Source organism: Mytilus edulis, chromosome 2 (genome assembly GCF_963676685.1).
Source record: "Mytilus edulis chromosome 2, xbMytEdul2.2, whole genome shotgun sequence".
Classification (NCBI taxonomy): Eukaryota; Metazoa; Mollusca; class Bivalvia; order Mytilida; family Mytilidae; genus Mytilus; species Mytilus edulis.
The window spans coordinates 44,106,025-44,178,113 of record NC_092345.1 but is presented as its reverse complement, the minus strand read 5'-3'; the positions used below and the strand labels follow the sequence as shown (position 1 = coordinate 44,178,113).

At 31.5% G+C, this 72,089-nt stretch overlaps 3 protein-coding genes across 4 annotated transcripts; 2 read left to right on the top strand and 1 right to left on the bottom strand.

Moving 5' to 3' along the window:
• Positions 1-15,518: 15,518 nt before the first annotated feature.
• Positions 15,519-33,810, bottom strand: LOC139512208 (WD repeat-containing protein 47-like). Of its 2 annotated transcripts, XM_071299643.1 has the most exons (10): positions 32,150-33,810; positions 30,303-30,749; positions 29,515-29,796; positions 25,950-26,053; positions 25,505-25,668; positions 24,195-24,361; positions 23,573-23,743; positions 21,342-21,464; positions 20,680-20,898; positions 15,519-19,864 (listed from the first exon to the last, which is right to left on the bottom strand). In XM_071299643.1, exons 1-10 carry the CDS (start codon positions 33,666-33,668, stop codon positions 19,719-19,721), a joined length of 3,342 nt encoding a protein of 1,113 aa, XP_071155744.1. In that variant the 5' UTR covers positions 33,669-33,810; the 3' UTR covers positions 15,519-19,718. The 2 variants fall into 2 exon arrangements, with proteins under 2 accessions (XP_071155744.1, XP_071155745.1); XM_071299644.1 differs by lacking the exon at positions 29,515-29,796 and having other exon boundaries at positions 16,874-19,864; positions 32,150-33,797.
• Positions 33,811-43,006: 9,196 nt separating this feature from the next.
• LOC139510567 (uncharacterized) lies at positions 43,007-48,160 on the top strand. The gene is made up of 6 exons (XM_071297129.1): positions 43,007-43,163; positions 44,408-44,567; positions 44,903-44,988; positions 46,348-46,425; positions 47,467-47,481; positions 47,852-48,160. Exons 1-6 carry the CDS (start codon positions 43,106-43,108, stop codon positions 48,073-48,075), a joined length of 621 nt encoding a protein of 206 aa, XP_071153230.1. The 5' UTR covers positions 43,007-43,105; the 3' UTR covers positions 48,076-48,160.
• A 6,071-nt stretch (positions 48,161-54,231) lies between these two features.
• On the top strand, positions 54,232-69,330 carry LOC139512207 (calcium-binding mitochondrial carrier protein SCaMC-2-like). The gene is made up of 10 exons (XM_071299642.1): positions 54,232-54,472; positions 56,021-56,147; positions 56,797-56,884; positions 57,161-57,275; positions 59,095-59,253; positions 59,826-59,978; positions 60,504-60,611; positions 61,689-61,856; positions 63,812-63,956; positions 66,570-69,330. Exons 1-10 carry the CDS (start codon positions 54,305-54,307, stop codon positions 66,740-66,742), a joined length of 1,404 nt encoding a protein of 467 aa, XP_071155743.1. The 5' UTR covers positions 54,232-54,304; the 3' UTR covers positions 66,743-69,330.
• The last annotated feature ends 2,759 nt before the right edge of the window (positions 69,331-72,089 follow it).

Here is a 72,089-nt window from a genome sequence, read left to right as displayed (position 1 = left end):
ACTTCACTTCATTCAAGTGATAAAACCAATAATTGGATAATTTTGTGTGAACACATTCATAACATACTTTTATTTCATAAAATCTTCTGTTTGTATGGTTACATCCTTTAGATTTTGTGTAATGTGTGTCCAAAATTAGGAAAACCCCTGTTCTGAGAGTTCCTCCAATGTCCGGTGATTTCGCGCATGCCTTCCAAAAATAGCTTATTTGAAATAAAGGAAAGATTTTATACTACGAAATATAGCTGAGTTTGTACCAAACACACTTCCAAGGATGCAGAGCAAAAAATATTTCAATCTGATATTAATTTGACTGAAATAAACAAAAATAATCTGATGATGTAATTTTTTTAATGGAAATTGGCCAAATATGGTAAATCACGGGATTGCAGTTATTAATTAATTCTTGAACTTATCAATTTTATTCTTTTTTATCCCTTCGGAAGGCTAAAACAATAACAAGAACGATTTTGTATGTGTTACTGTGTTGACATGACGAAATCAGCTAATGCGCGATGTCACGGGCCGCGCGGACACCGGGGACTCCACTGTATTTGTATTATCCATTATATCTCTTTGCCTATTATACATATATAAAATACCAACTTTAATATCCACTATAGTAATTCAACTTGATATTTTCAAAATACTTCTCTCTGTATTGTAATTACACGTCTGTTCACTTGCAGCTCAAAGTTAAAAAGAATGCTAACGTCAAATTGACGTCACCACTATACATCTTATCGACTACATATGAATTTATAAAGGAAAGCACTGCAACGGACGAGATTAAAACTTTCCACTAGAATAACCGAATTTATGTATATTACATAAATTCTATTATTCACAGATATTCCGAAACAGCATGAACGCACGTCACTCAATGCAAAGCTGGAAAAAAGTTCAATTAATCTGTGAAAAAACACATATCTATTATTTCTATTTGATATAGTTTTGTCAAATATCATATATCACCACTGCATGATTAATATAAAAAGGATGAATGTGTTTTAATTTTTGTACAAAGTAACTAGATGTGAAAGAATATTTTGCAGATAAAGCTTTGAATTCTTTAATTGTCCGTTTATATTTCATGTCTTTTTATGTCAAATAGCTACTGAACTCTTTCGGTTTTCATAAATTACTAAGTAATCACGATGCATCTATCAGGTTCTAAAAAACATTTGCTCAAATAAATCTTGAAATCAGCTTTTATAATTTTATCGGACTTGATTAAAAGTTAAAAATATCTATATGTTTTTCAATCACAAGGTCTGATACTTTTAGAGATAAAAACCAATAAGTTAATTGAAATTTGAAGCAATGATAGCAATGATAAAGTTTTGCATTTCTGTATACATATGTAAGCCTCAAATCAATGTCCAGCCTCAAATATATCTCCTTTCCGACAATCTGTATCCTTTTTTAATATTGTGTCATAGACGATCTACATTTGTCTTTTATTGTATCAAATCTATGTCCTGTATTGTCTTAAATTTATGTCCTGTATTGTCTTAAATTTATGTCCTTTATTAACTCAAATTTATGTCCTTAATCGAAATTTGATCTGTACTGTATTCTTAGTGAAAATATATGTGTAGTTTCATTCTTGAAGGCACATTAATAAAGTAACAAGTATTATCGTTATACCAATAATGTTTATAGTGAGTTATGTTGTGGATGTTGAATGTTGATACCATTGTACACAATTGATTTAAAAAAATACATAGATTCGAAACTGAAATAGTTTCACCAGAATTTTTTTTTTAATAAGATAGTGGCACAAAATGTCGTTGTTAAACACAATGAATTATTCCAAATTTTGTTTTATGTTGTACCTATACACTGAAAAAAGAGGGAAATTCACAAAAAAGAAAGTCCCTAATCAAATGACAAAAGCAAAAGCTCAAACAAATGCATAATAACTGTCAAATTTCTGACTTGAAACATTAAATAAATCGTTTGTATATGGAACAACTTTTTGGAATTTTCGGTTCTCAATGCTCTTCAACTTTGTACTTGTTTGGCTTTTTAATTATTTTGATCTGAGCGTCACTGATGAGTCTTATGTGCATGCAGAAGAAACGCGGGTCTAGCGTATTAAATTATAAGCCTGGAACCTTTGATATCTATTGTAAATAGTTGTAAATCGAAAATTTCAGCGACACGATTTCAGTCAAAACTGTAAACACTAGATAATTGTGTCAGCTACATCGATCTTTACATACCAAACTGTTGCTAGGCGATTATCCTACCTCCATTACAGATATGTTTTCCCTCAAATTAAGAACCACAAAATAATATCGTTTTTTGTTCGAAATTGCATTATGTATACAGCTTGATAATGGAATTGGGTATTGGCAATTCCATTTGAAAGTTGAAAGTCAAAATACACCTAAACGACACTTACCATGGAGGATATCTTGAATAACCTAATTTTAAGTCTGTTTTTTTTCCCTATTACCTCTGAATTTCAACAAAAGATGAAGAACCGGGTCCTCCTTCACTTTATTAGGTACTTACATTACATTAAAAATGTAAACAACAATAAATAAATTGCATGCGTTCGAAGCGATTTTCTAGATGTACCTTCATCAGGAATGCATAAGGTAGAATATTTTGAAGACAAAACAAACATACAAGAAACGAAACAATTCAAGAGCTATATAACCACAAACACTAAGTGTAATCTTAAAGAACACAATTATCCTTACAGCAAACATTATATTGATATTCCGAGTCCTCCGTGAAATCTCTTTCTAAATTATTTGCATCAATTTTATCAGCAATCAAAACCGAGCTTCAAAGTTAGTGTGAAACAACCTGCGATAGAGGCGCCATGAAACAGATGTGGACACTTCAAACTTGAAAAGACATGTTGTATTAAATACTATTGATGTCGATTTCCTCTTGCAATAGAATCAAAACTTTTGACATTTCTACCTTTTACATAAATATTCCCCATTTCATTTTGACATTTCTACCTTTTACATAAGTATTCCCCATTTCAAACTAAAGGACATATTTTAAACATTAGATCAGCTTTGTTTCATAAATAAAAGGCCAACTTAGTATCCTGTCTTAGGGAGGGATAAATCGTACTTTCTTCAAAACACTCTGATTCAAACAAAACGTTCTATAAAAAATGATTTTATTACGTAATATGCCTGATTTCTAAATTGACGCCATATGTGTTACGTTTGGAAGACGTGATCTAATCAACAAACAATCGACATTCTCATGGGAATCAACTGATCTTTTCTATCCTACTTGTTTTCTTATTCATAAGAGGCAAATTTTATACAGAAGTTTCTTAGGAAAGATGAAAAAGCTGGCACTATACTTTAACTTCACGTTAAGCTATATAAACGATATTCTCGTACTTAAAAATGCAAAGTTAGGTGACGAAAGTTAAACTCATCTATCCCATTACCCTTTAAATAAAGGGCACAACAGATACAAGATGCATGTAAGTCTGACACATATTTGGATTTACATCTAGAAATTGACAAAGAGAGTTGGTTGAAAAACTTTCCGACAAAATAGATGTTTTCAGCTTCCCTATTGTAAGCTATTGCGCCTGCATATTAAGTATATATATAATGTACATCTAAGTTATATGAAACGATAATTCAGAGCTGGCATTCTTATCATGTTTTCCTTTATGAGGGTTTGCAGCTTACATGGAAGCTATTAAATTAAGGGGTTCAAGTGAGAGAAAAAACGCCATTATAAGTTGTTTGAACGTTATGGAATTATCCGTTTAACGGATAACGCCAAATATGTTTCAATTGTCGAAACCACAATCCTGTCCTCTTTTCTTTAACTTTGACCTTCTTAATTACACTTATCACACAATATGTATTTACGTGAACATTACAACGGATGTAACGTGATCAGCAGGAATTTCTTGTCCTTCTGGAGCACCCGATAGAACCCTAGATTATTGTTACTCTTGCTTTAATTTAAAGTTTTGTTCTTTGTGAATTTAAATTTTCAACATCTGTTTGATTTTTACTAGTAACAGTCTTGTCTATTGCTTGTCATGAAAAACGTCTTTCAATTTCAAATCGTTACATTCGATAATGTTTCAGGGTTATACAATTCACATGACCGATAGTTCACGATATTGGTGAAGTATAAGGGTCAGATACTAGGGAGGAAAAATATGTGGTGTCTTATCCTCATGAAAGGAACAATTACTTTGCTTCATTAAAAAGAATGGCGAACGTAGATACAAGTATCTTGTCTTGGGGAGGGATAAATCCTACTTTGTAAAGAATCACTCTGATTCAAACAAAAAAATCTCTGAAACTGACATTATCAAGATGCTTTATTTCTTTGTTGACAACATATTTGTTACGTTTGGAGGGCGTGTTTTTCAACAGACTGTCGGAATTCCAATGGGAACCATTTGTGTCCCTCTTCTTGCCGACTTGTTTCTTTACTATAATGAGGCTGATTTCATACAGGAACTTCTTATAAAGAAAGATAAGAAGTCAGCAATATCCTTTAACTTTACGTTCCGCTATATAGATGATGTTCTCTCACAAAATAATACAAATTTGGTGACTATGTTGAACTAATCTATCCCATCGAACTAGAGATAAAAGATACTCCAGATACAGTTACAGATACAGTTACAGATAAAATAATAAAGCATGCAAACCCAGAGTTTAAATGCCTTGCTTGCCAGCTATGTTTGGTTGTTTGCTCAGGCATTGTAATTAAGATTGACACTTAAAATAAATGGAGAGGCGGAGTAACAGTGTGTTTACTATTAAAAAGAAAGAGTTAATTGGACAATGGATATTATATTGGAATCAATTTTGATATTCATTGACCAATCAAACCTTTGTGTATAGTAAATAGACTGTTATACTCCACCAACCCATTGAATTTAGGTGTCAATCTTAATTACAATGCCTGAGCAAACAACCAAGCAAAGTTTTCAAGCAAGGCAATTAAACTCTTTGTTTGCATGCTTTATTATTTTAACTGTAAGTCTGCCTCATATCTTGACTTACATCTAGAAATTGACAATTAGGGTCGGTTGAAAACAAAACTTTACAACAAAAGAGAGGATTTCAGCTTCCCAATGAGCTTTCCATTTCTATGTAGCAACATTCCAGCAGCGCCTGCATACGGAGTATATATCCCGCAATTGATACTATATTACCGGGCTTGTATTTCCTATCATGATTTCCTTGATAAAGGATTGCTGCTCACAAGGAAGATATTAAACCAAGAGTTCCAACTGGTGAAGTTGAAATCATCGCTTCGTAAATTTTACGGACGCCATCACGAGTTGGTTGACCTTTATGAAATAACCGTTTCTCAGATGATATCGGATATGTTCATTATGTCGTAACTACAATACCCTTCCCTTTTCACGAATGTGACCTTCCGAATTAGACTATTTATCGTATTTGTAATAACATAAGCAACAAGAATGGTGCCACATGTGGAGCAGGATCTGCTTACCCTTCCGGAGCACCTGAGATCCCTCCCAGTTAGAGTGGGGTTCGTGTTGATTAGTCTTTGGTTTTCTATGTCGTGTATTCTGTACTATTATTTGTATGTTTGTCTATTTCATTTTTAGCAATGGCGTTGTGAGTTTATTTTTCAATCTGTGAGTTTGACTGTCCCTCTGGTATCTTTCGTCCCTCTATTACAAATAGGATATCTGAATAACTAGTCGTGTCGATATAAGTATAATAAATTGTTTAAAACCTTTTAACCAATACAAATGATCGACCAAAGATACTAATCCTTAGATATGTTTCACAAATATTAACTTATTTAAAAAAACACGCAATAGAAACTTTCTCAAATATAAACTATCAAAGCACAGCCTATGTCAAAGTGATGCCTTAAAATATTTATGTGTTGACGTTTTACACTCTGCATTATCAACGACTTTAGTTAAAATTATTTTAATAAATTGATTGTACCTCATCGAATGTTAATTGTGTAAATGATTTGCTGTATTTCATATTACCTTGTTTTGAAAATCATTCAGTAGAAACCTGGTTTTATCAATATTTTCAACAGGGTTTGACATTCAATACTCATAAAACTCGGATGTTTTTGTCAACTTAATTATAAGTATAAACGATGATTTTGAACTTTGTTTAAAGTTGTATGATCCTTTAAATTTAACACAAAAAGATGAATATGTTGTATATAAAAGAATAGCGAAGTTTTACTATACAACAATTTGACATAAATATGTTTCTAAAAGAAAAAAATATTATCCAAATCTTTAGAAACATACTGCTTTATGATTGTTGTCTATTGTACTAGAATTTGCCGACAGCTTTTCCATACGCAGTAACCCTTAACATAAATCTTCCTGCTTGAAATTCGACAATCATAAAGCGCAATTTCGAACTGAAAGCCATAATGGAAGAAAAATCAACAAAATTGGAATAAATAAACTGTTGTAACAAAGTTTCAGTAACAAATGGGAAAACATGGAAATTCTTTAAAAGCGACAATAAACATTGATGTATTAGTTTAATAATTCCATAACTCTATAATCAACAGAAAGTCGATTCATAAGACTTCAAGGTTGATGCCTAACGTAAAGAGTGAACTAAAATTTATAAGTATTCATTCAAACGTCCATTCAAACTCAAAGTTGCAATGTAAGTTAAGCTCGAATGCCTGATTTAAATTTAAGTTCAACTTTATTTTCGATGTAACTCGATCATAAAATTGAACTCATACAAAAAAGTTAAAAAAAAGAAAATTATCATTTAATATTTTATTCAAGCAATACTGCTCGAAACAGTTACTAACAGTGATAACACAAAATATAAGTCAGATCTTCATTAAACAATATCGTCTTACAATATAATTAAAAATTGTTCAATTGTAGCACACATCCATCACACTTATATAAAACGTAAAAGCTGAATACACTATTACTTGTTTTCAATATTCGAAATCCATTGTTTATCTAACGGAAATATCCTTGATAGAGTAACCACAAATGGTCACGCACGTTGTTCTGCAGTGGGTTGTTTTTGCACAAAACTTACAAACGCCTTGTGTATTGTTCTTACAAAATCCACAAAACTTTAAGCCTAATGGACACATTCTGCAATAATAACACCCTTTCAAAATGGCCATCATCATCCTTTGCTGAAAACTGTTTACAGACTGCTGAGCAGAATTGGCATGCTGAGCAGAATTGGCATGCAGAGCAGAATTGGCATGCAGAGCAGAATTGCCCAGCTGAGCAAGAGCAACAAAAGTCCACATAAATAGAAAGCAGGCAATAGTATTCTTCATGTTTAAGTTTATCGCTTTTCACTTGAAGTAGTCAATTGATGTTTTATAAACTCTTTCGTCAACTTGACATACAAATGATATCAAACAAAATAAAATAAGATGACTGAAACTTTTTACACGTGGACAGTGTTATATAAAAAATTATACATTATAATAGATTGCAAAAGAAAATTAATGTGGTGGAATTTGACATCACCTAATAAATTTGTTTTTAATAAGGTTGTTTCAGAAACACGTTTTGTCATTTATTATTATATCATATGCTTTTAAGGCGATACAAAATTGTGGTTTCCTTGGCAAGAAATGTCAATACCAATAATTGAAATTTATTTTAGGGAAAGCCTTATGTCAAAAAGATTAACTATTTTATCTCTCCCCTGTTAACACAATAGTAGTAATAAAGGTCGAGCTCAATTGCCGTTATATTAAGGGATTTTATAACAATACTTGTATTATGGATATATTTAAAAATAATAATTAATATTTTTTATTTTTTTGAAAAATTTCAGCTGATTACAACGCAGAACATAAAAAGTGAGCAAGAGTAAGGCCAATCTTTTCATCTTTAGTTAGAAATTTAAAATCTCTTAGTAATCAGATGATCACAAGATATGAGTCTGAAATCATTTTAATCTTTTATTTTGTCTTTCTGATTTTCATTGGGGATTCAAACATCTCGCATTTAGTGCAAACCTATAATAGAATATAACATGAATAAACTCGTCCTAAATATCAGGATATAGGTTACACCAGACTCTGGACTCCGGTGACGGTGGAATCAAAAATGTTAAAAAGGCAAAATAACGTATGAAGTTGAAAAACATTAAGGCTGACCCAAAATTACGAAAGGTTTTGCAAAATACAGCTACGGTAATCTATTCATGGGATAAAATAAAACTCAGCATTTCAAAAAATTCAAGGTATTTAAGCCTTTTCAAAAACAATCAATTAATATTGAAGGTCAGTCGCCATGTTCAATTATAAAACTATACTTTTCTATTTTCAAAAGTCAGCAGTTTTTGCAATACAAATATATAATTTGCGTACAAAAAAAACACGTGTTTCTAATGCAACTTTCACCACGAACGCTACAAATAAAAAAATGTACCAAAAAACATTTGTTATGTAAAATCCTAGTGGACATTGATCGAGTACAAGTATTTCACGTTACTTTATTTGACAAGGTTTTTTGTAAGTTACATATTATAAAAATGTTATTGATAGGGTATAATACATTATAGTTTGACCAGCTTACTTTGCACATGTTAATTGTTACACAATCGTCACATATAAGAGGTCAAAGTTTTCTTATGTAAATGAAAGGTATGATTAATCAAAATTAACTTTCAAGTTTTCAAAGTTACTAGAACACACCCGTGATATCGCGGGTCCGTGACTAAATTAAAGTATATAACTTTGCGCAAGCCTTATTTTAGTATTAGTATTGTCATCTGATAAAGTCATGCCGATTATAAGATACACAGTTTTCTCTGTTTTCAAATCTTTCTGTTTGAACCCGTCGAACTGGAACTTATCCATTATTGGTAATATTAATTATTTGAAAAACAAAAGGTCCTGGAATGGAGTATTTTTTAATCAACAACATTGTCCTATATTAGTTATAAATAAAGTTGAATTCTTTGATTCGCTGTTTTACGTCATGCCCGCTAACAAATTGAAAACTGTACCTATACGACTTATTTTTAGTCCAGATGTTTAGTATTCGTATTGTTATCTAAGAAAGTCTTACTGATTAAAATACTACAATTTAGTAGTGTCAATCAAGTGATTATGACCCGTGTATATAGCATATTAATCCTGAATACACCGTTTGGTGGTACGCCTGTCAGATGCGGAACGAACGTACAGATAAGGTAATATGTAACAGGTGAATATACTATTGGTATCGGTATCGGACTCGACCCGGAACTTCTTAATTATTGGCAATATTAATTACTTGGAAAACAAAAGGGCCTTGAGTAGTGTAATTTTTGATCTACACCTTTGTACTATATTAGTTATATATAAGGTTGAATTCTTTGATTCGTCGTTTTTACGTGATGACGGCTGACAAATTGGACCTCGTAATTTTAGTATTATAGATATACATACAAGTATTCCTAAGCAAGTGCGTTCACATTTAATGGTACACATTTTAGAAGTATTTAACCAATATTCAAAGATGTTTGATTTGAAGAACTTTGTATAATTATATATAAACATGTCTTAATTAAAAACAACGTTCAAACCTATGAGCATTGCGTTGGATAAAAACCGTAATTTTTATACGTGTGCATGAAACAAATTTCGTTGTAGAAGGGTCTAAATACAGCACAAACAACATTTTTTAAAAGACCAAAAGAGTGAGAGAAAAAATATATTTTAACAAAACTAGCAGGTCGAACAACTGAAATTCTTAAACCCTGCTGACTGCCATTGACGATTGCCTAATGATCACAAGTTGTAACAAAATGGATCTCTATATTAATGATTTGCATTTAGGCTATTTCGTGGCGGCCAGTTTTTATTGGTGGAAGAAGCCAGAGTGCACGGAGAAAACCACCGACCTTATTAATGTAATATCAAGTAGAAACAATAAACTTACGGCAAAGATGGTAGGCCACAACATCAGGTGCTAAATTTTTTACACCATATCCGGATTTAGACAATTAATGTCTCTTCAGTGATGTTAGGGATCGAAAAGTATTTGAAAGCCATTTAATTTACCTCAATTTAGGATAGACTCTTGAATTCTTAAAAGTCAAAATAGGATGAACGGATTATTTAACTGGAGGGAAAATATAAAACAAGCCCAAACGAAAAAATATATAATACAGTCAAATGTCTACTTCATCAAATTAAGTTCTTGAAAATATTTTCTTAAACGCGAGCATTCAATACATTAGATTTCGATGCATTTTATATGAACTGATATAATGGTTCATTTGTTTCGGTAAAATCTAAACAAAGATTGAGACTGGTAACAAAGGGAAAAGCTAATCCCGTCGCACATAAAGATGTAAGTACATTTTAAAGTTTTAGTCTAAGTGAATGGTTCTCATTTGACTTAATCATACAGATTGTTGTCGTCTACCTCATTGGAATATGTACCTTTGCTGGACTTTGGCTTGATCAGATTGAAAATAATTTTCCTGTTGGTTCTCATTTGACTTAATCATACAGCTTGTTGTCGTCTGCCTCATTGGAATATGTACCTTTGCTGGACTTTGGCTTGATCAGATTGAAAATAATTTACCTGTTGATGCAGCACGAGATAGTATTGATGAAATATGATTCAAACAGACACTGTATTCAAAGGCAAAGATTTAACACAGGATCAGTATTTTGATTAGATTGGTTATGATCCTAATATTTGTTATTTATTAAAATATTTGTATTTACTCTTCTTTGCGTAATAAGAAGGTATTCGGTTCAAGACCTTTGTATAATTATTCTTTTGGTACATTTTTCTAATGATCGACAAAAAACACCAAAGCGAGTTTGACAGTTATATTTAGAAATTATTTATTATAATGTATATAAGATGTTCTTCTTCTTATTTAAATAATTTGTATTTGTAGTTTGTGGTTCCAGGATTTTGCTGATTATTTGGACTTATAAATAGAAAACTAACTTATTGTTGTAATACCCCACATGCTTATTAAAATTGCTTTGATGCTCCTCTCATTTCATACCAGTCTTTATTTGTTTATTTTGAAGCCATCAGAAAGGTTTTATGCTCGGATGAGGAAAGCGAAGAACATAATACATCGTAATAAACGCAGACTGCATTCTATTGTGTAGATTTTTTAACAATTACACAAGGTGTTGGTGTTGTGTCCGAAATCGAGCCACTGCAGTCAATATGCGAGAGCATTTTTCGGAGACTGTATGAAATATAAAGTAGAACAGTTAAATGAACGTGCCATTGAGAACTGCAATCGAAATTGTTTTAATTTTAATGAGGTCATGGTGAGATGAATCAAGCCGCACAGACGTGTGCACCTTGCAATCATTCCATATACCAAATATAGTTGACCAGTTGCTTATAGTATCTGATAAACTGTCATAATTACCATTTAAATGAGGTCAGATTAGCACATAAGATCACCACCAGTTTTTGATAGGGTTCGTGATCCTAAGTCTTAAGTGTTCTATGTTGTGTCATGTGTACTATTGTTTGTCTCTTTGTCTTTTATTTTTTAGCCATGGCGTTGTCAGTTTATTTGCGATCTATGAGTTTGACTGTCCCTGATATCTTTCGACTCTCTTTAATACATGCCAGACAACATGCTAGACAAACCTGTTTGTTTTGAAGCCATCAGAAAGGGTTTATGCTCGGATGAGGAAAGCGAAGAACATAATACATCGTAATAAACGCAGACTCTGTGGCTTGATTCGTCTTTTTTTTTCTATTGTAAATTCACATTACGATAAAAGAGGGACGAAAGATACCAAAGGGACAGTCAAACTCATAAATCCAAAACAAACTGACAACGCCATGGCTAAAAATGAAAAAAAAACAACAGAAAAACAATAGTACACACGACACAACATAGAAAACTAAAGAATAAACAACACGAACACCACCAAAAACTAGGGGCTTAAGACGTGTCACGGTACTTGTCTATCCCAAATTCATGTATTTGGTTTTGGTGTTATATTTGTTATTCTCGTTGGATTTTGTCTGATGCTTGGTCCGTTTCTGTGTGTGTTACATTGTAGTGTTGTGTCGTTGTTCTCCTCTTATATTTAATGCGTTTCCCTCAGTTTTAGTTTGTTACCCCGATTTTGTTTTTTGTCCATGGATTTATGAGTTTGAACAGCAGTATACTACTGTTGCCTTTATGTACTTAACAATTGTTCCATACACCAAACATAGCTGACCTATTGCTTATCGTACTTAAAATACAGATCAAAACACTAAACTCACAGGTCAGATGAAACCTGCCATCCTGACGTTTTTTTTTTAACCCTTTACCATCATTCCATATTTAGTTGACCTACTGATTATAGCATCCGAGCAACGGAACTAATTACATAACTTAAACCTTGAGGTAGACAAGTCAACCCTGTATGATGGACATGTGTGCGATGCAAGAAATAGTTTTAATAGTTATCAAAGGTACCAGGATTATAATTTATTACGCCAGACGCGCGTTTCGTCTACATAAGACTCATCAGTGACGCTCATATCAAAATTTTTAAAAAGCCAAACAAGTCGAAGAGCATTGAGGATCCAAAATTCCAAAAAGTTGTGCCAAATACGGCTAAGGTAATCTAAGAACATCCTTAGTTTTTTGAAAAATTCAAAGTTTTGTAAACAGGAAATTTATGAAAATGACCATGTTATTGATATTCATGTCAACACCGAAGTGTTGACTACTGTGCTGGTGATACCCTCGGGGTATAAGTGAGAAATTCACATGACAAACATTTCAATCAATCGCTAAAACCATGAAAATTAGGTCTAAAACACTTGCTGTATGACAGACGGAAATTTTGTAACATAAGGTATCTGCAAACAAGATATGAAGCATCAAGGGCTACTACCTCCTATAGTATATATCTTTGTGCGTACAGTTTATGTCGCGGTTGAGTGTAAAAATACTGGTTCAGTCCATACACCAAAATAGGTAAATGACAGTCTTAAAAAATAGTTCGTCTGCAATTTTGTCTGCAATGTTCAGCTGAAAACACAAAGATTACTATAGCGTTCCTCCTTATGCTGTTTACTGGTACCACGAACGCTCTAATCAAAATGAGTTTCAACAGCAAATACACCAAAGACAAAGTGTTGCCAGTTTTGAAACAACAAGGTCCCTGCAAAAAACAATGCCAGAGTATAAGAAAACCAGGTGCTCCGCAGGGCGCAGCTTTATACGACCGCAGAGGTCGAACCCTGAACAGTTGGGGCAAGTATGGACACAACATTCAAGCTTGATACAGCTCTGAATTTGGATTGTGATCAAATTCTTGACATAATATGAGTTTCTGACACAAAACAAATGTCAAGTTCTTACAAATTTATTATGCAATATTGTGCAATTAAAGATTTCTTCTTCAAACTTTTCAAAAATTTGGAATTTGAGAAATTTTGGAAAAAAATTGAAACTTCTACCACCCCTTTTTTTTTAAATAAGTCCAAAACCTGACATTTCTTCATACATTATTTATAAGAAGTGTAAAGGAGGTAAATCCGAACATATCAAACATTGTTAACTGTTTTTTATTTACTTCCCTTACACTGCTTTTAAATTGTCTTACCTGTCCATTGTCCAGAAAAACCTAGTTTCCCCCCTTTTTTGCCCCTAATTCCAAAACGTTTTGAGTCATAACCCCCCAAAGTCATACTAACCATCCCTTAACAGTATGGAAACTTGTGGTATAATTTCAGAGAGATTTGTCCACTTAAACACAAGTTATTGTTTGAAAATTAATAAAATACTTATTTTGGACCCCCTTTTTGGCCCCCAATTCAAAAACTATTGGGACTAAAAAAACCAAAATCAAACCCAACCTTCCTTTAGTGGTATTGAAACTTCTGTTAAAAATTTATAGAGATCCATTCTCTAAATCTAAAGTTATAGTCCTGAAAACCTAGTTTTCCCCTTTTTTTTGCCCCTAATTTTGCCTTTTTTAGCCCCTAATTCCAAAACATTTTGAGCCATAAACCCCCAAAGTCATTACTAACCATCCCTTCATGGTATGGAAATTTGTGGTATAATTTCATAGAGATTCATACACTTAAAGACAGGTTATTGTTTGAAAACTACAAAATTGCTTATTTTGGGCCCCCTTTTTGGCCCCTAATTCCTAAACTATATTTGGAACCATAACCCCCAAAATGAATCCCAACCTTCCTTTTGTAGTATTAAACCTTCTGGTAAAAATTAATAGAGATCCATTCTCTAATTCTAAAGTTATAGCCCTGAAAACCTAGTTTTCCCCTTTTTTGCCCTAATTTTGCCTTCTTAGCCCCTAATTTCAAAACATTTTGAGCCATAAATCCCCAAAGTCATTACTAACCATCCCTTCATGATATGGAAATTTGTGGTATAATTTCAGAGAGATTCATACACTTAAACACAAGTTATTGTTTGAAAACTACAAAATTGCTTATTTTGGGCCCCCTTTTTGGCCCCTAATTTCTAAATTATGTTTGGAACCATAACCCCTAAAATAAATCCTAACCTTCCTTTAGTGGTATTAAACATTCTGGTAAAAATTTATAGAGATCCATTCACTAAATCTAAAGTTATTGTCTGGAAACTAATGTGTCTTCAAAGGACGACGCAGACGACGACATACCATTATACGACGCAAAATTTTTTTTGCGGTCGTGTAAAAAAAACATACATACACATAAATATATGTCTCCATATGTACCATTTAAGCCATATAATTAATTGGCATCACACTGTATTTTGGAATCATATCATGGAACGCTTAAGAATCATAAAGTATTGTTGTATTTATCATTAAAATAATGATTAATGAAATCGTAGGTGTACAATACATAGTCATTATTGTGTATAGATCTATTGAAAATTCAGGACTTTATACTTACCGGTAACAGCACCGGTAGCCTATTACTGAGAGTTGTAAATTTGTAGCGTAAATGTAAATATGTAGTTTTTTAAGAATAGAAAATACATAAAGATCTATCGCTTTTCATTCTTATAAACTAAGCCAGTAACAAAGAGGTATATATCAATATGATCTAATATTAACTTGGACCTAAAAAGGCAATAATCTTTCACTAATGTGCTTTGTCTATATGCCCTTTTGTGGTTCTTTATAGCATGTGAGTTTGTTTGTTTTATAGTGGTTAAGATTAGAACACAATGTTGACTGTTGTACCCCCCTTTTTGACATTTTTACCTATTATGTCTGTTTGTTTTGTTCACACATTGTTGTCAATATAATGGAATTTAATGTTCAAGTAAAACAGAAACATTCAGGTAACTTAACCTAGTTTTACAATTTTACAACTGTCTTGCCGGAGCAATATAATATCAAAAGCTGTTTTTTCAAACATTTTATCTTGTTCCAATAAAACTTAAATTAACACAAAAAAATATGATTAAGTTTCAACTCGATATAATTTCACAATTTTTCTAAAGCATATGGTAATTTTCCTTTTCGTGTATTTTACATCTTGGTCATTTAATCCAGATTATTATTTGCTCAACTTTGATCACAAATACAACTGAAACTTATTTCACGTATAATTTTATTTGCAGCAGACATTTTCAAATACACAAAGCATAAGTATGATAGCAGATCACTCTTTCAACATTCATAATAATGTATGATAACTTGTGTAGATTCTTAACATGTGACTTACATATGCATAAAAATATGCCTACATTCCTGAAATTCTTTTTCAAAGAATAAGTATTTGTAAATTCCATAAAATCCACATGCAAAAAATGTGACTTTAATATATTTTACATGTTTTACACCAACACTGTGCAATACTTAAATTTTATCATTCAAAAATGTACTTTCTATTTCCAGTTTAATATAGGGTAAGTAATTTGTGCTCCTAAACATCTTCAACCTAACTATGCTGAGCAAAAAAATTGAAAACAACACGTTTAATAATTTTATACGTCCGAGGTGTCAAATTTTCAAAAACTCATCTCAAAAAAGGAATAGTTAATCCCTAAGAGGTTTTTTTCTACTGGAATAGTTGTTGAAAATCCTTTTTTCTTTATTTCTATGATTTTATCTTAGTTTTACAGTTAAGGTTAAAGTTTTAAAAAATCAATCAAATTTAATTAATACAACCACTTATTAAAGAATTAGTTAAACAGCGTTGGCAAGCTTTGATAGATTATATTGTACATACAATCAAGTGCATTGATAAATATACATCAACTTTTACAGGACAAAATACTTATACCAAAACAATGGTGATTTTCTCTAGCAAAATGTGAGATCTTACCTCCTTAATATGCAAATTATCTCAGAAGGCAGGCTCTAACAACATTAATTAATAAGAATCAAGAGGCTCCTAGTGTAGAGTTGACACTTGTTAATTGCAATGCAAAAACAATTAGTATGTGTTAGGAAGTGAAGCATTTGCAGAATATTTTCATTCACAGAGCAAGATTTTTTTGTTTCCTTTCAGACAGTCTAAACAAAAGGCCTCAAAAATGAAAAATAATCCCAGCACAAGGTATTTGCTGATTGTCAAAGACATTTCAGTGACTGTAAAGATAAAGATGAAGAACAGTAACAAAAGAGAAGGCTTAATAAGAACCATTAGCTGGCCCTGAAATCGAAAAAGTAGTGAAATTCTCAATTCCTTTCAAATGAATAAATGTTTGATTGAGAACTAGGGGGGGTGGGGTATTGGAGAGATATTAGACTGAGAGAAATATGGTTTAAAAAAAATCTGGTAATTTTAGAAAAGGTATATAGGTAGTTAAAACAAAAACACCTACACCTACATTTACTACAGTTTGAAAAGTTGTTACAATATTGTTGTTCTTAGAAAACTTTCAAGATAATAAGAACATTGAGACAGTTGGTAATGTGTGATATAGAGCGAAATATGCAAATCTTACAATACTGATTCATAAGTTATCTATTTCTGTTTAATATCACTCTATCATAAACATCTTTAATATTAAATATACTATTTATTCTTATCTTGCAAATAAAATATATTTGTTAACTATTAAACCTTTTTGAACAACTAGACTAATACGTGAAATAGCAATGATATAGAAAAAAATACTGTATGATGGTATATTATATGGGTGGAAGATTTTGCTTTCAGATGTGTTAAAAGGTTTCTCAAAAGTTCACATAACGGCAAACACTCTTACTATGCAAGGTAATGGAACACTACTTTGAAATTTAAACAACCATAAACTTTACACTCCAAATACATGCTATCCCTTTCATTCATTCAGATAAGCAAATAATAAATACATCTGCACAAATTTAGACAAAACAGGAAAATTCTATATTTCATAACATTTTAATCATTTTACATTCTAAAAAAAAAATAAACGTAATAATGACAAATCAGAATATGTCTTGAAAAAAATAAGCCTCATTTTTTTTAGATTTGAAAATTCATCTACCTCCAGTGGTAGAATCTATATGGATTTATTTTAAGGGAAACTTTAATTCTTAATACTTATGACATACATAAGAGAATCATCTTTCAGACCTATGTATAAGCATTAGCCTAGTGAAATTTATCTTGACACATACAAGAGAAATACACACAGTATAAATATGTGTTTATAAACAAATGATGAAAGAAGTATATAAAATAAATTTATACAAACATACAGAAAGCACTTGAAATGATCTTTGGACGTTACATTTCTGGGACAGATATTGTAGAATTTCATGTCAAATATAAATAAATAATAAACAAAAACAAAAAAACACATTTGATAAAGCAATTAAACTGAGATCATAATAAACTATAAATATAAAACATCAAAAAAATAATGGCAAGAGACAGATCTGTTTGCACATTAACAAAAAATCTTACTCGTACATGTATTTCAATTCTGTGATGAATCCAGTGGATTAGCATGGATTATTTCATCATTGGAGTCAAACACACCATAACATACAAGTAAGATTTTATGCATCATGTGTTTTTTGCATAGTTAAAACCAGTTCTATATAGCAGAAGTACTTTTAGCAACAATATACAGTAGAATCTGTCTATCATGACATCTTCTGGATGGAAATTTGTTTAAAAATAAGACAGAGATCTTGTTTAAATAGGATATAATACATATTCTAATTTTTATATAAATAAACTAACTATAGATACCAGAATTCAAATTTTATATTTATGCCAGACATGTGTCAGTTATAAATATTAATGTTCAATAAATATTTCACACACAGCTTGCTAGATTATGGTGAGTTTATCTGAACAGGTTTCACTGTTATGGAAGAAATTACATTAATGAAAAAAACAATCAATGTTTAAAATCCATTACACTGTATGTAGCACTTTACTCAAAACTATTAGGACAAGTACAGCAATACAGAAAATTTTTTTTTCTTATTGGTTTTATGAACAATCTTATGTTTATTCAAGTAAATTGACTGCATTTTTCTAATATTTCTACTTATTAATAATGTATTCTGAATACTTTTTGGCCTACTATAATTATATTGTCAAATTTATTGGTACATATACAGAATATATTTTCATAATTCATGCCCCTCCCTTAAAACTTTGTTAAAGTGTTATTAAGAAGGCACCTTATCAATAATGAACAATGAACCTGTAAAACAACGAGATAGCATATTCTTATTTTTACAGTGATGTGGTTTACTGAGCCTGTTATTGTAGATATGATCCTTGAAAACGTATCAATCTTTTATATAAACTTTTGTCTAAAAGGTTAACAATTCAGCACTGTTAATAAGCTCTTTGAATATTTATCTTATCAGTATATCTGATGTGAAATTAGCTCATTGGCAATCATACCACATCATCTGTTTATCATATTTTTACATTTTTATACTTACTTTTTTGAATGCTATATAGAAATGATTAAAATGTCAAATGGTGACAATGAAATAGATCATATTTTTGATACATTTAAAGGAATTCTGTGAATACGATGATATGGATTATGATTGTTCTGCCCAAAAATTCTAAATTTTACTCTAACCAAAACCTTAACACTAACCCACTTGCCTAAATGAAATGTTCCATAAAAGTTATGCATATAGTCAAGTTCAGGAGGGATTCATGTAAAGTATTATATTGTCAATAGAAAACTTTTCTCTATTGACATCATTATTTTCTGATACAGGTTAATTATTTACAGATGTTTGAACTAATTAAAGGTCTGTTTTAGACAAATATATTACCTATCAAATTTTTGTTTAATGTACTACAAAATTTGAAATATTCAATGGAAAACTTATAAACTGAATATAGTTTGAGAAGAGGTTAAATTTATACCCATACTTTCTCATTTGTAAAACTGAGACATATTTCTATTGTAGCTTAGTATTGAAAATCTTAAAAAATCTTAACAAAAACATAAAAAAACTTAGTAAACATTATTATTTATAGGCACTAATGATTTCTTGAAAGTTTATTAGAATTCAGGAAATAGTTAAGGAGATATTGCAGATGAAAAAGTTACGGACCAATGGATACAATACTCACTAAAGATCTATGCTTTACTACTAAATTAACAAATAAATACACACAAAAAATCAATAAATAAATATATTACATCTTGCAATGGATCAGATCTATACCAACACTATAATGTCACCATGAACACATTGAAACTTCTGTAACCTCCTCAATACTCTTTCTTATAAATACACCCGTGTATCACTAAGCATAACAATAAAAGAAAGACAAAGGCCTGAGCAGTTATATACAGGCTATTGTTTGTACTCTAGACTACTGGAAGACCCCAACATACTGCAGTTTTATCAGCACCTGTTGTAACAAATGCTAGTTGAGAGGGATGCCATCTACACTGCAGAGCTTTATCTTGATGTTCTGCAACAACTACACTCGGTAAAGGCTTTAATAAGTCACCTAAAATAGAAACATGAGTAAATATCATTTTTTGTAGTAAAAAAAACCTTGAACAATGTGCAAGTTTTGCTTTTACAATGACTTCATTTGAAATGAATGCTTTTTATATCTTCATGAATATTCAAGGAATTTAAGACATCAGATGTAAAATTCAACCAATAACTTATTTACGCATCATTATAAATATAATGGAATTTGATGTGATTGTCATACAAGTGAGAGGTTTAGCGCTATAAAACCAGGTTCAATCCACCATTTTCTACATTTGAGAATGCCTGTACCAAGTCAAGAATATGACAGTTGTTGTCCATTCATTTGATGTGTTTTATCATTTGAATTTTACATTTGATTAGGAACTTTCCATTTTGAATTTTCATCGGATTTCAGTATTTTGTTATTTTACTTTTTGTTACATTTTTCATGTGCTCCTCTAATTTTTCAGTTTATCTATAATATCTTGTCATGATCAAAGAAAGAAGTTGGCTTTCAGTATTTAAAACAAAACATTAGAATGAGCTGTTTGATGATAATTCTTTCATCTTTATATCAATTAAAATTAAGTTCTTTAAATGAAATAAAGACCTGAACTGGGAGTGCATTGGCAAGGCTCTGTGTTGAAGATGGTACTTTGTCCAATTATGGTTTACTTTTATATATTGTGACTTGCTTGGAGAGTTGTCTCATTGGCACTCGTACCACATCTTCTTAAATCTATTGACTCTTAATGTGAACAGCAAATTCAGATTGATTGAGAGCCATCTTTTCCAATACACTTGAACAGTTTTGAAATGAATCATTATTAAACACAGGCTTACCATGCAAATCTGTCAAAACAACCTTTTGATCATATGAAGTAGACAAAAGATAGTATGCATTCATCGAAAATCTTGCTGATCTACATTCCCCTTTGTGCGGTTTAAAGTTCTGTATCCCTCGGGAGCCTCTAATGTCATACAGCATTATACTGCCATCTTCGTGACCAGAAGCTAGCAGACGTCCAGAGGGATCTATGCAAACAGATGCAAATGCACTTCCTGAAAACAAAAATATTGTCCTACAGTCAGTAATCTTAATTCATAATATTACCTCCCCTGAAATTTCTAAAAAATGTGATCTTTTCAATGTTTGTTCTATTTTAGCAAGGACATTTTTAATTATAAATTCACAAGAAACTGTTCTCCTGAATTGTTGAAATACAATCTTTTAAAGTGTTCTCTGTAGCCCCTATGATTGCTGTAAGCATTTAATGACATTAAATGGAGAAGATGGAACATGCATATTCAAAATTCTAGACAAAATCTTAAAGTCTTGAAAAAAGTAAAAGATATTTGAACGGTCATAATCTTTTTATTTAAATATTTTCCTCAACACTCAAAATATTAAATACAAACAAAAATATCTGAATTTAAGATAACTAAAATCATTCAGATAGAGACAACAACTATATTGACTCAAAGAGGTTTTGTCTGAGTTTTACCTGTCGCACTAGGTACAACTGTAATAGCTGTTGAAGCTCTAAGGTCCCAGAATCTGGCAGTCTTGTCTTGTGACCCACTGACAAACATACAGCCACCTGTTGTATGTAAGGAATAAACATGTCCTGCAATATGAAAATAAAAGTTTACTGTGACTTATATATTCCAGTTTACTGAGGATAGAGTTCAGTACAAACACAAAACACTCAAGCTTTGTTAGTTTACATTGATGAATATTCAAATTTGAATCTAGCTTAAGGTAGTACCTAACACTACAGGGAGATAACTCTGTAAAGTCAGCTAAACGCTTTAATTATATTGTGTTGTAAACGGAATATTAAGCTTCTCAATGTGTTTGTCAAACTGCTACATAACCAGTGTAATTTTTCTGACAAAACGCTAGGTTCAAAATTTTTGAAATTTTTATATTTTTGTTAAAGGGTCAAAGTAAATACTTTGACAAAATTTTATGAAAATTAAACGAGCCAAATTAATTTGAGTGGAAGTGTTGGGTACCCTCGAGGGGTACCATCTTAAAATGTCTTGATAGTCAAAAAATTAATAACAAACAAGTCATATAGACAATTCTGAAGAAATAATACACTGCCATAACTTCGCAAACATTTTTTTTAACATCCTCAACCGCTATGCAATCTATAAGTATTCATTTCTTATATCTTAATTAAATGAGTTATAGAAAAACATACTTAATATTAGGTAATGCAAATTTATGTTAACCTCTATGATCTCAAATATAATCTCATCAAAATGTGCAGTTTAAAAAAAGATGTGATTTTATTGTCAACCTTTCCAATACAATTCTTTGGCTGAAGGTAAGTATTTTTTACTCAATAATTAAAATACTTCTATTTAAATATTTATGTATACTTTATGAATCATTTTTTGATATTGAAATTAATAACAAGTGACACTGCAATGAATTATTGCTTTTTTTTTAGTAGATATTTAAAATCTACAAAAATTTTAAACAAGATTATTTTGAGTTATTTCCCTTGATATGTCACGATACAACATTTTATGTTTATTTTGATAATAAACAATTGATGGGCTATTTTATTCATATATGCGAACTCTTATTACAATTTGTGGTCTTACAATATTAATTAGTTTTAACAAATTATCATTTCAAAGGAAAATTTGAATAGGAAAACTTTAATATTGACTCAGTTAGTTCATTTAATTTGAAAATTCTACAGCAAAAATAGACCTATAGTAAAGTCTATGTATTGGATACCTAAATTACATAAAGTTTTTGAGCTTTGCTTGCTGATGAGCAAGTCACAAAATATAATTATTAAAGTAACGATGAGATAAAAGTGAAAAAAAGGTTCTTGTTGGTAAAATCAAAATTATTTAATCACCTATAAATTAAACAACTAATTATATTAAAGCAGCATATATTCATTATTTTGGTCACAATCTCATCCTATATCCAATTATAGATATCATAGGATTTTACTTGCTGTAAAACTTGGAATGAGATCTTTTCTTTTATCCTTGTTTTTTTTTTTTTTAACTCTATCCACTTTTTGATATGGGACGAGCTCTGACGTCCCACGGCCCCAGCTTGTCTGGCAAAACAGCCGTTGGACGTCAGAGTAATCTCGGACTAACCCTCTAGCAGTTATTCATTTGGAAGAAATGAAAAATGAAGGTGTAAAAATAAGTATATTATGAGAGTAAGATTCTTTAAAAGTTTAACAAAGTCTGTTAAGCAGTTCAGTAGCAATAGCAGATACAAAATGGACTGAATGACAGAAAAGTAAACATAAAGACGTCCTATCCATATATACTGCCCTCTTCAGTCTTAGTTTCTTATGAGTATCTGCTAGGTATTATTTGATAGATTTATAAAACCTTGTTGATTTTTAAATTCATAGCATCAAAAAGTTGCCCTTCATTTATTGTTGAAATGACCAAAAAAATCTCTTACTGTGGATTCATTTATTTTCGTGGGTACCAATTTTCGTGGATTATAGAAGTGTTACAAGTTCGTGGATCTTTTATTTCGTGGTTTTAAAGAAGTCTGCATATAATCCTATTGAAAATCTGTTATTCGTTTAACATTTAATTTCGTGGTTCACCTGTATCCACGAAATCCACGAAAATTGGTATCCAACGAATAATAATGAATCCACAGTATTTTATACTTAAAATGTGCTTTGCACTTATCATTTGTATCTTTGATGGAAATTCCTGCTTCCCTCTTTACCTGAATGTCCCATCATTGCCCTAACAGGCATTCCTGTTTCACAATCTGTTACATAGATTTTACAATCACCAGCTCCGCCACTGACCAGTAAAGATGATCTATTTATGGTATCTTGCATAAAAACTAAATCTCTGATAGTACCATCATGACAGGTTAATTCCATTTCTGGCCCTGAAAATCAACAGAGAGATGATTTTTCTAGAAATGCCTGTCAATCCAGTGAGACTTTTTTTTGTTCATTATATATATACTTACTCATTAAAGTTGTCAATAATAATTGAAAGATGTTTGAATATTGTCTCAATCTGTACAAATATTGACCTGATTATAAACATTTAAATGGTTGCGTGAACATATGCTATTTTGTTAAGAATATATTTTTTTAAAGAATTTAAAAACTTTTTACTTTTTTGTAACACTGAATAATGCAAGATTTGGTTATCTGACATTGATTTTTACATATATCCATATGGGTCAATCAATTTTTCCCAAATCAAGTTAAGAGGGGGTGATGAGGTCAGTGAAAAAACTATCCTTCATTGAACTTTAGATGTCGTCCCTAACTCTCATATAAATTATATACACCATAAATTAGTCAGTATTGAAAAATTTTGGTCATTACCATCAGTGCCTTTATCTACATCAAACTTGAACATTTTAATGGTCTTATCATTAGATCCACTAGCTATAATATCACCCATAGGACTCCAGGCTGAACAGTATATGGATCCTTTGTGGTGCTTGTTCTTACTATGAACAACTTTGGCATCTTCTACGATACAGTTTTCACTGAAATCAAAAATATCCAAATATGAGTTTATGCATGACATCAGGTACTCAAGAGAATTTTAATCTCACACATTTAAAAACGATTTCACTTGAACTATGCTTTCAAAGAAAAAGATTGAATTTATCTTACTGCACTACTCTTCAAATTTGTACCTTATTTGGCCTGTTTACTTTTTTGATTCAAGCAACACTGATGATTTTTTTGTAGAGAAAACATGTCTGGCATTCAAAATTATAATTCTCTTTTTAAGAGGTTTATTTTGCACAGCAAAGTTAATCATTTTCAATGTTCTTTTGTCAATGAATTATCAACAACAACATACAACAGAGCTACAATCATTTTAATTTAAGGCAACAGTTTGAAATAGAAAGAAAGGTTAAATCTCATAAGTCACCTATCTATTTGGGAACCTTAGTTTTGGGTAAAAAACATATCTAATGATTGAAGAACTGATTACTGGATAATGAAGGATGGCTGCTCAACTTCCATTAATCCTGCTTTGTACTAGACCGTCACTCCAAACTTGATTTTTAATTGAGCTAATTCACGTACAGGATAACAGTATTAAGGAAGACATGTGACTTTACCAGGACACATTGTTCTGATTCCTATCCAACCAGTCTTTGCACTTACTCCTTAATGCTGCATGCTTAGCGAAGAAGTAGCAAATACTAATTATAAAAGGTTTTGTTTGCAACTATTTATAGGAAATGAGTATACTAGGGTGGCCTAAAGTTGTTAAATTCTGTGTCATTATATATGTTATTTTGTTGTTAATTTCTGTGTCATTTGGTCTCTTGTGGAGAGTTGTCTCATTGGCAATCATACCACATCTTATTTTTTACATAAATTTCTACAATACAATTTTATGAACCTATTTCTTTTTTAATGTTTGAACAATTAATGATGTAACCTTTTCCAGCACTATTAATATGTACCTAAAATTTCTCATGTGAAATATTTTGATATTTACTGTCAGTAAAAAGTATCAACACACTTATATTTTTCTATAAACAGAATTGTGAATTTTGTTGACTTAAATCACATCTTGTCTTATATTCCCTTCAGCAAGGAAATTAATAATACCAAATAATGGTGACAATCTTAGCCACATTAAAAATAAACTAATAAATCCAGCAAACCTAAGGTTAGACACATCTGGAAATTCACATATTCTAAGTATTTTGGAGTTTGAACCAACAGCAAACAGGTTCCCTGCAGGATGAAAGGTAACAGTTCTAATAGCTTGAGCATCTTCTAGACTAGCCACTGGTACAAATCTTGGTTTGTTGCTTTTGTTCTCAATCTGAAATTAGTCATGTCATGCACGTATGAATATAGATATGCCCCTAATTCAAACATTGAACTATCCGTCCAGCTTACACATGGATAAGACAGATGTTTCCGTTTTTTTGAAATTCTTAGAAAATATTCAGTTTTCATGTAATTTTTGTATTTTTCTGATAATTTTCTTCAGTTGAGACTAGTAACTAGTCTACAAAGGAATAAGTTAAAACTGTTTGTTTTTAGTATACTAAGAAATCATTTAAAGACATTTCATTGATTAGTCCTTGCATTATTGTTTACCTGTTTTGGTTGCCTTCTTGGACTAGATGTGACTTGTTCTGGACTTGGCTTTGGACTTGCTCTATGTTGGACTGTTGTTGGACTGTCTCTGTGGGGCTTGGTTTCTAAGGAGCAAACACGACATTCATATATATATATAGCATTATGCTACAAAATCATCGTGAATCTTCTTTAGAGTGAAAGAGTAGTATTTTGGCTTTAAACAATTTAAGACTTACATGTAAGTTCAAAAAGCGAGGTAATATAATTATAGATTGGTCTACTTTAAATGATAGTATATGAAATAGAATGTATTATTAAAAGTTGGGAAAAGTATTCTAATGTTGATTTTCTGTATTTATATTCAAAAAATTAAATTTAAATCAAATAAAATGCTTCACTGAGAACAGCCTGATACGACCGCAAAGGTTGAACCCAGAACAATTTGGCCAAGTTTTGACACAATAATTAAGCTTGATAATTTGGATTGTTATAAAAATTTTGACATAATATAGGTTTCTGACACAAAACAAATATCAAGATCTTACAAATCTATTGCGAAATAAAGTGCAAATAAAGATTTCTTCTTGAAACTTTATAAAAATTTTGAGAAAAAAAATTGAACCCCTTAAAAAAATTGGAACCCCCAAAATGCTTGTTTTTGGACCCTTTATTCCTAAACTGTTGGCACCATAACCCCCATAATGAAATTTAATGAATCCAAACCTTCTTCTTGTGGTATCAAACATTGTGGAACAATTTCAGGGCTATTGAAATACTTATACACAAGTTATTATCCTGAAAGTAGAAAAATGCTTGTTTTGGGCCCCTTTTTCTTAACGGTTGGTACCATCATCCCCAAAATCAATCCCAACCTTTCTTTTGTGGTATTGAACCTTCTTATCAAATTTCAAAGAGATCCATTCACGTAAACTAAAGTTATTGTCCAGAAACCAATGTGTCTTCTGACAACGCAGACGACGACAACAACATACCATTATACGATCCCAATTTTTTTTTAGCGGTCGTATTTAAATCAAATAAGATCTCATGATTGGTTATAATTATATTTTGACTGAAGTCTATTAAAATTTGTCCATTGATAGAAATATTAAATTTCAATACAAAAAAGACTGTCCTCTGTAAAAATAAGCAGTAAATAAAACTCCTTGCTGTATCTGTCAAAATCCATGCATATATAAATTAGATTTTATAGGCATTGCATGGAAGGTATATTAATCATTCAGGAAAAGGAAAGCTCATTAATTCCAATTCACACCAAGACAATAAGTATAGTCATAAAGTGATGAGCTCAATTAATAAATAAAAGAATAATTGGTATGCAATACTCTTGTCATTATCATAAATGCATTCCTAAGAGAAATTTCCAGTAAATGTGATTTGCTGTTATGAAAGAAAATGGTTTGAAGTTATTAAATAATAAAATAGATCCTATTAATATTTATACCTTTTCCCAAATGACTTTCTATCTGAATTTACTTTTTTTGTGTGTTTCCTTAAAATAAAAGGTTTCAGGCTCCCATAACGCAAATGGATGAAATTATACTTTTCAAATAAAAAAAAATTGGCAGAAAAAAAATTCCTTATATTTTTTTTGCTCATACATTTTAAAAGCAAAATCATAAAATGCTGAATTCCAAAAACAAGATATTTTTTTTAAATTTTTGACAAAATCAAATTTAAAATCTCTGAGGAATTTTTTTTTTCTTTCTTAAATTTTCTTTTTAACAGTCTTTTGTACCATGCGTACTAGTTGCTATATTTGTCTTAAATTTTTAGAAACATAGTAAATGTAAACAACCATTAACTTAACATTTTCAGCTACGTCAGGTTTGGGTCAATCATTTTGATATACAAGACAAAAAATGTCTTAAAAAAATACTTGTATACATATTTTTGTAAGTGATTGCTGTGAGATACATTAGCACGGGCAAAATTACATTATGTGCCACTAAAAATCTGGAAAATTTAAAACTACTTTCAATGTGAGTCATTTAGGAATAAATGATCTAATGGATATTATTTAAAAGAGTATATAGTTTCAGCTCTTTTTTTCCTTCAGCAGTAGATTAAAAGATTGAGAAAGCAATCTGATGTATTGTTGTTTTATATTGTTGTTTATCAATAAAAACTTAGTTCATCAGATACAAAAATTTCTACGACTGACAAATCATTGTCATATTTCAAAAGGAAATTCTGTTGTGTTTTCCTGAAATCAGTATAAACCAAGAATGATACACCTTTACTACATGTATAAGCACATTCAGAATTAAAAATAAAAATAATAATAAATGCCATAGAAAATATAAGTGAAACAGTGAGGCCAATTAAAATTAATTGCTAGATTTTCATCCCCGCCCGCCCCTCTGAAATTGTCCCGCCACGATTTTTTTTATTTAACAAAAATACGATTTCCGGATTTTATCATGTCCGTTACCGGGAACCATCGATAATTTCGTTTCTTTCAACACTTCCTGTTTCGTTTTTGTATTTCTCCGCGTAATCTAATAACGATATGATTGAGACGACATATTCTGCTGCTCTATTATGACGACATCTACCGAGAATAGAGATTGATAACGAGAAGGGCATGAAATATTCGAGTAACAAGTAAAACGCCTTGTCGTTTAACGCAAATTGCGGTAGTCACAAGTGAATCGAAAACCGTGTTTTTTCTTTATTTATACGATGACTTTGTGTCAGGAAATTTGGACTGTAATTGATATCCAAAGCGCAAGAATCGTAGAACAAATTGGTACAAAAAACATGACTGGATTAAAGAAATTGACACAAGCACGAATTTGTTTGATTTATGACCGTATATTGAGAAAAAAAGTCGACAAACACGCATTTCAATTCCCTTATATTTACCCATGTCTGTTGTTTTTGTTGACAAACAGCAAACACCCTCTGTAACTGTCCAAATACCCTCAATTTGGTCATTAAAAAACTACTTTTTGGTTAAGTTCATGTTTTACATCACATAATTACTTTCCACACTGAGTTTACATTTTATTTTGTACTCATAATACTTGTGTTGCATACAATTGTACCAATACATTTTATTGATTTTATGTGGACTACAAACCATTGCTTAAAAAGCAAAATAAATTTGGTGTAGGTCTAGTCCAACTGAAGAGAGCATTTCTCTTCCCTTTGATGTATACTATAAATAGGTTTCTAAAGCGGCAATTACATGTATAACAGTGGTTGCCAATCATGGATTTCTTTTAAGAGTTTAAAAAATAGTGTCAGATTCCTTATACAACATGTATATACATTATACAAGCTTGTTTTCCACTAGCATATACCCCGCGGTATGAAGAACTTGTGACAAGGGTTTCATATGAAATAAAATTTAAAAAATAAAATCCTCCCACCCGCCCCATGTTTTTCGAAAATTTGGATGAAAATCTACTAATTAATTTTAGTTGGCCTGAACATAAAAAGAATATTTCATGCAAATCAACAGAAAAGCCCTCAATTTGAAAGCAGGACAGAGGTTAATAATTTTCTTTAGTTTTGACCCAGAGGAAATGCATGATACATGCATCATGCAGAATACCTCTGCTTCCAAGGGGGGAAGACCCAGTTTTAGTTTTGTCTAATTTGCTTGGAACTTTCAGTGAATTTGGTCTCGTTGGTGATGTCTTAGATTTGCTTGGGCTGCTCTTTGGAGTGCTAGGTCCTGGACTAGATTTGCTTGGACTGCATTTTGGAGTGCTAGGTCCTGGACTTAGACCTGTTTTTTTGGTTCCTGTCAGTTTTGAACGACAAACTGTGCCAGTGGTTTGAACACTTCCCTTTACTTTTGGTCCACTCCTTCTTGGCAAAGTAGCACTTGAGCCTAACCGTGTAAAAATTAATCATTTTTTTTCTTCAGAATTTGTCACACCTTCTGTCCATACACATGATACATGTACATGTACATGATGTTCAAGTTTCTTGCAATTTTTTTGAATTTAATTACCATCTGAAAATTCTACATGTATTTTTACTAGATCATTTTCAGAACATAAAAAAAATCAATTTATGTACTAGTACATTTATTTTCTTTCATAATTTAGACTACAATTTTTATCTATACCGGTACTTCAAAATATGCCTGATTTTGACATTAAATGCACTTTGAAATTATAAATAATAAATTTTTCAATTCTCTGCAATATACATGTACATGTGTAGCAGTACAATTATTATACTAGGCATATATATATATTGGTATTTAAAATTATAGGATGGACAGCCAGGTTAATTTTCCTTATAATATCCATCTTGAAATATTCTTTTGTTATATTATATACATGTATATTATATATGTAATTCTTTTGTTAGTTTATACATTTCACTTACCAATCTTATTCAAATCAGATTTTTCTGTTGGTATACTGTAAGATATGGACTTGTTTCTTTTATTTGCATCACTTTGACGATCTGAATTTTCTACAATGCTGTTTTGGTCCAGAGTAGAGTTATTTCCCCTTGAACAGTCTTTATTCAAGTTATCTTTCACCTCCTGATTAACTAAGGCCTTTACTGTTTTACTTGTATTAGCCACTGAATTGTTTTTGTCATTCTCAATGAATGTGCCATCTGTTTCACTATCAGAAATATTGTTTGTTAAATCAAAAATAGGGGGTCCTTGGAGGGGTGTTTTATGATTTGATGGTGTTATAAAGGGAGTGAACTGTGGAGTATCCAAGATATTGTAACCTTCATGGGAATAAGGAGTCACTGGTGCTGATACTGGGCCATTTGCCAGAGCCGCCATTCTTTGTGGTGTATCTAAATCGAAATCATCTGAACAAAGAAAATACATACAACATCTATAAATAATATTACACCAAGAAAGTTACATTACAAAAAAATATGATTAAAGTACAGCTCGTGTAGACCTTGTCAGTTTCATTTGCCTAATATGACAAGCCAACTGCAATTCAACTTGAGAAATTGTAATTATATTGAATTCTAAAGCTTACATTTTGTATGTTATCAAGGTACCAAGTTAAGAAAAATTTTATAGTACATGTATTCCGTTTCCTATGATGAAAAAAAACCTGGTATGTCCTCTATACATTTTTTGTACATGGTGGACACATGGAACCATTTCGAAGTTTTCTGACTCTCTGCAAAGTCCCACAAAGGAAGGGTGATAATGAAATTGGACAAGATCACAGGAGCTGTAGTAAACTTAGTATCATAAAAAAATCACAAAAGGTGCTCTCGGAAAAACAGATGTAGCATTTATTTTTCAGTGCATGTTTGGTAAAAGAGAGTTGTTAAATTTATTCTAAATCAAAAGATACACATGTACATGATACATGTATAAAGGTTGTCCGTTGATATCATCTTTATCATACATGTATATGTAGTTTTATATGTTCATGTGTATATTGGTATGAGTGAAGGTGTAATCTTAAACATTTTATAAAATATGGATACAAAATTAAGTAACAATGAATTAATTACATTGTACAAAAGGGTAGATCAAATAAATACAAAATTCTTATCCTTACTGAATCGAAATATTTGCCATAGGACAATAAATACATGTACATGTATTAACAACAATCAATAAGTGAGGTCAGAACTGGAACATGTATTTGGAGAGGAAAGTGAACGATAAACATGATAAAGTATACAACATTTATAAATACAACAATAAATTTAAAATATTAAAATGAAGATAAACTTATAAACACAAAAAGCTCAGTGTTTAAAAAACATGTACATACATGATGTAGATTGAAGTCAAAATAACATTTTTTCAAAAAGAAGAAGATGCATCTACATGTACCAACATGTATATATTAGACAGAACAACATGCTTCCACTAACATGACTAACCACAGCTTTTGTCAAATTTTTCATATATATGCACATCCAACTTGAAAAGGGTTTTTTTTCTTCATTTTTTAATAAGCACAGTAATAAAGCACTATTAATCATGTTAACATTTCACCCTATTTTTTTCAGAATATTAGCAAAAGACATATATCATTAAGGGCTTTAAACATGTGTTAAATGTAATTTCCATTGCATCATGATATGCACGAAGCAAACCAAGACATAATTTTCAGATTTTTTTTTAAGTAAATGTACATGTAGTCAAGAAATGTACAAATCAAAAGGCAATATATATATGTGCAAATACACAAAATAGTGTAATACATGTACTTCAATCATATTACATTCCTTACCCTGTGATTGAAACGGCCTTTCTTGACTCTGAATCACAATTTCATCTTGTCTTCTCATTATCTCCATCAATTCTCTTTGAACTTTCTCTCTCTCCACATCCTGTTTCTCAAGTCTTTCCTTTAATTTTTGCTTTTGTTTTTGGTATTCGTGTAGAAGTTCTGTGCTAGCCGAGACTTCACTGATACTTTCCTTTGTAGAAACTGTCCTAGCTGGGGATTGAGAACGTGGTGACTGTGAATCACCAGTCAAACTTTTCCGTCTAGCTTGAGACATGGGAGGTGTTGCAATTTTTGGTGGTGTTTTTCTACCTGTAGGTTCAATAGAGATTTTCTTAGCAGAGTAAGCATTGGCTGTCTTTAATAATGGTGATTTAGGTTCTTCAGACACACTTATAGATGCTTCTGTATCTAAGACTTCTCCTTGTGAAAACATTCTGTCAATTGACATTAACATTGGGTTTTTATTAGCACCATCCAGACCAAAGCCTGGAGTGATTGATCGTGAGAGAGAACTAGGTGTGTTAATTGACTGTGTCATACTAATAGGTCCTCTCTTTAAAAGTCCAAAAGCAAGACCATCAAACTGGGGGTTTAACGATCTGGTCATGAAGTCAGCCGATCTTGGTCGTGAGGTTGGCACAGCAGAATGAGGAAACATTTTTGGTTTAATTGGAGTTACTAGAATTTGTTCTGACCATGAAGCCTCTAGTGATGGTTTCACTAATGGTTCCACATCAACCTTCAAAGGTTTCTGTTCAAACGGGCAAGAAAATGTTTCTGATGGTATATACTGTAACCAAGATAATAAACTTAAGTCAGCATCACTAAATCCCGAATTACTAAATACCGAAGGAAATGACAACTCTAATTCCTCATTTCCTTCATTACTGGTGCTTGTGGCTTGGGTCTGACAAAACTCAACACATGATTCATACAACATCCCTTTTAGAATCAACTGCATTAGGCGGTCATTTTCAGCAAGTGTTTTTTTCTTTTCAGAAGTTAAAAATTTCTCAATAAATGGACAAACGTCATTAAAACATTTCACTCTAGCATTGCTTGGATTCCAGTTTACGTATTCAGAATGGTCAGAAAGTTTTGGAACAGTCAGTAACAAACATAAAACATTATATTCTTCCTTTGAAGGACAAAGACTTTCAAGACTATTTAGACATTTAACAACTTCATCTACTGTAAGTTCGTAGTTTTGAAATGCACTTGGTTCAGATTTTATACAAAGCAACTCAAGATATTTATGTTTTATGACAATGTACTGAACTTTCTGCAAATCAAAACCATCTATCGAACCAAGAGGTTGAATGAATTCAATGACATCATCCCACTGACCATCTAGGATAAGCTGACGAAGAAATAACATGTCATCTGAGAAAATTCCATTTACAATACCCGTTTCTCTTTCGACCGACAACATGGAGATGTTGAGTTCCCGGTTTTGGAGAAACTCCAATACTAAACGGACAATGTCCGCTTCATTTATTGACAGGCCTGACGATGACATTGCTATGCGTTAGGTTAAACTATTTTCTTCATTGCGATTGACTACTTTCATATAAATTACAAGGGTACAACATTTTCTTCACAACTGTCAAAATTAACATTCCATGTTTTCATTGATTCACAATCCACTTCCGGTGAGAAGCTCTGACTCATTACCAAAATTATATTGTATAAAAGCGTCACGACATCGACCGAAATGCATAAATGCATACATTTACATTGGAAGAGTATACTAACGTGGTCAATATAAAAAGTTATAGCATTGAAATACTGTATGTATATTTTTGCTTTGCTTTTACATTATTCCGTATTTTGAAAAAAACACAAACTTCAAAGCTTTTTTTCTCTCTCTCTTTCAAACAAATACGCGGTATCGGATCTACTCGCCTTGATTACATGTTAACCATGGGTCCTTTTCGTTCGTCCATAGAGTCTGTTAGCCCTGTGTTCGTTCTCCCTATTTAAAAAATGTATCTAAATTAAAGCAGAGCAGCTATGAGATATATAACTTGACTGAACATCTGAAAATATGATTTTTTTTTCAATTTATGACTAAAGTCTCGTTCAATTTTGTCAAAATAAGCTTATACATATTGATAATGAATTATTCACTTGCAAGTGAATAATTCGACTCGACCTCATTGAATCCGTATTCATGTGAACTGCAATTTAATCCCTTTAATAGATAGAATTGGATAACACATGAATTGTTCGTGTAAAGTTATGTAAAGGAAAAGAATGTCAACATTAAAAGTGAAACAAGGAAAATCACTCTTATACAGGGAAAAACGATGATTAACATTTATATTTAGTCTATAATATGAAATTAAACAGACCTAGAACAATCCAGTTGCACGATTTCGTAATATATTTATATCTTTATTTTTTTTTTATTATATCGCTTTTATGACTATCGGAGGTCTTCGGAGGTCAACTCGACAGGTTATTAGATGGCGTCTAGACGGAGCTACATATTATCGAGTCGATCATCCTGTAAATTGTTTATTTTAGACTTTTTATAATTTGGATAAATGTTTTACATCGTTATAAATCAAATATGATAATTTGAGTCATATCGGTGAACATGAATTTGACAGCTAGTGCCCCTTGGGCCACATCTATCTATCAATAAAGATACATATATTGTATTTCAATATTGTACAATGCACATCAAAGGGGAAATAAGAAATTGATTGCGGCAATATTCGGCGAATTTTTCAACAAACTGTAACATAGTCTGTTCAAATAATAAACAGTATACAACTAGAGAACAAATCCAATAAGAAAAAAAGAAAAATCATAGTGAATGGACCCTGGGCGAACATGTATTAGGGCGAACGTGAATCAGGTCGAACGGACCCGGATTCTACAAATATCATTGGTCAGGCATATTTTACTAATGACAGTATTTCAGTGAAGTAATCTAATTTTGTACCTTTGATAACTGTTTGAACTTTGGTCAATAAAAAGTTGATAACAGAGACAAACACTGTATTTTGAAGTTTTAATTTCATATTTTGTTATTTAGGTTCTGTCATTTCGTCCTAATTCAGGACGAGTGGGGAAAACATATATCGACCTAAAATGGTATGTCCCGTAGTTGGTATAATTTGTTTCTGGTATTTTCAAATTGTATACATGTATTCAATTCAAAATATTTTATTGTTCAAATATCAAATGTACATTTGAACAAAGGGATTGGACAAAAGGCAGTGCCTATACAAATCCTTTCCCATACAAGATGGATTGAATAACATGCATGATAGTATATAATTTTCTGATAAGTTAATAGATCATACGTTGTTGCAGTGAGTCAGGGGAGGCAATTCCCCCACTTCTTGAAGTATTTTATTGTGTATACGTATATAAATAACTATGTTAACAAAGTCAAAGCAATACCTAATGAAGGTGGTGTCGAATTTTATACCACATTAATAAGTGTTGGTTAGGAATCAAGTAGATCATTAAGTGATTTTTTACTCAAATTCACAAACTCACTGCAACAAAGTTGTTCTATTTATATGAATAACAAGAATTGATTGGCCCTTTTTTGCAATACATAAGTAATTTAGTGTATCATCTTATTACAAGACTATTAATTTCTTGATTTTTGAAAATATAATTACTAATACAAAAAATAAAATAAAATATATATAAATTTATTTGCAAAAAGATGCTAAACACAATTGGTTGTTTTTTGTGTGTTAAAAGTTAGGTTTGTTTTTAATTAAGACTAAAGAGTGGTACACTGTGGTTATAAGCTGATTTCTAAACAGTATAGTATCACATGAAATATTATAAAAAAATCTTCCAGTTTCATGAATATATCTTTTAGATCACTATTTGTTCTTAATTGGCAGTGGATTATATTAACTTTACGTGAACCAGTAGAAAAGAAAACAGGACAAGGACTTATGTCCTCATTCAGTTTTCTTTTAAATCCTGTAAAGCTTAAAATATTTGTAACTTCTCCATCAAGTGAATTCCACTTTTCAAGAGTATGTGGAATAAAACTGTTCTTATAGGCTGTGGTTCGACACTGAGGAGTTTTAAATTCCCTTTTTTTTCTCAGTCCATACTGGTCATTAGTGTTTGTATACAAGATATCAGTAGCAATATAATTAGGAATATCTCCAGAAATAATTTTATGAAGAAACAATAATTTGTTTTTCTGACGTCTATTCTGGAGGGAATCAATCCCAACCTAATTCCTTATAAAATTTCCACCTAGGAGTTCCCTTTCGAAGCCCAGTTACAATTCTGGCAGCAGCTTGTTGTACAGACTCAATTAGATCTGATTCTTCTTGTGTGCCGTTATCCCAAATTATGTTCCCATATTCTAAAAAAGGCCTTATAAATGCAATATAAAGTCTTTCCAGAGACTGCCTATCAATCTTATGTTTTAAATATCTCATAATATTAAGACGTTTACAAGCTTTTGAATAAATATCCTGTATGTGACTAGACCATTTGGCATTAATTGATAAGGTTATACCAAGATGTTTATGTTCTGAGACATTTTCTAGAGGTGCATCATTCATGCATAGTGAATGTGACATCAATATTACTTGTATAAATGTATATTGTTATATATATTTTGCCATAGTTTTACATTTTTTTTAACAAAAAGTCTTTTAACTGTCAGAATGGTATTACATTTCAATTTCTTTAAATAAAACCTTATATTCCCATATCATCCTCCAATATTGATACCCCTAGACTGAATCGTTTTACCTGCACAGCGATTAAAAGAGGGACGAAAGATACCAGATGGACAGTCAATCTCATAAATCGAAAATAAACTAACAACACCATGGCTAAAAATGAAAAAGACAAACAGACAAACAATAGTACACATGACACAACATAGAAAACCAAAGAATTAACAACACGAACACGATTAAACTGACAAGTTACACGTTCATATGAATGAGGTATATCAGCATATTTGGTCAATTTACACGCTTACCTTTGAGACTAAACACGAATGTTCAATTTTTCAGCGGCATTTATTTGGACAAGAATTAATTGCATGTTTATTATGACTGGTTTATAGTAGACAGAGTGTCTTTGGTCAAAATTTTCTTTTTACCACTTTTGTTTTCTTTGGTTAATTATTGTATCATTTGAGGAAATTGGTATATACTTATATAAGAATTCCAAGATGGCATCGGAAATGCAATTTTCGACCAGTTTAATTAGCAAGGTGTAAAGCTAGGGCATGTGGGAGATACCTAGATTGCATTTGTTTATATTATTCAGTACACTGTCATTGTTGGGTTTTTTTCATCGTCAAAACACCCCCTTTTCAACTTAAATAGAAAAGGGAGAGGAATTCTATTTTGTGTTATGCTACTATCTTTCTTATTTAGTTTAAACACTATGATACTTTAGTAAGTCAAATCATGCTGTATAATCAGTATTGTGTACATACAGTGGATATGAAAAATAATAAAATCACAAAAATACTGAACTCCGAGCAAAAATTCAAAACGGAAAGCCCTAATCAATGGCAAATCAAAAGCTATAACACATCAATCGAATGGATAACAACTGTCATATTCCTGACATGGTATACTAGTGCTTGCAAGGAGGTTGAAAGAAATGCAAGGTCGGAGTAACCCTTTATTATTTCTGCATCAATATTTGGCTGAATTTCTTGCACTATTTATTTTGTTTCTGTCTTTATATGTTTCAAATCTAAAAATAACCCGTTTCTTGGACAGCATTTGCAATATTTTCTATTTAGATGCGCGTAACAATCAATTTTGATGTGTTGAGCATATAAAAGCCTTGATTAAAAAAACTTGTAAAACACATTAAAACCTGCTAAAATATTTGTTTGATTTCTAAACATGAAACAAATAAAAGCTATCAAAACCGAGGCTTTATAGTTATTAGTCCATGAAGCCAATAAGATACACGGTTCAATATAGTCAGCACTAGTTTACCGTTGTTAAAATATTATAAATTGGTTAAAAAGGCAAACACTGATAAAATGATAAAAAAAACACCAGAGAGAATAGAAGGAATTGCAGAATGTGCAGGGGTGAAACCGGTCGACCAACTGGGTAAGCGTCTATGGCTTACTACTCTCGCCATTCAAATTCACACTGAAGACCGAACCACAAATTTGAGCCATGATTTATCTTGAAACATGCATTTTCCCCTCAGATACAACTAGGAAGCAATGCACAATTTGAAATAAGATTGCTTTCGACCAACTGCGTGTATCATACATACAAATTTATGTCATCTGTGTCTTAAACAAATTGAATTTCGATAGTATAATTGTGATAAAAGTTTCCTGATTGTGTTATACATAGGAACATCATAGTTCTGACTTTATTTGCCACAACTTAAATTCTTTTGAGTAATATGATTTCTGAAACCATTGAGATTTTCGAGATATCAACAAAAACAATCAGGTACTTTTCACGTCAACCCCCCCCCCCCCCCTCTCCCCCGTAAAACTGTACCAAAAACGTCGATTGAAAAAAGCAATAATTTCTGGTATGGATATTAGAATGCAAATTGCAGCAAAACTTTATCCTTAAAAACCTACGTAAAACAATCTCGATGTTTATATCAGCAATTTATGACGGCTATTTTTTTTAGGCACAATAACTTTCAATTTTACCGAGGTCCTATGAACTGTGTGTTTTTACTTTGTACGAAATAAAGGCAACAGTAGTATACCGCTGTTTGAAATTCATAAATCGATTGAGAGAAAAAAAATCCGGCTTACAAACTAAAACTGGGGGAACACATCAAATATATGAGGAGAACTATGACACAACAGAAAAACAACACTAAAAAGTAACACACACAGAAACCAACTATGACAATGGCCATTTTCCTGACTTGGTACAGGACATTTTAAGAAAAAAAATAGTGGGTTGAACCTGGTTTGTGGCTAGCCTAACCTTGCACTTTAATGGTAATGTTAAATATAACACCAAAATGACACCATTACATGACAGGAATACAGTACAAATAAATACAAGAACATTCAGGACGAACAAACGATGTGGACTTATTTTTAGAACAGGGCGTTTGTTAAACTTTTGTTTAACAGTTAATTACACAGTGACTTTTGATTTTTACAAATCTTTATTTGATAGTATCAATTTATGTTACAACAATGCAACTGTTTTCTTTTTGTTCTCCAACTGCAATTGTAATCTATTTGATTCATGGCAATTCTGACTAGCTTTAAATGTGTAATTGATATCAAATCATTTTTTTTTAATTACATTTACGATACAACATATGTAGAAATATTTGTCTAGTGTTCACTGATTGTAACAAAACAATTGCTTTCAAAGAATATGTTTTTATTATTTTCACATATGAACAATGTCATTGTTTTCTGCTTGTACTCTAAATTAAAATCTTAAATGATCATTTTCGTTTTTTTCTTGATTATGCAACACTAGTGCGCAGATTAATAACATAGCTAGTACCTATGATTCCCGGACGTCAATTTATTTTCGCAGTTTTAAATCATAGCCGGTACCAATTTTATTGAACCAGATGAGAATTTCTAGAAAAGTCATCAAAATTCATAGGTACTTAGAGACAGGAAGATTATTTAAAGCCCTCTCCCTTTTTTATAAAGTCCTTTATTATTTTGTTTTTTCTGTTAAATTCCATGATTTTTGCGTTTGTTCATAGTATACAGAAACGCGAAAATCATGGAATTTAACAGACGTTTGAAGGAAATGAGATAATTTATAGCTGGATCCCATCTTGCCATATTTTTCAAACAAGATGAATGTAATAGTCTTGAATCTTAAAAGTCGAACCCGAATATTGTTGTATTCGAACAGGGAAAGTAAATAAAAAAAGCTTCGAGGAAAATTAAAAACGGACAGTCCGTAATCAAATGGCGAAATCAAAAGCTCAAACTCATCAAACGAATGGAAAACAACTGTCATATTCCTGACTTAGTACAGGCATTTCTTATGTAGAAAATAGTGGACTGAACCAGGTATTAAAGCCTAGCTAAACCTCTCACTTGTATGACTGTCACATCAAATTCCATTATATTGACAACGATGTGTGAACAAAACAAACAGACACAAAAGGTTAAAAAGGTCACAAATAGGGATACAACAGCAACACGAACCCAACCAAAACTGGGGAGGATCTCAGGTGCTCCGGAAGGGTAAGCAGATCCTTAATCTTTAGTTTATTTGAATTGTGAGATGTAAGCACACAGTGAAATGTGGATTAAGGGACAGGACATCATCAATATATCTTAAAGTAAAAGTAAACAACTGTGCAACTGAAGATGTTTTTTCCTCTATTGTTTGAGAAGGTTAGGTATAAACAATGCTTTATATGAGTACACAAACAATGCGGCCAGTCAGTTGTAGTGCATAATAAGAGATTATTAATCCACCTGACTGAAACCACATGTTGCCAATCAAAACGTCTAAAAGTATGATGAAGGTTTTGTAATGTTCAAAAAGTAATTATAAATAACTAACGGTGTTAACTTTTAAGAAAGTCCTTGTTGCCAATATGGATATATTGCATTTCGGCAAAATTACTACGTGTTGGACACAGGCGCTTGTCGCAGAAAAAAATCCTATATACCTATATATACCTGTTATTTTAAGGTATATAGGAAATATTTTTTTCTGAGATAAGTGCCTGTGGTTTTATTTAGTAAAATATGGTACATTTTTCTCAATAATAAAGCGCAAAATAAGCGACATTTTTCAATATACCACTACCCATTATTTTCGTACGTCCATTTATCATATATGCAAAATTCAATTAAATAGCCGGTACCAATTTTATTGCACCAGATGAGCATTTTGACAAATAATGTCTCTTCAGCGATTCACGACATCATAATATTTGAAATTAAAACCCTTATCATATAATATTTGAACATCAAGACGTTGATCAAACAAAAACGACATTACGTATATCCAAATCTGGACAAGGAGCCATAGCTTTCAATAAGTACTTTTGTTAGCCGCCAAGAATGATACCGATCCGGTATAGAGTTATGAAAATATGAGTACGGTAAACATAATGTGACAATAAAGATGAACGTATCCTAAACTTTAGCCTTACGGTACATCTGCCATATCCAGAATTGATAATACCTAAAGATTTCTGTATTCGAACCTGCATTTTTACAGTACTTGTTTGGGACCGACACATTCTCTTTGTATATGTCTGTCCCAAGTCAGGAGCCTGTAATTCAGTAGTTGTCGTTTGTTTATGTGTTACATATTTGTTTTTCGTTCATTTATTGTACATAAATTAGGCCGTTAGTTTTCTCGTTTGAATTGCTTTACATTGTCATTTCGGGGCATTGTAAAGCTGCCTATGCGGTATATGTGTTTTAGAATCCTACGAAACGCTCCCACTTCTAAGGCTATGAAGAGAAGCACCACACTTTTAAGGCTACGAAGAGACCTATCTATAGATATACAAGTTTCAGTACCGCCAGTTAAATCTCCTAGCATCAAGTATAAAAAAGGCTAGTTGCACTGTAGTCTCGCCCAAAGTTTTCATAAAGTTTATAGTAGTAAAAATCTTCTTACATCTAGTGTTTTCATATATTAAAAGGTCATGTCTTTCTCTGACTGTTTATGACGTCTTTACACTAAATCCATTGGATGTTGGATGTGTACGGATCGATAATTTAGTCTTAGATGCATGATTTTTTTTAATTAGTTGTTATTGGCGTTGAACTATTTGTAAGTAACTGCGAGTACTCTCAGATCTGTACTTAGTGTCTTTTTGTAGTGGGATGTACAAGTACCCGGCCACGTCCACTTGTATTTGTATTTTTTGTATTTTTATACATCTGATGAGTTTAGCCTTTTTCAACTATGAGTGTAGTGTTACAAAGTATTGAACGGAACGGATATGATCTCTGCGCCGGAGATTGTGTCCTTAAGTTTGTTGGACGTTAGATTTTGATTTATATAAGTGTTTACCCTGAACTTACACATCCTTCCCTTCTTTTTCATATGTGCTGCCATATTTGACCTTTTAAGTACGCTATTTTGCATTGTTTCTTTCCCCCATTTGTGCCATCACTGAACGAGACTTGCCACAGAATTTGTACGTGAAGAACACGACAAGTTCCACATGGCCTGCTTATCTTTCAGGAATACTTAACTTTACTCTCGGTTTTTTCTTAGGTTCGTGTTGTTAAATTTTCATTTTTTTTTGTAGAGTCTCGTTGACTTTTTCGTCTTTTCGTCCTTTTCTTTCCATGTCATAATCAATTCTTTTCCGACTTGTGACTTGTGAATTACTGCAGATTGTCCTGCGGCCATACATTTATGAAAGCGCTAGTTTCTGTGTTCGTCTACTCCTTCTGGAAGACATTTTAAAATTGATGATGTGTATGGTGATTGCTTTGAGTCTAATTCAGAGAATATTCATCATATCATCACTTTGTCTTCTAAACCCAACTCTTAACGTTTATTTGAATCCGTTAGATGGTATTCTTCCTACGATTTCAATTCGTAATCAATTTTGACATATCTAAAAAACCTATAAATTTTTTAAATGAAATTAATGTATAATACAACTTTCAAAGAAATAGCTGTGCTTTTGATGTTGGTTGTAACAGGTGCTTGCAAGTATCGTTATTGTTTTCACATAAGCCGCTCTTGATATATATATATTTATGTATTTATTAATGTATACATTTTTTTCTAAATTATTTTTGTGCATTCAAAAGAATACAATCATTGATTTTTAAAACTGATTTTTCGAATGAAAGAGATTTTCATCCAATCACAATAAGACACTTGTCAATATATGCAATTTAATTCGTTGCTTTCGATAAAGCACAAAAAGGATAATTGCAAAATATATATTACAACCTTTCAAGAAAGTCGCTACACCAAAAGGTTGTTTTTCGTCAGTGTAGATTTTAGCACTTCCAACTTCAGCATGTTTCTTAATGCAACGATTGCTTTGGTGTTCGCTGTTCTTTTTTGCTATAAACCAGGTAAATATGTTATCACTTACTTATAAATAGTACTGTGAAATCGTTTAATTTGAAAAGTATCATACTGTTTCACATTAAGATATTTGTATTCGAAATACTTATTGAGTGTTGAAATACATCTAACATATTAAAATATTGCTTTATATTGTAGTCTTGTTGTCTAAAACGTTTACAAAAAGGTAATTTGTGATGATTAAAATCAAGTTGGTCAATTATGCTCATTCAATAGCTGGTGTAAGAGTCGTCTCTTTCAAAATCGTTCTGTTTACAAAACTTTTGAATTTTTTAAATACTAAGGCTTTTCTACCTCATGATTAGATGACATTAGCGGTATTAGGCAAAACTTCAAGGAATTTTGGTCCTCAATGCTCTTCAACTTCGCACTTTTGTTGGCCTGTTTTTGGATTTGAGCGTCACGTCTGAGTCGTTTGTAGACAAAACGCGCGTCTGGCGTAAATACAAAATTTAATCCTGGCATCTTTGATGAGTTTATTTACTTTAAAATACATACATATATACTTTGTTGCTTATCTTTTCCAATAAAAAGCAATTAGTTCTTATAATCAGTTTGTTTTTGTGTGTATTCTGAAATAAGCTGGTGTAAATATATATTAATATTGGCAAATATTCTTTTTCTCATATGGTATTGTTTTAGTTTTTTCTGATACTTTTTTTAATAAGCAATCTCTATTAGTTTTTAGCGATAAACAGCGACATAATATTGTAAGAATGCGCGGAATTAAACAACAATTTGATTTTCGTGTAGATGTTATAAAATATAATGACGTAAACTGACAATTTTACAATTGGTAGTGATAGAAATCAATACCAAGACAACGTCAGACACACAAATCAATGAATGTGTTTGTAGATAGATGTTTTTTTTGTTCTGTTAAATTGTCCCTTTTAAAATTGTTATACGATGATGACTGATGTACCCATATTTTGACTATTTTATTTATTGTGTCTATTTAGTTTATGCATCTATGTAAATATAACGGAATTTGACGAGACTGTCATCAAAGTGAGAGGGTTAGCGCTATAAAACCAGGTTTAATCCACCATTTTCTACATTTGAAAATGCCTGTACCTAGTCAGGAATATGACAGTTCTTGTCCATTCGTTTTTGATGCGTTTTGTTATTTGATTTTGCCATGTGATTATGGACTTTCCGAATAGATTTTCCTCCAAGTTCAGTATTTTTGTGATCTTACTTTTTACACATATGTACATTCTGTTTTAAGTGAACTGTATGTGTTCATGGCCATGTAATTGGCAAGAGCGAACATTCTACAATGACGCTGCCGAAGTAGATCTTCTTGTGCCAAATGCATACCAATTAAAGATTGCACCTGACACTGTCATAGAGTGTTTGATTAGAGAAGGACCGTTCATTGTTAACAGGTGAGTTAAATGCCGTTTCAGTCGTTTTCTTTTTTGTAAAAATCTTATTTTTGTGTTGTCGAAATGAAAATTGTCTGGTATGATGCTATTCAAACTGAAATAAATAACAAAACAATCAATTTGGGGAAAAATTAGCCTCAGCAAATACACAGTTATTTATCAATGATACATTGTGTAACTTTTTTTCAGACGAGGTGCCAATAAAGACATTTACAGATGTATAAAGGATGCTATTCAAACTGAAATAAATAACAAAACAATCAATTTGGGGAAAAATTAGCCTCAGCAAATACACAGTTATTTTTTCAATGATACATTGTGTAATTTTTTTTCAGACGAGGTGCCAATAAAGACATTTACAGATGTATAAAGGTTAACGACGTGTGTGATGATAGCTTTGTTGTGATAGAAACGAATCTATGTAAGTTCAATTATCTCAAAAGTAGAAAAGTAAAGAGAAATGCTGAAATTAGGGTATACACTGGAAAATTTAACCATAGTAGCACAGGAAATACAATTGGTATCAACTTTGTACTTGTTTGGCTTTATAACTATTTTGATCTGAGCGTCACTGATGAGTCTTATATAGACGAAACGCGCATCTGGCGTATTTAATCATATTCCTAGTATTTTTGATAACTATTGCATATTGTTTTCTTGATAGATTAACTGTTTGATGATCAATAATTGTACTAAGCCATGAATATGTCAATTTTTTCTATTCGTTTTATATGTGTTTGAGCTTTTGAATTTTCCTTGGAGTTCGGTATTTTGATAGTTTACCTTTTGTCGGTATCTCTTAATGCAAAGCCATGCAGTCTGCGTTGTCCACTTTAGGTTTAATTTTACATTACATTTTTTTTTACAACGCAGTTTCTTTGGTAACACAAACCTACCAAAAGCTAGAGGCTAGCTCAGGTGCTCTGGCAGAATAAGCAAATCCTATTCCCCATAATGTCGGATTTCTTGATCGACAGCATATTTGTTGAATATGCTGGATTGATATTTCAACAGACAGTCTTTGAAAAAAGAATATATACGAAACCTTCTCAACGACAAATAAAATGCGACCTACCGTATTAGACTAATTACCGTATTTGTTATACCATGAGAAACACAACGGGTGCCAACTGTGGAGCAGGATCTGCTTACCCTTCCGGGTTAGTGTTGCTTATTCTTTAGTTTTCTATGTTGTGTCATGTGTACTATTGTTTGTCTGTTTGTCTTTTTTTCATTTTTAGCCATGGTGTTGTCAGTTTATTTTCGATTTATGAGTTTGGCTGTCCCTCTGGTATCTTTCGTCCCTCTTTCAAAGTTCTTGAATGTCCCTTTCAGACAAATTGATGACATTCCATCTATCTTCAACTACATTTCAATGGGTTCTTGCATCTCAACATATCCCAGTCATATCTAATGTGTATATTACGCTCGTGCATGTTGAACGAACTTCATTTACAAGGGTGTGATCCTTACCCTAAAACTGCACCAAATAGTGTTACCGCATAAGGCAAATAGAAGAAAATCGTTACTACATAAGTTTTACTATAACTCTCATGAATTTTGAACATAGTTTTTAACTACCATTGCCTTATCTAATCAATCAGGGCTACATATTCCAAATGTGTACAGATGTAATGTTTTGTTATGTTAAGACCACACTAGCAAGTCTGGTAAACCGTATAAGTTTTTGCAATTATTACATACTACTTTGTTATATCAACCTTTCCATATTCCTAATAGTTCACTAATACAGTTTTATGATGATTTATTTGTAACACAGACCAACTGGACTCTCCCCCGAATTTGTGTGACATCTGCTCTCCTGCGAAACTAACCAGCAAACCACAAGTATGGGTCGGTAAGTACAAATAAAATGTGCATGTTGCAATAACAATGAAAGGCGCGCTCTAGTCTGGAGTCGAAAACATTTTTATGCCCCACCTACGATAGTAGAGGGGCATTATGTTTTCTGGTCTGTGCCTCCATTCGTCCGTCCGCTTCAGGTTAAAGTTTTTGGTGAAGGTAGTTTTTGAAGAAGTTGAAGTCCAATCAACTTGAAACTTAGTACACTTGTTCCCATGATATGATCTTTCTAATGTTAATGCCAAATTATAGTTTTGACCCCAATTTCATGGTCCACTGAACATAGAAAATGATAGGGCGAAGTTCAGGTTAAAGATTTTGGTCAAGGTAGTTTTTGATGAAGTTAAAGTTACATCAACTTGAAACTTAGTGCACATGTTCCCTATGATATGATCTTTCTAATTTTAATGCCAAATTAAAGTTTTGACCCCAATTTCACGGTCCACTGAACATAGAAAATGATAGTGCGAGTGGGGCATTCGTGTACTATGGACACATTCTTGTTTTCACACTAAGATTGCAGCTTTTTCACGTGAATAGTTGTGTTCATAATCTTAAGGTTTACTATCAAAGAAGTGAATTAGTCTTGTAGGATTGTAAGTGTGTTTTACTTTATCATCGTTCTATTTGATGACTTGACTGAAGTATTCTGCAGCAGTTGATTAATATTTGTGACCAGCTGAGCAGTTGTTTTAATACAAATAGCAATTTAAAGAAAACTTTGAATAAACTGCAATCTGTTTAGAGCAGCACAGTCAAAGTAAGAAATATTTCATTTGACATTTGCAAACATGTGGTGACCTAGCTCAAATCAAAGTCTGACTTCAGTCGAAAGTTGTCTCATCAACAATTATATAACATGTGATTTTTGAAGATAGCTAACTAAATATCTTTAAGCACATATACAACAATATGATGTGTAATACATTGTTTAAGTTGAAGACCGATGATTAATTTAACATGCAAAATCAGCACTGTGGTTTCCCCCCGTTATCAATCACATAATTCAATACACCTATCTTTTTTTTTTCTTCAGCAAAAGAGAAAACTCGTGAGTATGGCTCAGTAAACTTAAATTTGTTTAAATAATATTTCAATTAACTAGTTAGCAAATAGTTTGTGGCTTTTATTATCAGTAGCGCTAACCATTTGACATTTAATCATCTAAAATAAAACTGCACTTAAATTTCTCCGCTGAAAGAATTGCAAATCACAAATCCCGGCCGTGTTTAAACCACTTTTCTATGTTCCAATTTTACTCAACTTGTATTAGGAAATTTAATAAATTAGCACACACAATGCATAAAACAGGTAAATCTCGCTCAAAGGTTATGGGTTTTGTTGCGCAAACTATAGAACTCACCAATTAAAACAATTCTTTACAGAATGTTGTACATTTTCATCTTTTGCTTTTTTTTTAGTTTTAGAATGTAATGTACCAAAGAACTGTCCTCTGGGAGAAGGAGACAGTACAGCAAATAAATGCAATGGATGTGAAAAGAACCAACCAAATAATGACATATGCTGTAGCTCGTGTGAAGGGTCAAATTCCGGAGATGAGGACAAATCAACCTATGGTTCATATCCCGTAGAGGAGGACAAAACAACCTATGATTTATTTACTAGAAGTTACTACAAACGCTAAACATACAAGGAAAAAGTATGCTGAACTACTGTAATTTTTTAATATGGAAAGCAAATAAATGGAATAAAATATCAGCATTCTAGTATCATCTTAGTTATCCTTTTCATATATGAACTCTATATCGACTAGTCCCTTGAAACCATTACAACTTTTCTGTGTGGCGTAATTCCCTTCTCCTTATACACGTGTTAATCTTACATGTGATTTGATTTTTAAAGGTTCTTAAGCTTTGAATTAGAAATTTAACTCCTTAATACAAAACAAAAACATAAATTAGTATATTTTTACTATTTGCATAGTTGTATTGTTTACCTTCCATTTGACAGTAAAATAAAAAAATAGTGCTGGTTTAGATTTTCTTCCAAAAGATATCACCAGCCCAGTAGTGAGAACTTTTGTGTTGACATGAATAATTCATAACTATAAATTAACTGTTTAGAAAACTTTGAATTCTTCGTTATACTAATGAGATTGCTTCCACCAGGAATAGACTACTTTAGCTGTATTTGGGAAAGCCTTTTGAAGTTTTGTGTTTTCAATACTCTTGAAGCCTTTATAACTTTTTTATTCAAACGCCACTGATTTGTCTTTTGTAGACAAAATGCGTGTCTGGTGTACACAGTTTTATTACTGGTATCTCTGATGAGAATTTATCAGCAGATAGATGTGCATCCGTTTGAATTTTCTGGTATATTGTATCATTCCATTTCTCATTTTCTGCGACAGATGTTTGACATAGTTCTTTGAACATATTAATGTCGATTGGCCGATAAATCCCAAAGACACCAATAAAGGGATAAACCAAATAGTGATAAAATAGATAAAACAATCTAATAGCACAAGTAAATCTAGAAAGGAAAAGTTATGTTTTTTTTCCTTCAAAATTAAGGGTTAAGTGTAAAAAATAAAGTGAGGGTTCTTAGATCATACATCCTTCAGTAAACATAATTATTCACCTACATAAGTAAAGACTACAAAGGAAAGTTGTACCGTTTTGTAGTCATAAAACTGTGCATGGTTCAGTTTCAGGAAAATGAAATATTCCGTAAGTTGTGTGAATGAATAACATGAATAACGACTTATTATATAAGTGAATGGTCTAAGACAGTAACATAACTATTTTTCAATTTGCATATAAAACAGAACGAATGATATTGTCTGCTTGTGTTTGTTGCAAAAATGAATACTTACAAAACAAAAAGTTATTGGTCCGTTAGACATTCTTTGTCGATAGACAATGTTGTCAAACACTGCATGTGTCAAAATCAAAGTGACATTTATGTTTCTTTTTCTGCCGGGTCATATCCTCCTTCAATAAATTGAAGATTCTGATACATAATTAAGATTTGTTTTATCTGACAAGTTTCGTTTGATTGAGAAGACCGCATGTAAGGAACTTCTGTGCTGGGGTTCAATGGTAATAAATATATACAAGTGAAATTGAATTTTTAAAAATGGCCTGAAACGGTGGGAGCATTTATGGTTCTAGTGGTTTATCTGATTGTTGGATGTCAGGTAGAAAGCTTTATACATGAAAACATGAGTGTTGTACCAGGTATGCCATTTAATGAATATTTCTACCTTGATGCACTGGTGGTGTGAGTCCTACTTCTATAGAAAAGGCTACCATATTAGTCTTATTTCATAAAACGTAACTAGTCTGGTTTTCCTGTCTGTGAGCTTGTGATGATTTCCATTTGTACGTGGTCTATCATTTCTTTGATACGTATCGATTTCTGCCAGCACCTTTTGAATAGCGTTTCAATGGACGTTTTTGTGGCTTGGTCCCAAACACTTTAGACTGCGATCTGACTAGTCCAATGTAAGCTTGGCTCTTTCCTTTTGTCGATGAAATTCTGATGTTTCGTCGCAAAAATCCAAGTGTTATATTTGAATTGTCCGTTACCTGCTGTGTGTATTGATCTCCATTTCAGTTTGTTTGAAATGGTGATATCTAAGTATTTGAATGGCTGTACTACTTCTCAACTGTGGTCATGACATGAAATGCTGTTTTAACTGGTGTCTCCTTTTTAGCTCACCTGGGCCGAAGTGCCAAGTGAGATTTTCTCATCACTTTGCGTCCGGCGTCCGTCGTCGTCCGTCGTCGTTAACTTTTACAAAAATCTTCTCCTCTGAAACTACTAGGCAAAATTAAACCAAACTTGGCCACAATCATCATTGGGGTATCTAGTTTAAAAATTGGGTCGGTGATCCAGCCAACCAACCAAGATGGCCGCCATGGCTAAGAAAAAAGAAAATAGTGGTAAAATGAAGATTTTGGCTTATATTTCTGAAACAAAAGCATTTAGAGCAAATCTGCCGAGGAATCAAATTGTTTATCCGGTCAAGATCTATCTGCTCTGAAATTTTCAGATGAATCGGAGTACCCGTTGTTGGGTTGCTGACCCTAAATTGGTAATTTTAAGGAAATTTTGCCATTTTTGGTTATTATCTTGAATATTATTATAGATAAGGGTAAACTGTGAACAGCCAGAATGCTCAGTAAATTAAGATCTACAAATAAGTCTGCATAATCAAAATGGTCAATTGATCTCTTAAGGAGTTACTGCCCTTTAAAGTCAATTTTCAACATTTTTTCGTAAATTTTTGTAATCTTTTACAAAAATCTTCTCCAATGAATCTACTAAGTCAAATTTAACCAAACTTGTCCACAATCATCATTAGGGTATGTAATTTGAAAATGTGTCCGTTGACCCGGCCAGCCAACCAAGATGGCCGCCATGGCTAAAAATAGAAAATAGGGGTAAAACATAGATTTTGGCTTATAACTCAAAGCATTTAGAGCAAATCTGACATGGGATAAAATTGTTTAACAAGTCAAAATTTATATGCCCTGAAATTTTCAGATGAATTCGACAACCGGTTGTTGGAATGCTGCCCCCCCCCCCTCCGGCCCACCCAATTGATAATTTTTAAAGAAATTTTGCTGTTTTTGTTTATTATCTTGAATACTATTATAGATAGATTTAACCTGTAAACAGCAATAATGTTCAGCAAAGTAAGATAAACAAATAAGTCAACATGACCAAAATGGTCATTTGACCTCTTAAAGAGTAATTGTCAATTTTTAACAATTTTCATTAGTTTGGTAATTTTTTGTAAATTTTTACAAAATATTTTCCTCTGTAACAAAAGGGCCAAGTTTATTATAGATAGAGAAAATTGTAAGTAGCAAGAATGTTCTACAAAAAGTAGGATCTACAAACACATCACCATCATCAAAATTCAATTTTGTCATGAATCCATCTGTGTCCTTTGTTTAATACATGTATGCACAAAGACCAAGGTGAGCGACACATGCTCTTAAGAGCCTCTAGTTTTTACCCTCAAGATGTTGCATTTACCAGGATGAATTTGCATGTACCATAGTTTTCCCATCTTACTGGTTATTCATAGCATCTTGTAATATTTTTCCTCATCTTTTTTATGTTATTGTCAGGTAGGCGATGGTTTTATCTGTAATCAGACACACTGTTCAAGTCTTCCTGCAAATCATTTATGTAATAGAGGAAGGGACTCGACCAGTTTTTCTTTCTTCATGGGTGATGTTATTCCAATCTTTTCTTTTCTTTCATGCTTGACAAAAGTCAAGAATTTCTTGGATCTCTCAAATGGTTTGTCATCGTTTTGATGAGTAATGATATCTTCAATGTGTAGCCCTGTAAGCATTTCGTTGTTTTCTTTGCACCTCTATCTTCGAGCCTTTATATACTTTGGGATCCTAGTTTTTTTTCCATTCTTTAGTAGAGTCGTTGCTTTTTTTTGGTGTAGTTAGATTATTAGATTGACTTTCTTCCATTGTTGTGCTTATTTCTCTTCTTGTATTGTTTTGTGTGTGGTACATGATCTAGATTTGATTCCATTTTGTAGAACAGTCATTATTCTTACCATGATATATTGTTTGCATTTCTGATTTTTAGATCTATAGATTTGACTCGGCTGTTTATATAGTGTAGTAAGGTCATATTTGTAACCTACCAAGTTTGCTCTATTATATTGTGATATATGAGTCTTCCTCGTTCCTTAAATTTTATGGTATTCGTGTCTACTTCTGAACTTTTCCAATTCCATTTTGTGGTCTTTTCGATAAATGGTGTAGTTTTCTGGGCAAATCTTTTAACTGCTATCATTTGAGTCTATTCATGTTTCAGTTCACGATACAAATGGATGTAATGCAGTTGCTCTACGAAAGATTATATTTTGGTTGAATAAAATAGAATTAAATTTGTTTCTCTCGAGATCATTGATTGTACAACGGTGTCGATGGACTTATAAAATGAAGCCATAATGTCCTTTATTCAGTGTGTGAGTGTATCGGTCCATGTTTAATTTCTAATCAAATTGAATAATCTCTCCAAAAAAATGTGTTTCCTCCTATAATGAGTGTGTAAATGATCAGGATGAATAAATAAACTTTAAGGTAACAGTAGCATACTGCTGTTCGAAAGTCATAAATCGAATGAGAGAAAACGAATCCGGGTTACAAACTAAAACCAAGGGAAACACATCAACTATAAAAGGAAAACAACGAAACAGCATAAACACTGAAGTGCAACAAAAAAATCAAAAGACAATGCAACACACAAAGATAAGAACTATAAGATAACAACTGCCATTTTCACGACTTAGAACAGAACATGTTAAGAAAAAATAATGGGTTGATCTTGCAAGGTTTTGTGGCTAGCAAAAACTCGCGCTTTAATGTCAATGTTAAATATAACACTAAAATGACAAGATAACATAAACACCGATGAAACAGCAACCAAACGAAAACATTAACAAAAACACAATAAGATGATTAATATACAGATACAACAATAAGCTCTAAAGTAGCCTTCTCGAGTTTTTTTAGGGGCACCATCTCTACTTAGAGTCCTTGACAAATATCCCCACTGCCAAATCGCCATACTTTTCGACCTCTACCTACTTAAGGAAAAGGGTAAATTAGCTCGTTGGATTCACTCATGCCAACTCGCTTTACTTACGAAAAAAGGTAAACTCCCGATGAATAAAGGTCGGATAACTCGCCCCACTTTTAAAAAAAATAGTAAATTCCGGCAACCATGCCAACTCACCCAACTTATGATAAAAGAACTATATATTGCTGCATTAAGGAATACCAACTCTAACAACTTAAAAAACCCAGTAAAATACCGGCGAATTTAGTCCTGCCAACTCGCCCAACTTTTGATCAAAGAATTATATCTAACAGCATTAAGGAATACACACTCGAACCACTTATGAAATGAATTAAATCACAATGAATAAACGTCTGCCGCCAACTCGTCCCACTAAATGAAAGAAACGATTACACCGTACTGAATTATAGCCTACCACAATATTTTCATGTGTCCAAGCATTCCTTACAATGATCTGATAATGTAAGTGATAAATGTGACCTGGTAAAATATGTCTGGGCGGACAAATATTACTAGTATAAAAAGCCCATGGTTACAGAATTTACTAGTATATTTAGTCCATTGTTAGTAATCTAACTTTCTGTTCTTAAAATCAGCCAATGACATTTCAGCCTTCCAATTTTTGAAGCGTTTTGTATCAATCAGACAAAACCTAGTTCTTTAAAACAGAAAGTAAAAAAGAGCGTTTTCAGATCCTTGTAAGCAAAGCTTGGACATATGATATGTATTTCAGTCAGATTGGGCCTACCAACTAGTCCCACTTATGGATTTAATGAATACTTATGAAAACCTTAGAAATGCATCTTGTATTTTTTTACTTCATTAGTTGAATAAAGCGGAAAGAGAGACTGAGTATTAGTATTTCTGTCATGAACGATGTAATTGACCATTGTAACGGTTTATCGATGATGTTTGTTGTCTGGTAAATATAATACATTTTTTTTATAATTTCTTAATAAAATTATATAATTCATAAACTTTAAATACAGTGATTCAAGTTAAATTATATACAGTTTGTGCAATATCAAACTCCCATAGGATGCATCTCTGAATAAAATTAGATATATAATAAATATGTAAATATATATATTTTTTTCATTTGTTTTATAGTAGAAAATACAAATGGTCTTGTATTATACAAACGTTGTTGAATACTTTTATTAAACTTTTATTGTGGTGATTAGCTACAACATTTGCATTAGCCAATTAGAAACGATCTTACATTCACTGCGGGATTGTTCAACCGAAATATCGTCTACTGTTGACAGGACCAGGACATACAGTTCACGATGTCTAGTGGCGAAGAAGACGCATCCAAACTGAATCCTATGGAAACAGCTAAACTGAAAGAACTGTTTAACAAAATAGATAAAAATAGGGATGGAAAGATAGACATAATAGACTTGAGCACAGCGTTATCGGAGCTCAAAGTGGCACAATTGCCTGGTCATGCACAGGTGCTTTTTTACCTGTCCTTCCAGTTCATTAACTCTTTGAAAAACGTTCTGAAGATAAGATACGCCTACACATATTAACTAAATATTATATATTTCTCTTATACGTCAATAGTCACTAACAACCTGAAATAAAGTATCTATAAAACATCATACATGAAAACTGTAACTTGAGGTTTTGCTAGCTTTCTACACCACCCTCCCTGGATATTTCTCTAATAATATTTTTGATATGTTCCTTTAATAAATAAAATGATAGTTTTCATAGTGTCACAACATATTCTGCATAGAAAATATGTCTTTCTCATCAAGCCTTATTTGAAATTATAGATTATATGCCAGTTTGGTGTAGAGAGACATATTTTTTTTTTTTATTTATACAGTCCCTGATCATGAGATTGTAACAGCCACTATGTTACATCAGTTAAATTTTGATGTACTGAGGGGTAAGAACAAACTCCGGCTGGCCCCCAGCATAAATTTAAGTTGTATTTCATAGCTCACATAAAACAGAATAAGTTGCATCATCATGCAAATTTATTTAGTATTCATAGTACCCTCAAGAGGGGGAAGAATACCCCCTCCTCATGTGGGTCTTTGCATCAATTCTCCAAATGGAACTTTGTGACTGGTTGATAAGTTCGTTGGAACTTTTGGGCTAGTTTGTTAGTCCGGTTTTGACTTATATTTGCCAAAGAGTAACTTTGTGGCTAGTGAATAAGTTCCTTTTGACTTTTGTAATCAGTATCTTGGTTTCCCTTTGAAAGGTTCAAATATAATATATGTTGCGCTTTTACTTTGCATCAATTCTTCAAATGGAACTTTCTGCCTGGTTGATAAGTTCTGTTGGAACTTTGGTGCTAGTTTGTTAGTTCTGGTTTTGACTAATTTGGCAAAAAGGAACTTTCTAACTAGTTGATATGTTCCATTGGAACTTTTCAACTAGTCACTTTGTTCGGGTGGAACTTTTAAACCAGAGGAAGAACAAAGTAACTAGTTAATAAGTTCCTCCGGAACTTTTCGACTAGTTAGTTCTTTTCGCCCGGAACTTTCCAACGTTGGAACAAAAGATCATTTACAAGATTACCCTAATTAAAGCTGTCATCACCATCCTGTGCAAAAAATTAATTCTAGACTTGAACTATATAAATAATTTAAATTCTAAACTGATATATTTTGGTGCATTTTTATTCAATGATAAGAGAAACTGATTGTTATAATCTCAAAGTCAGATTTAATGATATTTCAAAATTCAGGACTGGCCTTCATTCATTTCATTTTTAAAGGAAATGTTGAAATAAATTTCTTTAGCCAGGACCATTCAACTTCTTAATCTAATTTTGGGTATCCATAGTTTTCAATACATGTGTAAAAATAACTTCTGCAGAAGAATTGAATATTTAACATTTTAACTAATTTTGGTTGTTGAGTTTGGCATCAATGATCATTTAGAAAAACAGTATAAACACAGTAATTTGTCAAGAATACAAATTTTTACACATATTGGCCATGGATGAACAAAAATTTCACAAGTTTATTTACTTTTTTCAGGAGTTCTTCCAGAGACATGACACAAATCATGATGGGCAGATAACATTCAAAGAATTTGTAGAATTTATTTCTGAGCACGAGAAAAAACTGCACGAGATCTTCACAAAAGTAGATGTAAATCGTGATGGTAAGTATATATAAATTCCTATGAATGTGACAGAAAAAAAATGTTTTAATTTTATTATACTACCATCAAAAAATTTTAAGGTTTTATATTGCTGTCATGTCGTTGTCTGAAGACATTAAGAGTTTCCAAAGAGGGGGAGGGTCAATATTTATTCTTCAAGATTTAAGAAAATGTCAAATTTCCAAAAAAATAATTGGGGGTCACAATTGCTAATTCTTTGTATATAGTCTGAAAACAGATTTATTTTAGTATTGCACAACAGGACAGTGTATCACTATTGCACAAAAGCAAGAACTCGTCAATTGAATTTAAATTCAAATCATTTAACCTATCTTATGTTCTTTGGCTTAATTTATTCTGTGTCAGAAACCTATAATGTGTCAAATATTTAATTACAATCCAAATTCAGACCTGTATCATGAATATTGTGTCCTTTTTTGCCCAAATTGTTCAGGTTTGGACCTTTTCTGTCATATCCAACTGCACTTAGCAACGTAGTTTATTCTACATGTAGTTGGTTTTTTAAGAGTCTCAAGATACTCTTTTTCATATATTGTTTGTTCATATCTTTAAATATCATCTATTTTTCAAAATAAGATGGAACACAAATTGGGAAACAAAAATATTTTAAAGTTTCTTTATATTTTAGGTTCTATTGATGTGAATGAAATAATGGAAAGTTTCAAGAAGCTAGGCATGAAGGTAGAAAGGAAAGAAGCAGATCAATTAATGAAAATGTAAGTATTCATTTTTCAAGTGTTGCTTTACTGCTCATTTCCTGGAAAGTTGGGGCATAATCTTGCCAGTTAAATGTTGAAATTTCTGTAGCAATACTCTCCCAAAGTAAAGGGTAAAATCTTTAGTCCACAAAGAGTTCTCTATGACTATTTTATCTTAAATGATGACTTGAACAAATTATAATGATTGAATTGCATGGGAGATGTTGTGACTCATCCCTTAAAAATATCCATTCTGTAAAATTTAAATTAAAGTAATAACTAATTTATTGATAGGATGGATAAAGATGGATCCAGGAAGATAAATTGGCATGAATGGCGGGACTACTTAATATTGTCATCTGGTGTGACTAAACTAGAGGATATACTTCATTACTGGAGACATGCAACGGTAAGTTATAGACAATACTAGTAAATGCAATCTCATATGATCATATTGCTGTCCATGTTTAAGCTTTTACACTTTTGTAGCGGATGTTTTTTCAGGATCATGGAGTTTGTAAGCACCGTATTTGATTTTTCCTCTATGAATGTCCAGAGTGCATATAAGTCATGTTTCATATATTTCTTAAACTGTTGTCAGGGACAAAGAAGGTGTTTTTATGTGTTTCATTTTACTTTTCCAAGTTGCTTTCAAGTACTGTAAATTCAGAAATTATTCAGATGTTTTAATTATTGCGAAAAAATGTGACAGGATTATAATTGCAATAATTCAAACTCGCATTTTGAAATTTTTTACATGAATTAAACAAGATTTTTCTCAATATCGCAAAAAATCAATTCTCATTTAGTCTAAAATGACAAAAAAGCAATAATAAATGCATGCAATAATATCTGAATTTACAGTATTGAAATCACATATATTTTTTCAAATAGTTTGCAAAGCATAGTTTTTTCTCCATGTAAATATTTATAAAAGACCGAACAGGTATGAGAAAATAATGCAATCATTTATGGTGATAGATTTTTTGTTGTTAGCAAAGTAGACAATGCAATAAGTCAACATTTTTTTAAACATGTAACAAGATATAAAAGAAATAGACTGCAAAACATGATTTTGTTTTTAGTAGCCTTCAGTAATTAATTATTTCAATAAAGTTGATTTTAAAAGTGCAAGATAAACAATAAATGTATTAGATAATTAATTATTTTTTCTGTGCCTTATCTCCCTTAGACTACATGTAACTGGTTATATCCAGTTAAGTTAAATGTACTTTTATCAGTGTAAACAACATCATGCATGTTGTACATGATTTTTTGTGTGTAATTAATAAGGAAAACAACAGGTAAAACAGAGAGAGGTGTAATTCACCTGTCATTAATCATAAGATAAAACAAGATGAGGATGAAATACTTATGAAAAACATGTGACAACTTAATAAATTCATATGTATGCTAGATGGACACACATAATAAGATGTGACCTTCTAAATAATGAGGTAAGCACTGATTTTTTTTGCATCTGTTTGCAATTGTGTATATGTGTGTGGCAATGGTGGGTCTTTTTTTGGAAGGGGGGGGGTCCCTTTTGATTTTTTTAAATTTTAAGATTTTGCATTTCTGAGAGTTTTATTATTTAAAAAAAGGGGGATTTTCTTGTTTTCTGACATGAACTCAAAAATGCTTTGAGCAGTTTTCATAAAACTTTGTTGAATTGTTTATAGATCTATTGATTTAAGCTCCCTTTTAAATACAAATTTTTGATTTTACATTTCTGAGTTATGGCATTTTATTCATAAAAGGGGGGATTTTCCAGTCTCAGAAAATTACTCAGTATACCAATAGCAGTTTTCATGAAGTTTGGTTACTGGTTTATATCTATTAGATAACCTCCCTTAAGTTTTGTTTTATTAATTTCTGATATGTTATGAAGGATTTATGGAACTTTACATGTTAAAAAAAGTGACGGGCGTATCGTGCAGCCCTTAATTACCTTGTGAGGTGAGATGAGATTAAGCTGTAGTTATAGAGTACTGGTCATATGATAGCCCAGTTATCACTTTCAACATGATAAAATAAAAAGATGCAGATTCATGTCAGCATTTACCATTGAATAACTTTCTATGCCTTTGCTATTTTTGAATCTTGGGTAAGCATAAGTTTAGAACCCAACAATGACTTCTCTAGATCTTAATAAAGTGAATCTGCCCTATTGAGACATTCATTTCCAATTCTGAAATGTAAAATTTTAGAACTTGTAATTGTTGCAGATTATAGATATTGGTGAGAATGCCATTGTACCTGATGATTTTACAGAGAAGGAAATGCAGACTGGAATGTGGTGGCGTCACCTAGTGGCAGGAGGAATTGCTGGAGCTGTATCAAGAACAGCTACTGCACCGCTGGATCGTATCAAAATATTCCTACAGGTAAATTGAGCATCAAGATGAAATTTTCATCCTTCATCATCAATATGGAATTTTGTTATGATAATAATAGGTCAGGGATAATAATCAGTTATCAAATAAACATCTGTTTTCAGTTTCTGAATTTTTGTCTTAAGCAGAAAACACTAACAAATGTATGTAGGACAAACTATGTTCAATGTCAATGCAAGGAATATGGGAGGAGCATGTTGTGATATAAAAAGAATTGTTACGATTTGTAACCACTTATTTACCAGTCCCTTTTTATCAACCAAACCTTTAACTTGCTAGCATTATGATAACAGCTGCAAAGATGTTATAATTAATGGCGATCTTGTAGCAAACACATAACCCTATACTGTGTTTTTTTCTACGATATCTGGTTAAGAAAAACTTTTATTTTTGGAGGAGTGAAACCAGGAAGAAATAAACACATTTTACAACAATATCCCGTTGATTGTATTTAAGATTACCCAAAAATCGTTAAATTTTCAAAATTTGAAATTCTTCATATTTCCTCTTTTAATTAAGATCAAAATGAAAATGGCTTTTACTGTAAAATTTCTTTCTTATAGGTTCATGGTAGTAAAAATTCAAATTATGGTGTTGTAAATGGATTGCAGTACATGGTCAAAGAAGGAGGAGTAAAATCTCTGTGGAGGGGCAATTTTATAAACGTTCTTAAAATTGCACCAGAATCTGCTATCAAATTTATGGCTTATGAACAAGTAAGTATTCAGAGTAAATAAAAGAGATAAACAGAGATAAACAAGTATTAGAACCAAAAACTGAATATAACAGAAAAATGAGATGTTGAAAAACATAACAAACATTCAATTGTTTCATAATAATACAAAACATTGCCACATTTAAGCAATTTTGTCATTATTATTTTTTTTGTATTTTCTGTAAGGGTTGGATTTGAAAAATCACCTTTTTTGAAATGATTTTTTTTTTTTTTTAAAACAAATTATAAATGAAAAATATGTTATTTATAAATTTTAATACTGATCTACCTTTGACTGCTGTTTCCAATAAAGCATTGATTCATTCAGCTTGACATTCGTATTTTACATTTTTCCGCATTTGTAAAATATTTCATTTCTGTTCTTTTAGTATCACATTAAAATAACCATGTTATTGAATTGTATCTTTGAAGTATTTTAGAATAAATTATATTTGTACAAAAATTAAAGAAACTGGAATCATACCTTCATTGACATAGCTTTATAATACAAACTTTCTTTTATTAGTATAAATCCTTGTTCAAAGGTGACAGAAGTGAAATTACAATGGTAGAGAGATTAATGTCTGGATCTTTGGCAGGAGCTACAGCGCAAACAATTATCTATCCAATGGAGGTTTGTTATTAAGTAAAGTATTCTCTATCACAGTCTGTTTATACCATAATAGAAGATATTTCAGGATTTCAGATTTTTTTATGGCAAAATTGAAAAAGGAAGACTATTGTGATAAGGTTAAGTTTATGGGAAACCATGAGTGGTATTTGGTATGGAAATGTATATAAGCATTGGCATCTCATTTCCATGGATATTTTTTTACCTGCCACCTCGGTGATGAACTATTGACTTAAACTTTTGCCTATTTAACACGTATTAGTTTGTGGTTAGGTCAGTTAAACAGTTTGAGAGGAACTATTAGTGGTTATTATTAGTCTATGATATTTGGTATGCAGATGTATAAGCGTTGGCACATCTCATTTCCATGGAAATAGTTTGGCTGCTCCATTAACACCTGCTTCCACAAAATCCATGAAAATTGGTATCCAACAAACAATGATGAATCCACAGATTAGTGTTTCCAGCCTTAGTTTATATAACTTCAGGAATACATCGAGAGCTGGTAGGAGTCAAAGAATAAGCAGAGCTGCATTTTCCTGTGGTGGATGTGCTCAAAAGGGACAGATTATTATATTTAGAACAAAAAGGCCATCCCTACAGTACAGTAGAGAAAATGTTGCCTTTTCTAGAAATGGCCCAAGGTGATATACATCAAAATACTAACCTTGACTAGAATAATTCAGCATTACTCTATTAGTATGATGGCAATGAGAGGGGCAATACATGAAGGGATTTCTATATGACACTATGATATGATAAATAATGTGGAACACACTTTCAAGACCAGTTTTTCAGTAAAATTGCTTTGTGTTGTCTCTGAAAACTAAAAAAAATTTAAGGTGATACCTAATGCTACAGGGAGATAACTCTGTTTAAATCAGCTGAGCAATTTAATCAGATTTATTAAAGTTTTCAAAACTTGTCCCAGAATCCCATTTTTGACAAATATGTATAATTTCATCTCATTGTATGTAAAAAAAATAAAATAATAATAAATGTAAATACTGTTTAAATTTTGACAGCAGTGTTGAGAGTTGAAATAAAATAAAATTAAAATTTTGACATTTGCTCTTACAGGTGTTAAAGACAAGATTAGCATTGAGGAAGACCGGTCAGTTTGATGGTATCATTGACTGTGCAAAAAAAGTTTACAAGTCAGAAGGAGCACAAGTATTTTACCGTGGCTATGTTCCTAATATGCTTGGTATTATTCCATATGCTGGCATAGATCTGGCAATATATGAGGTAAGAACTATCCACTATATATTAAGATTTACAACTTGTGAATGGTGTGTTTTAGTAAAAAAAAATTATAGTCTGTGACTTCAGCATGTTCAGAATTTTCAAAAGAAAAATCTGAAAGGAAATTTGCTTTTTGAGAAGTATGAATTTTCTAAACATTATTATTGCATCACCATTTTATCTGAAAATGTTTATTGATATTGACTAAATGATGTTTAATTGAAAAATTATGTTACTGTGACTTGATAATAAGCCTTGCTCTCCACCTATTAAAGATAATTATTGTTTCATCAAATCAAAATTCATTTATTTTTTAACAAACTGCTGAAAGAACCACAGTCAAGTCATTAATGTTAGTACAGTACATACCGGTTATTTGCATAGCCTATTTGTCAGACGAAATTATGCAATAAAGCGGAGTATGCTTATATCCGAAATGCCAAAATACGGAGTCAAATAACATCGATAGTGCAGATCAGTAAAGGAAATCCTGAAGAAAGATGAACGTCCATAATCCACTTACAACATATTGAATGATTATTTATTCTAATAAAAGTTATTTGTCTAGTGTCATGCATTTTATTCTTTCAATAAAGTTTATAAACACATTTAGTTTTAGTTTATTTATGTACTTTCCTTTACCTGAGATACGAAAATAAAAAATTTCTAAAAATAGATTTGTTTCTTTGACCCGGATGTACAAATTATATTGTTACGCTTTGATTAAAACAAACTGTTGAACAATGCTACACAGTTCATAATCATTTGATACAATAAATGTGTAATGAACTGCCTTTAATATGCAGTATTTACCGATTGCACAGTGATGTAACACTGTTACTTTTACCTCGTTAGTTTCGTATATGCAAAGCAGTTAGCTAATGGGGCCCTGCACGGGTTATTTGCTGGTCACGAGTGTTGAAAGTGAGAAAATATGATAATTTTAAGTTAATGTTCTTTTCAAAAAATATTAAAAATGAAAGATTGATGAATGAAATTCTTCAACCATATATAAATGCCCTGTAATATTTAACATAAATGTAGATCACCCCTAGCCAAATTACGAGATTGCACATTGGATAATGATCGACAATTAGCAGGCGTTATTGTTTTAAAAATACACCCAAAATGCAATCTGAACAATGTTTGAAATGCAATCAATAATTAACACCTTTTGAGATAGAAGATCATAGAATGGTTGTGTTTTTACAACAATCAGCTGATTGACATTTTTATGACCTCGAGGCTTAAAATAGAATATGGGAAACTTTACCTGTGTACACATCGAGGCCTTTTTTATAACCATATAAACACGAAAAACCTGTTTTAAAACTTTATTTAAATAACACAGAAGTAAATGTGAAATAATATCAAAAATTATGATGCATTCAAGAAAAATATACTTACCAAATTGCTGTTTCCGGTCAAAAATCTCGTCAGTTTTAACTAAGCATATCTAGCTAGCGATTATTTTCTATGCAATTAACCGAAATGCCACTTGTGGGGCTATGCAGATAACCGTACAATTTAACATTAGATGAATGGGAAATGGTTTTGTGCAGGAGAAAAGTATGCAATTAACCGAATTATGCTATTAAGCGGTATGCAATTAAGTGGAATCGACTGTATCAGGATGTGATAAAGAAAGCAAATCATATTGGCCCTGAATATAACCATAAATGATTTTCAATTTTTAATGGGATGATGATGACTTGAAAATCCAGCAGCAAATTAAATGCATAGTCCAGACCAGAACTTATTAATACAATATTCATGAGCCCTAGGATGCTTAATACTTAACAGACACACGAAGCTGGATTTTCAAGTTGAGAGTTTAAAGTTTTTAGTTAGGAAATGAATTAGTTTTCTAATTACTGTATTTGGCTAATTAGTTTAAATTAGAAAATGAATTCCATTTGGAAAACACACTTTTAGATATTGAAATTTCTTTTTTTCAGACACTTAGAAACATCTACACAAAGAGAACTGGAGGAGCTGACCCAGGAATATTTGCATTATTAGCTTGTGGTACATGTAGTAGTACATGTGGACAGTTAGCTAGTTATCCCTTAGCTCTGGTCAGAACGAGGCTACAGGCACAACGTAAGTATTCTAAGACATTCGTAGAAAATGACAACACTTTGATTATTATGGATTAATGCAAACATTGGCAGTTTTTAACTTTCAGATTTAATAAGATTTACGGTGGTCCCAGGTTTTGTTTTTCTGAAAGGTCTTGGTTTACTAACTTATTTGTTCTTTCTTTTTGGCTGAAGCAATTGTATAGGGTTTTTTTGAGAATTTTTTTTATTGGAAATACTTTTAGAGTTTTATATACTATATAGTCCTTATAAATGATTTTTTTTGGTCATACAGTCTTCTATAACAATGAATAAAGCAGTGATTATAAGTGATAAACACAGTTTTTAAAGGACAACATCAGTAAGCAGGATTACATTAAAACAAGTAATGAAAGTTACCAACCACTGTCCAATTTACTACATTTGTGTATCTTTAACCCTTTCCTCCATGGATTTTTTTTTTAATATACTTGATTCGCATAGGATTTTTTTCAGTTAAAAAAAATCATCAGTTTTAAAGTGTTAATGCATTGTGAAAACCAATATTTCATCAATGAAATTCAAGTCAGATAATTCTCATGAATCTCCTTTTCATATTGGATACAATTTTTTTTAAAGTCTGATGCAGACATTTTGTAGTCAAAGCATTTCAACTGAGGTACTACACAGGCGTCAAAAGGCGTCATCATGGAGTAAAGGGGGTGGTGTCAAAAGGCGTCATTATGGAGGAAAGGGTTAATAATTGAATAACAAGTTGATTCTGTGAATGTTTATGTTCTAGAGAGACATATAAAGACAAGTATGTATGGTTTGTGTGTGAACAAATGTTGTCACTGTAAATTAATCTTGCAATGTCATGTAAAATTTGTTTCAATAAACAATGCTCTGCCATCTTTGTACCTTCAAAAGTCATAAGGGGATAAACAAACCAAAAAAAGCATTGTTTTGGGTTTTATAAGTTTTATATTTCGTTGTTTTAAGTGTTGTAAAAATTTTTTTGGAATATCTGATACAAGGGAATACAAGAGAATTTTTTGTGCATTTATTCTATTTAATTCTATTTTTTATTGGTGTTTATCATTTCATTTTTGAAATCTTGGTGATTTTTTTTTGTTTTTTTTCTAAATTAATTCAATTTTATGGTTGCTTGTGTGTTTTTTTTTTTTTAAGTATTTCTCATGAATTCTGAATAGAAAAATCAGCATTTAACATGGGAGGATGATGTGTTCAATAAGTAACCTATTTGTTGACATGAATATATATTAATATCACTGAATATATTTATAAATTCATTAATTGAATTATTTTGCTTGGAAGAACTGTATAGTGACTTGAACATAATAATTATGGGACATTCTGGTACAGTTAAACCTGCTTTGTTTCAGCAGTCACCTGTCTCTAACTGTCACTCTTAAGACTCTCCCAAATGTATTCTTTATATAATTTAACTCTCTTCATCAAACACCTGTCTAACATAATCAATGGGCACCTACTTTTCGCATGTTTATATAGAGAATAATACATGGCAAAATCTGTATCGTATGTCGTATCATCCTGAGACACCAATATCAGCCCAAGGGCCTAAAGGTAGAGGGTGAAATGGCATGTGATACAGATTTTGCCATGTTTCATACGCTTTATCATATATTTCAACAGGAGAGTTATATTATATGAACTGTTCACTGGGTTACCTTCAGTTCTATTTTTGTCTTGTTTTAAAAGCCTTAAAAGAACTGCTCAATTACTTATCCAAAGCACGTGGTTTACCTTAAAATTTGCGTGCTGTTTTAAAAATATATTGTTTATTATTGATTTTTTTTGTGTGTTTTGTATTTTTATAGTTGCATTTAGTGTGCCAAAAAATATGAAAACTTGACGTTCGTGACGTCACATGTACATACCAAACAATGACGTCATTTAATAAATTGTGTCACGCCCGAATGACCGTACCTATTTTGAGGAAAAATATTTTTTAAGCTTACATAAATAAAAACTGACTTTATGTAAAAAAAAAAATAAAAAAAAATAGGGGTGTGATAAAAGGGTAAAGGTGTGATAAAGGGTGCGCATCAAAGTTGCACGATATGGATTAAACAAGCAGGCTATTTATCAAATATTCAAAACTACTGTATTTACCACTAAACATATGATAAATATAATTATCTACCACTATAACTTGACAAAATATATATGTGTTTAGTATTGAGATAAAAATCAGAATAGAAACCCTTTTGCAACCAAAATCATGAAAGAGGATCATGAAAGAGGAGGTGTATTTGTGAATACTTCATGTTCTACTATCTTCACTTTCCAACATTATCACTGAGTTATTTCTTGATGTAAATTAATGCACTTTAAATGAAGGAAAATAATACAACATACATGTTATTTGAAAACTTTAATAAAAACAGTGGTTCCAATGACAATGGAAAATCGAAAATACATTCATACTGCTGTCCAATTTTTAAATTTACAAACAAAAATGTCACTAGAAGAAATACTAGTTAAGTAATAATTTCCACCCAAAAACATATTTGTCCTTCGTTCCTAGTACATGTACCTCATTCCTGACTTCCTTCAATTTCCTGTAAAATTGAGGAAAAAAGATTAACATATACATTGTGTTTTTTTGCAGGAGAAGGACATGACACAATGTCAGGAATGTTTAAGAAAATCATCAAACAAGATGGACCATTGGGACTGTATCGTGGCTTGACACCTAATTTTCTCAAAGTTCTTCCAGCAGTTAGTATAAGTTATGTGGTTTATGAAAAGACTCGGACTGCACTTGGTGTAAATATGTCTTAATGTAGATTTTTATTTAGATGTTTATAATAAATACTTTATTGTAAGTGTCCATTATCAAACTGCGATACATTTACTACAATTTTATAAGCACTTGCATAATTAAGAGATTTAGACTAATGTTCAGGCTTTTTGATTGGAAGTTACATGCCATGTGACTGGAAATCAGACTGAGGCTGTCTTTATTTTTGTATTTTCTTAGTTAGAACCTATTTATTTAGTTGATATTGTAACTTTAAGGATATTTCAAGTGGTAGCAATATTTTACAGTTCAGAGTTTAAAAATTATATCTTTATGAGAATCGTTAATAGTAAAATTATTTTCTTTCAAATCTATTTTCTGCTGTTTACGAATTCTTTACATTGATAAAAAAAAAAAGTTAGAGAGGACATAAATGCTAAAGTATGGTTTGTGAAAAGAATTTGTCCCACGAAGTGAAGTTTGTCTCAATTTTTTCCAATTGCAAGAAGATCTTCCTGTTTTTTCCTATTCTATCTTTCTAATTATATGCAATAGATAACGATATTTAATATTTTTTATTTGAAGTAATTATCATATCTTAGCAGTATATTATTAGTTGTGTGTGCCATGTATTTTTTTTAAGGATATAGAAAACCATACTAACAGAGGCTTAAATCTCATATATATTTAGCTGTATTATTGTATTGTAATATTCAAATATTTATATAGTCAGTTATATAAAAAAAGGTTTGTTAATGTCTGAACCATTTTATAATTATTATAGGTTGATTGTTAATTTTGAAGTTATTTATTTTCCTTATTAATCTGTTAGAAACTGTTTAAATTGATACTACCACATCCTGTTAAGTTTAAGATATTTTGCTAAAAAATTTAAAAAGCCAGAAATATCTTTTTGTGATAGGATGTTCATCTTTTTTTCAAAAAAATAGCCATGCAAAAAGTAAATTTTGATATGCTAAGAATGTTAAATTGACATCACAAACAACATTTCTTTACTAAAGTGACAACACTTTCTTGTGCCATTTATTCTTTTCAATAAATTAGCATAATTTTGAAAGGATTATTATTTTTTTTGCAATTTCAGGAATTATTAAATAACCTTGCCCTCACACCACTGCCCAGATGAAATAGCCAGTAATCATTCCCTACATTGACAACACTTTGAATTAGAAAAATATAGTATAAAGAAATTTACAACCATTTCATCATTCATATTTCATCCTTTCTTTCACAAAGCAACTGTATTAGCTGAACGATATCAATACATATTATCAAAAGAACATTTATGTTGGATTTTTGTACTTACCTTTTGCATTAAATTCATTAAATTCTATTATTTAAACGAGAATACTGATAATTATTTTAACCTTTTTGTTTGTTTTTTGTTTATTTACAAAGGCAGTGTTCTCCACAGGGATATAAAACAGCATGTTGCTGTGGCACTATATTTGTTTTGCCATAGTGCTACGGACATACTAAATTTATAATAACATGTATTATAAATGTGCTGGTATAATTTCCGAAAAGCAGTGCTATTTCAAATTGCAGAGTGCTACTTGTATATATGTGGGAGAACACAGAAAGGTGGTTTAGTTTTGTTTGTAGCAACTTTTGTTAAGTTTATTTTGTTAAATGATTACCCTATGGACCAACGGTTAGTTGTTTCACCTTCATGATTTGGTTACTAAGGATTTTTGTATTTTTTTCATTGGTGCAGTTAAATTTTGTTATTTCTTATGTTGTGAATGTTGCAAATAAATGTTAAGAATTGCAAACCTTCTCCGTCATCTACCTGCCTTAAATTTGTTTCAGAATTTTTTTAATTTTTTTATTAAGGTGGTACCCAACACCTTGACTAAAATTAATTTGGCTCGTTTAATTTTCATAAAATTTTGACAAAGTATTTACTTTAACCCTTTGAGAAAAATATAAAAATTTCAAAAAATTTGAACCAATCATTTTATCAGAAAAATTACACTGGTTACATAGCAGTTTGACAAAGACTAGTTTTGATCAATGAGAAGCTTTAATATTCCCTTAACAACACAACGTGAATAAAACGTTTAGCTGATATTACAGAGTTATCTCCCTGTAGTGTTAGGTACCACCTTAAAGACATTTATTCAGTCTTAACTGTGATGTAAAGTATTTGTTTGCGCTTGAACTTTGTACTTAATTTGGCCTTTTAAACATTTTTGATTCAAGAGTCACTGATGAGTCTTTTGTAGACAAAGCACACATCTGGCTACACATTTTAAGCCCGGTATCAGTGATATGTTTGTTTTCAAAACATTTTACCATGACATATATTTCTGAAGCATTCCAAAATTTTTGAAACTTACTTATTTTTTAATAGAAATTGGCTGAGTAGAAATTTCTGTGTTTTTTATAAATTAGTTTGTTGAAATGGTTACATCAAATTCACCAATTTACAATCCAAATGCATTTAGTATACATGTACTGAGTGTAATTTAGACATATTCATTTGTATAAAAAATAACATTGATACGTATGATGTTCAAGATTTGGGATTTCACAATTTCGAAATTTTAGTGAAAAACCAAATTTGACATTGACATTTTTATATTATATATGCATGATTTCAGATGTATGATTTACTAAAACATAGTAGTTAAGCAGAAAAAGGATAGGTATAGTAGTTAGAAAAATATGTTCAGTGGCAAATTTTTGTCTTTGGTGATATCTTATTTTAAATGGAAATTTTGGTAACATTTCAGAAATTAATGTGGTAGCATAATATTTCCTAAAGCATACACCATACATTTAGCTTAGTAAATTGTTAACAATGGGTATATAACCAATCAATAGTGCAATTATTATACCCCCCTTCCCTCCTCTTGCAAAAAATGTTTTTTGGAGGTATGTGTGAATCAAAATACAATTTGTTTTTATACGACCGCAAATTTTGAAAAAATTTTCGTCGTATATTGCTATCACGTTGGCGTCTGCGTCGTCGTCTTCGTCGTCGTCCGGCGTCCGAATACTTTTAGTTTTCGCACTCTAACTTTAGTAAAAGTGAATGGAAATCTATGAAATTTTAACACAAGGTTTATGACCACAAAAGGAAGGTTGGTATTGATTTTGGGAGTTTTGGTCCCAACATTTTAGGAATTAGGGGCCAAAAAGGGCCCAAATAAGCATTTTCTTGGTTTTCGCACTATAACTTTAGTTTAAGTTAATAGAAATCTATGAAATTTTGACACAAGGTTTATGACCACAAAAGAACGGTTGGGATTGATTTTGGGAGTTTTGGTCTCAACAGTTTAGGAATTAGGGGCCAAAAAAGGGCCCAAATAAGCATTATTCTTGGTTTTCGCACAATAACATTAGTTTAAGTAAATAGAAATCAATGAAATTTAAACACAATGTTAATGACTACAAAAGGAAGGTTGGTATTGATTTTGGGAGTTTAGGTCCCAACAGTTTAGGAATTAGGGGCCAAAAAGGGACCCAAATAAGCATTTTTCTTGGTTTTCGCACCATAACGTTAGTATAAGTAAATAGAAATCTATGAAATTTAAACACAAGGTTTATGACCATAAAAGAAAGGTTGGGTTTGATTTTGGGAGTTTTGGTCCCAACATAATAAGGGGCCCAAAGGGTCCAAAATTAAACTTTTGTTTGATTTCATCAAAATTGAATAATTGGGGTTCTTTGATATGCTGAATCTAACTGTCATGACTGTGTATGTAGATTCTTAACTTTTGGTCCCGTTTTCAAATTGGTCTACATTAAGGTCCAAAGGGTCCAAAATTAAACTTATTTTGATTTTGACAAAAAATGAATCAGTTAGGTTCTTTGATATGCTGAATCTAAAAATGTACTTAGATTCTTGATTATTGGCCCAGTTTTCAAGTTGGTCCAAATCGGGGACCAAAATTAAACTTTGTTTGATTTCATCAAAAATTGAATAAATGGGGTTCTTTGATATACCAAATCTAACTGTGTATGTAGATTCTTCATTTTTGGTCCTGTTTTCAAATTGGTCTACACTAAAGTCCAAAGGGTCCAAAATTAAACTTAGTCTGATTTTAACAAAAATTGAAATCTTGAAGTTCTTTGATATGCTGAATCCAAAAATGTACTTAGATTTTTTATTATGGGCCCAGTTTTCAAGTTGGTCCAAATCAGGATCTCAAATTATTATATTAAGTATTGTGCAATAGCAAGTCTTTTCAATTGCACAGTATTGCGCAATGGCAAGAAATATCTAATTGCACAATATTGTGAAATATCAATTTTTTTTTTAATTAGAGTTATCTTTCTTTGTCCAGAATAGTAAGCAAGAAATATCTAATTGCAAAATATTGTGCAATAGCAAGATTTTTTTTTAATTGGAGTTATCTTTCTTTGTCCAGAATCAACTTAAATCTTTGTTATATACAATATACAATGTATATTCACTTTTTACTACCAACTGATAAATTAAAATAATCTTTACCATTCAGTGATAACAAGCAGTTTTTTTACATCTTAATATTTTATGATGTATTTAAATGAGTAGTTATTGTTGCAAACTCCATTAGAAATTTTAATTGAGATTAGTTTTGGAATAAGGGAAAGGGGGATGTGATTAAAAAAATTGGGTTCAATTTTTCTCATTTGAAATTTCATAAATAAAAAAGAAAATTTCTTCAAACATTTTTTTGAGAGGATTAATATTCAACAGCATAGTGAATTGCTCTAAGAGAAACAAAAATTTTAAGTTCATTAGAACACATTCATTCTGTGTCAGAAACCTATGCTGTGTCAACTATTTAATCACAATCCAAATTTAGAGCTGAATCCAGCTTGAATGTTGTGTCCATACTTGCCCTAACCGTTCAGGGTTCAACCTCTGCGGTCGTATAAAGCTACGCCCTGCGGAGCATCTGGTTTCTGTTTGTATGTCTGTCTGTCAATGTGACTTGTAATTAACATCTTGATAGTGCTGCTGAGAATGTACATAAAGGAATAAAGTCTCAGGTCTACATGTTTAAGGGGGAGATGAATAAACTTACATATGTTCTTCAATATTGCAATATTTGGTAATAGTATTGAGGGGTGTGATTTTTTTTTTATTATTTTTGGTGCAAGAACAATTAAATTGCTCTTTATTCTGTAGTTCTGTAGTAGTGTTAAGCTACAAAATGCTGTCAATGATATTTATTGGAATTCAAATTCTTTTGTATTTTTTAAAATTTTGTCTTCCTGTATTCAAGATAGAAATGGAGAATAAAAATTGAAATCTTATTTGAAAAGGGTAATCGTCATATTTTGATTTACATTGTTTATAACTTGCAGGCATGTGTAATTTAGTGATTAAATATAGGTTAAATGATTACGAATGTTGGTATACAAGTATGA

Coding starts and splice junctions, on each gene's coding strand:
- LOC139512208 (XM_071299643.1), bottom strand. CDS start 33,668: ATGTCATCGTCAGGCCTGTCAATAAATGAAGCGGACATTGTCCGTTTA. Junction 26,054..29,514: donor TTCCCCCCTTGGAAGCAGAG/GTATTCTGCATG, acceptor TTTGCTCCTTAG/AAACCAAGCCCCACAGAGAC. Junction 23,744..24,194: donor TGTAGATAAAGGCACTGATG/GTAATGACCAAA, acceptor GTTGATTTTCAG/GGCCAGAAATGGAATTAACC.
- LOC139510567 (XM_071297129.1), top strand. CDS start 43,106: ATGTTTCTTAATGCAACGATTGCTTTGGTGTTCGCTGTTCTTTTTTGC. Junction 43,164..44,407: donor TCTTTTTTGCTATAAACCAG/GTAAATATGTTA, acceptor TTCTGTTTTAAG/TGAACTGTATGTGTTCATGG. Junction 44,989..46,347: donor TGTGATAGAAACGAATCTAT/GTAAGTTCAATT, acceptor TTTGTAACACAG/ACCAACTGGACTCTCCCCCG.
- LOC139512207 (XM_071299642.1), top strand. CDS start 54,305: ATGTCTAGTGGCGAAGAAGACGCATCCAAACTGAATCCTATGGAAACA. Junction 56,885..57,160: donor GCAGATCAATTAATGAAAAT/GTAAGTATTCAT, acceptor ATTTATTGATAG/GATGGATAAAGATGGATCCA. Junction 59,254..59,825: donor GTATCAAAATATTCCTACAG/GTAAATTGAGCA, acceptor TCTTTCTTATAG/GTTCATGGTAGTAAAAATTC.